This window comes from Phyllobates terribilis, unplaced genomic scaffold (assembly GCF_046119375.1).
Source record: "Phyllobates terribilis strain yellow unplaced genomic scaffold, ASM4611937v1 Scaffold_4937__1_contigs__length_55782, whole genome shotgun sequence".
Taxonomy (NCBI): Eukaryota; Metazoa; Chordata; class Amphibia; order Anura; family Dendrobatidae; genus Phyllobates; species Phyllobates terribilis.
In genome coordinates, this window is record NW_027367685.1 from 1 (window position 1) to 55783 (window position 55783).

General features: G+C 36.2%; 1 protein-coding gene and 1 pseudogene across 1 annotated transcript; one reads left to right on the top strand and one right to left on the bottom strand.

Moving 5' to 3' along the window:
* Positions 1–4158: 4158 nt before the first annotated feature.
* LOC141249657 (uncharacterized) lies at positions 4159–24637 on the bottom strand. Its single transcript, XM_073669736.1, is given in 41 exon segments — positions 4159–4278; positions 4280–4678; positions 4680–4727; positions 4840–4918; positions 5320–5477; positions 5570–5709; positions 5797–5860; positions 6503–6676; positions 7140–7280; positions 7770–7871; positions 7969–8082; positions 8160–8236; positions 8356–8487; positions 8490–8515; positions 8693–8789; positions 8792–8813; positions 9482–9553; positions 9664–9717; positions 10449–10531; positions 10859–10952; positions 11306–11377; positions 12405–12476; positions 12859–12939; positions 14002–14142; positions 14422–14520; positions 14957–15016; positions 15150–15250; positions 15960–16080; positions 16530–16868; positions 18142–18234; positions 18236–18602; positions 19050–19531; positions 19885–20046; positions 20654–20723; positions 20803–20990; positions 21151–21305; positions 21703–21808; positions 21935–22182; positions 22670–22754; positions 23649–23712; positions 24402–24637. Coding segments are annotated over 41 exon segments (5538 nt in total).
* A 19494-nt stretch (positions 24638–44131) lies between these two features.
* On the top strand, positions 44132–44781 carry LOC141249658 (uncharacterized; annotated as a pseudogene).
* The last annotated feature ends 11002 nt before the right edge of the window (positions 44782–55783 follow it).

A 55783-nucleotide genomic window follows, 5' to 3' on the forward strand; every position in this document is an offset into this window, starting at 1 on the left:
CTCCCGCATGACAACAACGCAACTGTTGACGGTCACCACCAACCGACATCAAGTTCCCCATAACTGCCACATAACCACCATCATGTGGGACGCCGACCACCATCCCGTTTCAACTTCGTCGATGACCACTCCCTTAATCGTTTCTTTATTCAAATTAAAAACGTGAACTTTAAGGTCGGCCATCAGATTTTGATAAAATTAGTAGTAGGTGAAATTTACCTGCACTTTACGGGACTACCTTGGGTTTTTGATAAACCTGTATTTTACATGAATACCTACAAAATTATGTAAATGAATGAATCAAATGTTAGCTAATTCTAATTATATAGTCTACTAATTATGTAACCTGTCTAGCTATAGCCTACAAATTTGTTAACCTAAATTCAGATTTTATGTAAATATAATTTTGTGTAGAACTTTTTTCATGTAGGTTTGCAAACTTTGCTATTTTCATGTAAGTAGAGTTTCGAGTAGGATTATTTATTGTAAATCTCAATCTTAATTTCAATTTTTGTGTAAACTTAATTTAATCTAACCTAATTTCATGTAATTTATGTAAAATTCTCTTATTTTTGTGTAAGACAAACCTAATTTTGTGTAGAACCCTAACCTTAATTCATGTAAACAAAATTTGTGTAATTTTTTTCCGTGTAGGTTAATTTATTGTAAACTCCCATATTTTCTTGTAAGCAGAATTTTCAAGTAAGATTATTTATTGTAAATCTCAACCTTATTCCAGTTTTGCGTAAACTAATTTTATGTAAATTAACTTCATGTAGGTTAATTTCTTTTTTCCTGTAAGACGGACCTAATTTGTGTAACCCTAATTTTGTGTAAATATTTTTTGTCATGTAGGCTAATTTATTATAAACTCCCCTATTTTAGTGTAAGTTGAGTTTCAAGTATACCTTATTTACTGTAAACCTCAACCCAGTTCCAATTTATGTAAACCTAATTTTGTGTAGACACATACTTTCGCAAAGGATGTTAACGACGTTGCTATGGGTTGTTGGACAGCATGTGTCTGAACTGGTGGATGCCGGGATTGAGGTGGCCAGACTATGGTGGTACTGTAGTGATGGGAGATATTGCAAATTAGGGTTGATAGTGTTACTGCATGTTGTTGAGTGGTATAGTGCGTGGCCGAACTGTTGGTGGACGGGATTGAGATTGGTCAGGCTGGTGGTGGCCGTGGTAGGATATTGTGATGGTGATGAAGGAGAAAGGTGGGAGAAGAAGATACGTAAAACTGTTGTGACTCTATTTTCTCCATTTTTTTAATTTAGTATTAAATAAATAAGGGTATTTGTCCAAACAAGATGGAAAGCAATATTAATTTGTAGAAAGTGGGAGGGTCTAGGTTTTGGAACAAAATATATGAAAAGAGTCTATTTATGTCCTTTTATCACATAATTCTATTTCACTAATCTTTTACAAAACTAGAACTTCCTTTTTTTCTATTTATTAATCCATTTCTTCCATAACTACCCCTACATAATCTAAGTCAATTCATCGTTTTATCCTTCATTACAGAGAACCTAATTCTATTATAACTTAACTACCACCACCTGCTACCACACCGGTGATTTCCGACGCCAGCACACCACGCCGCCCAGAAACAATACACCACCAACGCACCCACGTCGGCTAGCAGCGCAACGTTCCGTCACCAACACCAACATAACTGCCACATAAGCACCATTGTGTGGGACACCGACCAAAACGTGAACTTCACGCCGATCATAAAGGATTTGATAAATTAGCAACAAGTAAACTTTACATGCACTTACGCGGCTACATATTGTGATAAACCTGTATTTACATGAATGCCTACGACTTTATGTAAATGAATGAATTAAATTTTATGTTAACATAATTTTGTGTAACCTAAAATTTAGATTTCATGTAAACATAATTTTGTGTAGATCTTTTTTCGTGTAGGTTAATTTATTGTAAACTCTTTTATTTTCGTGTAACCGGAGTTTCAAGTAGGATTTAATTCCAATTCTGTGTAAATTTAATTTTTTGTAAACCTGACTTCGTGTAATTTATTATAAACTCTCTTATTTTTCATGTAAGACGAACCTAATCTTGTGTAAACCCTAGCCTTAATTCTATGTAAACGTAATTATAACAATTTCGTGTAAACCTCTTCTAATTATACAAATTACGAATGTATGTAACCTAATACAAGTTATAGCCTGCATATTTGTGTAATATAAAATTTAGATTCCATATAAACATAATTTTGTGCAAATCTTTTTTTGTGTAGTTAATTTAGAAACTCCCTTATTTTTGTATAATCGGAGTTTCAAGTAGGATTATTTATTATAAACCCTATTTCCAATTTTCTGTAAACTTAATTTTATATGAATCTAACTTCATGTAGGTTAATTTATTGTGAACTCTTATTTTTGTGTAAGACGACCTAATTTTGTGTAAATCTTTATTTGTGTAGGTTTATTTATGGTAAACTCTCTATTTCGTGTAAGTCGAGTTTAAAGTAGACTTATTTAGTGTAAGCTCGACCCTCATTCAAATTTTGCGTAGACCTAATTTTGTATAGACTCCTACTTTCGATGACGGTGGAGGAAGTTGACGTCTTAATAGCGCTATTGTGGATTGTTGGGAGGTATGATGGCTAAACTAGTGGTGGCCGGATAGAGGTGGACGTGCTGGTGGTGGTCGGCTTGGTAGTGGTCGACATGGTGGAGGATGCTACAAATTTGGGTTGACGGTATTACTACAAGTTGTTGGGTGGTCTGGTGACCTAACAAGTGGTGGCTGAGATTGAAGTGGTCGAATTGGCGATGATCGACGTCACGGTGGCCGATATGATAGTAGTCAGTGGTAGGTTATTCTGATGATAATATAAGGGAGAAAGGTGAGAGAAGAAGATACCTAGAACTGTTGTGACTCTTTTTCTCCTTTTTTATATTAATAATAACAAAGATATTTTTTGTTTAAATAAGATGATTTTTTTATTAGTTTTATAAAATATGAAAAGGATCTAATTTTAAAAACAAAATAATAAAAATAATCTACTTACGTCTTTTTTCTACTTATTTAACTACTAATCTTCATTTTTTATAATTTTACCAAAATAGCAAAATCTTGATTATCTACCTGTCTTCCACATTTAACAAAATTATATTTCCTTATCAAAGAATGAATATTTTACGCATAGTATTTACCATAAAAATGTAAATTGGTGACATGATATTTTCTATTTGAACCATAATAACACTTAATTTTGGCATAACTTATTTAGTTTTTACCCATTTGCTATAATCTTCCGGAAACGGAAAGAAAATGAACTTAGACAACTTTTATGTTATTGTTCATTTGTCGTGGTGGTTTCGCGACTTGCAATTCACTAGAAGATGGTCTTATGATTCCATTTGTCAATAATATTTGTTTCAACAATCAAGGGTGGGGTTTCAAATACCTTTGACGAAAGGAGTTATACGACCATCTTGCAATGCGGCACAAGTTGCGAAACCATCAAGACAAATGAACAACATAAAAATAGTCTAAATTCGTTTCTTTTCCGTTTACGTTACCAGAAAATTATACCAAACAGGGCCTAAATGTGCAAAAATTCAAACAGCTGACATGGCTACATGATCAGTTCAAATATCATCAACAGTCAAGAGTGCAATAGAACAAAGGATCAGCAAAGTCAAATAATGATATAGTCAATTCTCCTTCGTGGACAAGTTTTAAAGAGCAACTTTATCCGTTATAAAATACACGAAAGTGGCACTCAACTTCTTGGAATTGATGCAGTATTATAATTTTAAGTCGAAAGCAACGACGCATTATTATTGAGATCTAGGCCAGCGAAAGAAACATTAGTAAAGGTCAATATTGATACCAAACATAATTTAACCCTTCTCCTACAAGTATAAATATCACTGCAGAATTAGCAACAACAACAAAAACTATAATTAATTCCATAAATTTAAAAAGGTGAAAAGCAGTTTCCAAATGAAAATGAAAAGGCCTTACACATAACTACACGACAAAATTAAATTAGGAACACATTGCTGTCTATAACAAACAAGTAAAATTTTGCTAATCCGACATCTACAAGATCAAAACATACATTTGACCTCTGTGCAAATAGATATGGTACATATAACTTATTACCTTTTCCTAAGCACGAGGATCTGCCTTAAAGACTTCATCTATAACAGCAATGGCCTTTGGATGAGTACTAGGAAGTAGAAGATGCAGAATCGGTACACGGGCAGAGTTTAAAGCCTTGCCTTTGAGTATTTTCCATAGCTGACTGAACATCAAACGGTGCAGGAACTCTAAACCTCTGTAAATACCATGAAAGAAGTAAAGACCTCTCATCAGTATGAAGTCCAGGCCATTCGCCGTTCTTCAAGTATTTGCTTAGATCTTGTTTCAGAGTTGGGGAGAAGTTGAGGAGGTCATCAAGTCGTTTTTTAATTGACCCAAGAAAAGTTGGTTGAATAATGCCGCTTAGAGAAGGGGTTAATCTTCCTTGTAGAACGGATTCGTTGTATTGCTAATGCAAGCTGCAAGATCAAAAAAGAAAGATAAGAACCATGAAACAGTGAATTTAAAAGGCTTTTTTTAAGCAAAATCATACCTTTAAACTAGAAAGAGCAAGTGAGTCGTTGAACATGAGAATATCATCACTCTTGACCCTGATCAGCCATCAATCTGATCGTTGTATATAAAGATAGATAGACCTGCAATTATGTGTAAAAACAAGATTATTCATGGTTGCAATAATCTAATGAGCACTATTTTCTGTTGCTCTCTTACTAATCTTGTTGAAAATGTTTTAATTAATGACATTACCCTGAAAAGAGCTGGCCTGTCCTTGCTGATACATTCAAATAACACTTGCAGGCAGAATTGCTGAAAGTTAACGTCAGAACTGCACAAGCATATATAGGTGAAGATTAGTCAAGTTCTCTGGATTTTCTTCTCCGGTTTAGGAAAAAGGGATAATATAATAGGCTATAAAAACAACAAACAACTGACTAATAAAAACACTTCAGCCTTAAACTTTTTTCATTCAGAATTACAATATGGCAACTCCAATCCCCCCTTTTAATTGGCTATGATAAGGAATAACTACCATACTAGAATTTTTAGAAAAATGTCTTTGGCTATTCTAAATAACAAATCTTAGCATCAAAGAACTGTGTCGTGTATATCAGCAGATAGTTCTGGCTGAGCCTACCATTGCTAGACTTTGCTATAAGAATCCAGATAAGATCATGATGAAATAAGGTGATGACGGAATTTAAATAAGATATTCAGTGAATAACTTACTTGCAATTCCAGGAAGGGTCACAGCAGAGCTGTGCAAAAGCTATTAAACTTGGATCAGAGGAAAATGTTTTGACCAATTGATCAACCTTCACTGAACCAAGATCACCGCGACTATTTGGACTGAAATCTGAGGTCCTTGTACTTGTTAAACTAAATGCCTGATGTACAATATAAGAAAGAAGTCTCTTGGAAATGGAGCATATCACAAGTATAAAATGACAAGAAAAAGGACATTAGATTTGACTAAAACCTTGTGCATTGCTCGTGACAATAGAGACTGACATCCGGTGGGGTCATCCACATAGGAACAGGCCCCAATCTTGCGCTTTATGTACAAACACACCCGAATTGAAAGGGTGATTTCTGTCCCAGGATTCCACCAAGGCTTATCTGTGCAAACATTACAGGCAATAATGTCACTCTTATCCGTACATCATTTTTTTTTAATAATGAAAATAATCTGTGAATTACTTTTACCTTCAGGAGCTAGTTCAATCACTTGGGGCCAATATCGTGGACCGCAAACATTGACAAATTTTAGCTGCATCAGACATGTAATTGCTTTAAGGCTCATAAAAAATTTGCTTTGGAAGGAGGACAAGTATAATCTGATTGCAAATTTTGTTGCCCTGTTTGACTAATGCCAAACGAGACAACAAGCAGAAAAAGACTTAAGGGGCATTTGGTATCAATATCTAGATATCAGGTATGGGTATGAGGTATCATTGATACCGATATCCTTGTTTCGTATATCCAGTTTTCAATATCAAACTGATATCTTGTGTTTGGTATGGGAGTATATGGATATCAGTATATCATTTTAATATACTTTTGTGAATTTAGAGTGTTCTTTTGATACCTCCTTATAAATTGGTATATCAAAGGTATTACTTATATCTATACCCATACCCGATACCTTGATACCCATATCTTTGATATTTCACATCTCATTATAGAAAAATCTTTCACCTTATTCTTTACATTCCATTTCATTTTTTTTTTTTTTTTTTTTGGTTTTAATTTCATTTTGTTGTTACACTATTCTTTTACTACAATTAGATGTGAAACTCCGAACACGAAGGAGTCAAATCTATAAAGCTGGTGTAACCAGAAAGAAAGCGAACAAGAGCTCAATTTTATATAAGAAAAGAAATGTGGAAAAGCAGGTTTCATATAGACTTACATATGCACGCTCTGGAAGAATGCATGGAGTGACCTGACAATAAGTTGTCTCTGCATGATGTTCAGTTTCCTTGATGGTAATTTCTAAAGGAGCGTAAACAGGAAGCCTGGTGTCAACGTCGAGTGTCTGAATCCAGCGAGCTTCTGTTGCAAGGACATATAAATGTCTGTATGCCTGTAAAACCATATCCATGAATCAAGATTAAGCCAAGATTAGCATCCCAAGCAATTAAAAAAAAGCCAAACAGGCTAGCAATAACCAAGAGGAAATTGAGTAGGAACTCCCTAAAGACTCTTTTCTTTGATTAATAATCAATCCTTACCCACTGAATTGAATTAGCCTTAATTACTGAACTAGGAATAGAGTAAATAGCACTAACCCACTACTTCTACTAACTTAACTGACCATTATCACTAACTCAAACTAACTCCAAGCAATAACTTTGGATGTAATACAATTAATTAGCATAATTATCTACTTCAATCTATAGTCTTAGATGTATATATGAAGCCCCAGTTACAAAGGATGCTCCTGGTACTTGTATTGTACTATTTGATCTACAAATATTAATATTTTCAACCCAAAAGAATAAAAATAAAACATATACAAATGCCAGTACAAAAATATATGTACGCACCTGAAGGTGACACCGATTATCATTTGGTCCGGTGGGAAAGCGAGGATAAAGAGTGATTAGTAAAGAAGCAATAGCACTGTTGTTTGTAGAAAATGTTCGCATCCCACCGCCAAGAAACAGGAAGCCGATTGCCAAGCTTACCTATTGTGAATAAAATAAGTATCATTCAGTTTTGGAAACGCAATTCAATCTATCAAAAGTAGACCTACAGTCCTCCAAATCGGTATTAAGTACAGTTTTAGCAGTTTCATACATGTGATATGAAATCATTTCATCTTGTGTATAGATACTTCTAGGGCCTAGTGGTTGACAGATTACTCAGATTCACAATCTAAACTTTCAGCCTCACTTATAATTCGAGATTAAAAGAAACATGTTCGTAAATCTTGAAGCTTAATTCAGGACCATATTAGCATAAAAAGGGATAACAGGGCTGCTTTTGTATATACAGTGCAAAATACAGGCATAAGATGTCTCATTGGTCATACAGCAACAATATTGGCTACATATACACAATAATATCAGCCTGGAATATGAAGTAATTGATAAGGTAATTATAATAATTTCAAAATTGGTCCAAGAAACCAGAAGTTAGGTAATTATGACATGACATGATCGATATGTACTTACAGCCATTTGTATTCCATAATTTGATTGGCTATCAGTAGCATGACGACCATGCAAGTACCTCAGTAATCGAAATGTTTGCAAGTTTCCAGAACCAGCCATCACCTGGTGCCAATATCGTGTAAAAAGGTTATAAGTGTTATACAAAAGTTTTATACAATGAGATGTTCGTAAAAAAATATAAGCTGAAGTTCAATCATACCACAGACAAAGAAAGAACTACTAAGTGAAGGCATATCTCCAACGTGCCTCGATCTACAAACTTGGACAGGCCCTTTGGAAGACTACTCCCACTGCCACTTGAAATGGGTTTAATCTACAAATAAACCTCTTGATATAATGAATGATGCATTTCACCATCATATGCAAACAAAAAATGCATTAGAGTGTAACCTCGTTAAGAAAATAGATGGCATAACCGTATAAAATCTCCTGGACATTCCCATTTCTTGATCCGGCATATTTTAAACCTGGAAATGATGTATGTAGATAGAAAGATACGAGTAAATTATTGGAGCTATAAGTAGAAAAGAATAGCTATAGCTAAGAGCTAACCAACTTGAAGCAGAATTTTTGAATTTTAACTTACCAAGAGACAAGCAAGCACCAGTGACAATATTGACATACGATTGGACAATTGATTCTTCGTCCATCTCATACATGTCAACTTTATCTCCAGTCAGACCATTCATACCATCTCTAACAATTCCAGGAATTTGGACTCAATCCATGTTGAAGTGGGACAGATACTAAAATGCAAAAAAATAAAAATGTTACAAAAGATAACATGAAATTATCGGAGGAACTATTATTGAAAAGAAAATAGTAAGACATTTTCCACAAGAGGAATAATCTGCTACTGATAGCAGAGGGAATTACAAAAAAAAAGCAAGGGAAGAAAAATTAAGAGAACATCATTTAGTTACCATTTCCACATGATTAAATTCCGTGCAATTACACGGAGCATAATGAAGTCTGGCCTCACATACTGCAATTCAAAATGTCCAGATGGAACAGAAAGCTGGAAGCTATCACTTCTGATTCAGTCTGCAAAGATTGTCTCAAAATCATAGATAAATTCATAGGCACAAACGTAAAATGCCGACATTAAAAATAACAATTTTTATGAGCTTGTTATCTTCTGTTTTTTTGGTAATTGATACAAACCCAGATTATCTAAATTATAAGTCTTGTATTTCTGTTTATATTTTAGTTATTAGGCATGTTCTCTTCTCCACTTCCTCCATGTTGCTTTTCACTATACAGAATATTATTATTGTTTTATCTTAGGAGTTAGTATAACTTCACAACTATAAAAAGGAGGATTAACTCATACTTGTTAGATTCTGACAATTAGTGGTTCCTTAGGGTTAGACCCTGTCCTTAAGTGGTTTCTAGTAGTAATATAGAAGCTGGTTATATCTCCCTTCCTTTCTCTCTCACTCGCACTCTCTCCCTCAGCATGACATGTTCTTCTTTGCACTTCAAACTTGTGATCTAGGACCTTTATCACCTCAGATCAATTCATTTTAACTAGAATTTAATGAATGCGAAAATATATTAGAAGGTCTATATCATGATACAAGAACCTTTCTAGAAAGAAATAGAATCATTTGCTTAATGTAACTTTAGAGAGAAAATGACAGAAAATGAGTAACTACAAATGAATAATAATAGGAAATTCATTAAGTTCTTCTAGCAAAGATTCAACTCACCTTGAGAAACATCAACGCCAAAGCCATGATAGCTCCAGGTGCAGTAACATCAACATTGACACCATCCAAGATCTACAAAACCCAAATGCAAAGATGCAAGTCAAGACCTATCAATAGGCAAAATTAATTTCTTATGAAACTGTAACAGCGACATATAGCCATATAATGTTTGTTTTCACAACCTGACCAGCAACACGATTGTGTTCATCCATTGTAGGCATCACAGACATCTTCTCCTGATGCAAAAAAAAAATCCTCTCAAGATCAACAGAACAAAAGATATTTGACCATTATATTACAATTTTCAGTCGTTTGCATATTTAAGAGTCAATAAGTTCAATATGATATCCAAACTATAAATGTGGTCAGAATTCCCGTTATTTATCTTCTTTACTTGAATAATTATATCACATATTTACTCTCTATTCTCCAATATCATGAAACACATTTTCTCATCCTAACGACTCCAAACAAGCAGTATTTACTCTAACACAAACCCAGATTATGTGTTCTATTAGTTTTAATTACTAATTTCCTAATTCTGATTAGTTTTTTTCATCATTTTCTATTTACTAGTCAGTCTACTTCAGTTGTTAGTAGACTTGGTCTGTAAACAGATCATAATTGAATTGAAATGATTACAAGAGAATGGAGATTCTCCTCAATTTTATAATTGTTATATTTTGCAAAATAGTGATTTCCTTAGGGTGAGATCCTTGCCCTAAGTGGCTCCTTAAGGTTAGACTCTGACATTAAGTGAGGTCTATCTGATCTTAAGTGGGTTCTATCACACTCTTCGATCAGATTTAATATGGATGCACAAGATGTACTGTCTGAAAACTTTCGAATATGGTTTACCTTATTTCACATGTTAAACAGAAACTTCTAGAGATCAACTAGATTGAGAAAAATTTAACCTTGCAACCATAATTATTTAAAAACAGCTAGAATTCAATGCTCCTGGTACCTTATGAGACACTTCCACCCCAGCATAATGGAACAGCCGATCAACCATTGTACCAACACAAGCAACAGCCTCATGGCCTCGACCTACCATTTCAGATTAGATGATTATAAACAAAAAGAAAAGAATCCTGAAACAGCAACTCAATCCACTCATACAAGGAGGAAATTTGTGGGAAACTCTCCCACTGACTCTTTTCTATTGATTTTATAAACGATAATACTGAACTAAGACCGGAATAATGAGCACTAACCCACAAACTTTCCCACTACTTCTAACTGAATTTACTCGCGGTACTACTAATTCGAAACAAATAAAATACCTTTAGTTACCAATAATGACCCCTAATCTGAATTGCTGAATTAATATAGAAACAACTACTAATTAGATAAGTGCTGGATCCTATCACATACCCAAAGCAACGAGCCCAAGGGAAAATCCAGCAGAAAGAGCATAACCCTCCCTCTCAAGCACATTATCGCCTCCACTTCTTCGGCCTATTTGACCCTGCATGCAATGCAAAATAAGCTAATCACAAAAGAATTTGTAAAATAAAAAGGAAAACAATGTTATCAATCCTCAGAAAAGCAACAGAGTGCTAGACACACAAAATAATACCAGCAATATATCACCATTGAAACTTATGACTATCTTTTAATAAAGAAAACCACATATTATAGAAAAAAAGAAAAATACAGAAGAATATGTTATGAGAAAGATAAAAGCAGAAGCATGAATTTCTTTGCATATAGACAGAACTGTATCCGCACTCAATAGCAAAACAACAAGATAAATTTACACATGCACTGTCAAAAAGCACAAACAAATAAAACAAATTAACATCATAACATTTGCAATACCAGCAGAAACTGCATCGTCTGTGGGTTTGTGGAACCTTCGTGAAGAAGCCCAAGAGACACCAAAGCTGCTGACTGCAACACCGAGTACACGCAAGTATTAGATTCAATACCCATAATACATATAGCATGAATAGGAAGCAAAAAAGAAAGAAACACATTAAGAAACTATTATGTTGTAATTTTGTAGATGGGTCATACAATTTATGAGTTCACACTTCCTGATAACTCTTGGGTTCAAAGATTTTTCACCAAGCACAGAACTTGGATTTACTTCATCTGATCTAAGAACCATTGACAAGGCTAAATAGCACTTGATGCAGAGATTGAAACAAAAATACAAGGTGCAAAAAAAGGATTGCCGAGACAAATCAAGGAAAGAAGAAAAAGAAAGAGGAGAGGAGAGGAAAGTGAAAATTGTAATGATTAGAGGAGAGAGATAGAGAGAAGATTGGGATGAGATTGATTTGATGAAGAGAGGGGGGTGTAAAAGTAGGTTGAGAAGTGTAAAAGTGTATTGAGAATAGATAAAATGGATATAAAAGTTTTCTAGAAAAAAGGAAAGTGAGATTGATATTTTGGGACGCTCGATTTGGAAAGCGGGATCTATATGATGGGATGGAGGGAGTATATGTTTTCGTTTCATGTAATTTGTGGAATAAATTAAAGTTAAACATATTAGACGTACAGTTGATTCTAGTAGTAACAGTGCCCATTATATGTAGGACACTGAACATAACAAGTGGACACATATAGTAACCAAAGAAAAATTTTGGCTTAAAAATCTGCTAATCTGAACTTTCTTATGCAGCTTTGTCCTTTTATAGGCATGATTACCTGAGCTTCTCTGAAACATCAGAACCTATATGTAAACCGAGTACAACTTTACGTAGATTTAAATCCATACACAACATCATATTTTAAATTGTATAATATATATCCTAGAAATTATCATACATAAACAACAGAAAAACTGAGAAGCACTTGCCAATAACCTTGATGAGCCAAATCAATAGATGTAGTTGGAAGGATATAGAAAGTTTTAAGTTTCTGCACACAATCTATTCTAGCGAGAACAAGATATCATTGAGACAAATGCTACCTGAAGCAGTGTCGGAACTTCCAACTCAGGGAACGAAGGAGGATGATGAGCAGGTAAATGAAGATAAAACGACTGCAACAAATAATATAAAGGTCATTATAAACCCCAGAAAAATATGCAAACACCTCAATAATAAAAACAGCAACATCAAGGAAGACTAGAACTGTTAAAATAAAGGTTTCAAACTCCAATTATAAGTGCAGTACTTATTTTAAATAGTAAAGAATTAGAATTTCCACATTGTTGAACCCTCATGTGTACCTCTACATAATAACCTTATAAGTTTCCAAAGATGTGTTAGCAGATTCAATGTCGGTTATAACATTATTTATTTTGTAGAAAGTGACACATCTTTAGTATCTTTACAGAAGATTAAAAGATGTTCTGTTCTTTCTGAATTAATTATCTGCAAGAAATATCTCTCCTGTATATTTATCAATGATATCTGCATTACCTTTCCAATAGTTGGTGCCATAGTTCCTCTATAAGATGCTGCTAAACCAAGCATCAATCCAACAGTTGTACTTTCATGATCCTAAAAAAAAACAAAGATCCATGTAGAAAGGATGAGTAAAAAGTTATATCAGTCCTTCATTTTTCTAATATTTTCTTATCCGCCACAGGTAGGGAAAATTAACAGCTTGTCCATGTCAAAGAAGAATGTGAACTGAACAATGGTACTGATCTCTGATATAATAATTAGAACTCTAGGAAGAGAAGGATCACTCTTTTTACACTGATACAAATTAAGCCAGTGAGTAGCAACAGCCAGGAAGTTGAAATTACAGCAATTAGAAGGTAAAACAGGACTCTCAAAAAAAAACTATGGAATGCTAACTTAATCCTGCATTGTAATAATTTACGTTTCTTGTTTGTTGAAATATGACCTCGCTTGATACTGGATATTTTATATTCAGTACATAACTAGGATACGTACCCATGCTTTGCACGGTAACATATATGATTTACAAATTTGAGAACTGGGAAAGAGTAATTAGGAAAAAAATAGAAGGGTAGATAGTAAATGAAACAAATCTAATAGTGATGCGGCACATTTAAATGATGGACACGTAGGAAAGAGAATTTCAGGTTTATTATCTAGTATTGATTGATTGATGAAGTCAGCTTCTATACGATATGTTTAGAAATAGAAAACCAATTAACATCATCAGTTCAGGCTTTAATCTGATACAATATATTAGCACCAAGGGCTTGTAACTTCCTAGAAACAATCCTGAAGGATGATTTAGGTACACTAATTTGATGAGGCATTCAAGCAAAAATGATCAAACATGATTTTATGGTTGCCACCTTGGAAAGACTGTCTATAGGAGCCAAAATCATGGATTACTAGCAAGCACTGATCCCAGTTACAAGATGGGATAGCGCAAGAGAAACGTTTTGTGCCTATCTTGCAAAATAACACATTACACATCACAAATTGAAACTAGAAGCTACAGATCAATTTCGCATCAGCAGGAAAAAAAAAATCTCCTTGTTAAGCCAGTGAGCAATGTTTATGAAAGTATGTCATAGACGTGTAGTGTCTAGAGCACTATGAATAATAAAAACAATAGTATAACTGTAGACTTCAAACCTGTAGGTAGTACTGGTATATATCAGTTATTGCAAGAACATGTAGATGCCCATGTAACCCAAGTGCAAGAAGAAGGCCAGCATGAACTGAATTGGGCTCCTCAGGTCTATTGTAAGTGATCCAAGTTCTGGAAATTTTCCCCTAAAAATGTGAAACATATAATCGTGATCCATGAAAAGACAAAATTGATAACACAATGCAAAGACATGCAACAGTATATCTAGATATGTTAAACATATGTTGCAATCATGGGTGAGCAAGTTGAGGTTCCTGCACTGAACTACTCGGTTATGCACATTACCTGATGTTATTAGTCACATACAATCTCACATCCACATACAATAATTTGCTAAAAAGAATGGAAAAGCCAAAATGCTTATATTAAAAGACCTTTGCATTATGAACCCATAACAGTCATACCTGGAGGGGTGCGAGATGTAACCCAGCAGCAACAGCATTGTGAAACTCAGGCCATGAACGAAGCTCTTGAACATTACGTATATTTGTATCCAAATTTATCTGCATAAACTTCTAAACTCATATGCAGAGCTATTTGGGAATTTGGATTAAGATAAGTAGCTCGTAAAAACAGAATTTAAGTTATCTAAATAAATAAATAATAAGGGTCGATTGAGCTCTCTCTCTCTCTCTCTCAACGTGTATCATTCAATTTAATATAATATAATAAGTTATCATGTCATGTATTATAGTGCAAAAGTTAATGCCTGCTCAACAGGTCCTTATTAGTGTAACAACTATATATGCAATTAACTATAGGCGGTCTTATGTAAAATACGCTTTAAAATTGTTGTCATTGAAGTATAAAAAATATTCAATTAACATATTGTTAAAAAGTGAAAGATTGGTTCCGTATCATGGATATCTTTTCGTTCAGAAAGAAAGGTGTGCCACTCATAAAAAGGCAATATGCGATTTGCATTTCAAGTTAACTAACCGTAGCATTTTGTTGTGCCGGCAGGCGACCTGCTAAAACAAGTTTAGGGACAGTGATTGCCTACAAAAAAAAAAAAAAATTATATAAATTCATCCAAATAATCGAGTAAATTGATCCAACTTCAATCAATTGGTTTTCTAATACAGAATGAACTTTTAATGAGGTTCACCCTGTTCCTGAGAGAGAAAAGTACCTCAGTCAAAAGAGTGCATGTCGTTGCCAGTGTAAAGGCCCCACGACCAAAAGGGAGAGCTGTAGTCCTTTGTGCAAGCTGCCAGAGCTGAGCCTTCAGAAATGAAACAACTTACAGCAATTAGATCTTCATTAGTCAGAGGATTCATATGCAATATTGAGCCTATATAGACCTATCAATTAGATATCTGAAGCACATTCTAGCAGGGATGCTAAGGCAAAAATATAAATGTTTTACGATACTTCTTCATCCTAGAAATTTAAATGTATCGAACAAAATGCTTAAAGAGTCGCAGACTACTGTGTTTGACTAGAAATTCCAATTCCTCTATATCAGAAATGATGCAACTCACTTCTATTTTTCAGGAATAAGGTGATAAACTTATGTCTTGACTCTTAGAAAATGTAAACAAGTTTCCATCAAAAACATCTGTCGTGCGAGATTCAAGTTATTGACAAACCCAGGCAATGAGTAATATCTCGCCAAATTTTTCTTGTACATGGACTTCTATCATCTATATAATTTCTTTAATCATCTATATGAAAAGACTAATGTTGAAATCAAAAAATTAAGGTGCTGCAGTCTTGGATTAGTATTAAGAGAGAAGACATGGAATCAAAAGGCACTTAACAGAAAGCATGAACAAATGAGAAGAAATGATTACTTGGTTACTTCACAGATGCTGAAACAGATTATCAGAATTTTAAAACTTATGGACAATTAAATAAAAATATGTCAATTATAATAATAAAAAAACAATAATAATAACAACACCATAACATGAAAAATATTTTTTCTTAAAGAATCAAGCAATTAACATAATAACAATAATATTAATAATGCAAACCTGCTGGAGGTCTTGATCAGAAGCAGAGGAACAAGCAGGAGTCTGAATTGACACAGGTCTTGTAGAGCACAAAAGACGTCTTACCTGTAATGAAAAGAAGCTTTTATCAAGTATGAAAAGACTACACATTAGCTAAATAAATCAGTAGTAGCAAAGCCTTCGAAATTTTGTCAGTATTTCATGTACAAAACAAAACAAAACATAAGGCATTAAGATAGGTCAGATAGCATGAAAGAAAATCAAACACCAAACTGGCATGTAAAATTTTAAGCATCCGCAACTAATTCGATCACCCTAAAAGTAAAAACAAACAAATGGAGTCTAAAAAAAATTAAACCCTCACATCAAACATTGTTTTTATCGTAGCTAGTCAACCATTAAATTTTGACGAGACATGTTCAGTATATGGAAATTAACTAAGACTAAATTAATCATCTTATCCACTTATACTTCTAATGCATGTAAGTGGCATCTGTACAAGCAAATGGAGCATATTTTCCTAAATATGTTTAAGAGAACAACAAAAAATTGACCTCATTTAAGCGCAAGTCCCTTCCATATTGCAATTGTGTGCTAGAACTAAAAATGTGATCCATGCCATCTTCCATAGAACCATCAGAAGAATCAATGTCCTCAAGCTTTGAATTTTCCAATCCATTAGATTCAGATGATGTCAACGGAACTATCACAGGATTGAGATGTCGCATATAAGGGGTAGACATAGAAATAAGATGTATATTTGTCTGAGTTTCAAGCTCCTCAGAGTTTTTAGCATTTGTGATGCATGACAAAGCTAGATCTTCTCTGCCAAGAAGAACATATGCAGCTGATGGCCAGTTGGCAGGAGGAGACTCCCGACACTTATCTAGTGCCTGCAGAAATTCATAAGTAAAAAGGTCATTTGAGTTGATACTAGATCAGCTACGAGAAGATAAACTGAAATATGACAGCAACGAGAAACTGAGATAGTTTCTCTATTCTCTAAAGATTGTCATTCTAGCATTTTTCACATATATTAAGAAAACTATTAGTGTGTATTGAGTATCCAAGTTTTTTCTCAAGTTTAACACTCACCACCCATTTGAACCAATAGATGCAGAGAGAAAAGTCGATACAACCAAACTCCGATATAATTTTAATGATGCATGGCAAAAGGGTCGAGTAGCGCGGGTTCGGTTGAACATGTGGATAAATTTTTTGGTCAGTCATGTTCGGGTCATGCCGGTTTTGGATTGGGTCGGGTTGACCCAGAGGGTCAAGAATGTTGTTTTTAGTGATTTTATAGCTTTTTATTGGAATAAAATAAAAATAATAAAATTATTATTATTATTATATACTCCCTCCGTCCCAAAATGTTGTTCCCCTTTCAATTTTACTTACTATTCACACTTCTACACAATTTTCTTGATTTCTCTCTATATATACGGAAAAACATAGTCATGTATGATCTTGTTTTATTCATCCCAACGAGTACTTTAATTACATATAATTTTTTTATTTTTTGATGATATATAATTGGAGATATTTAAGACGCAAAACGCGTCTCGGCAAATGAGCTGGAAGGAAATGGGAACAACATTTGGGACAGAGGGAGTAACATTTAAAAAACATACTATTATATTGCTTAACTTATTATGTATAATTATTTTTTTATTAATATTTTTTCGGGTTGAGACCCACTTATTTTCGGGTCGATCAGGTTAATGATCTTTTCGAGTCGGGTTCGGGTCGGCCTAACGGGTCGGGTTGACTTCTGCCAGGTCTATTTGTGAATTAGCTTTTAAATTTCTGAAGGTTAAAATAATACCTTTAGAGTAGTATACAAAAACAACTATTACTTTATCTCATTAAAGAAAAATATCTAGTGCTCCTTCTAGAAATAAGTTTCGTTTTAACCTAAAAATTGTCTGAAAAATAGGTGCCATTTTAGGTATTTTTATCCCTTTTAACCCAACTTTCCCTTTCTCGTCAATCACCAAAAGTTAAAAGAGCTTTTTGGCAATAAAAAGGGGTAATTTGGTCTTGTTTTGACAGACCTTAATTTTGTTGCAAAACCTTCCGTGACACTTAATCGTAAATGGAGGAAATAATTCCTAGCTCATGGGATAGTAAAATCAGATTCACAATCTAAAGAGAAGAACTTACATGACGTAGAGGTAGCGAGACACAAACAGGCAACATATCAATCTGCTGCAAGCCAAAATCTTCTCCCACCATTGCTAATACTGTTTGTTCTTCAAGGTGTTGAATATGATCCCAATGCAATATTACATTGTACACCAGAAGTTAGCTTCCCATTCATCAACTTAGCACCCGACAGTAGACTATAAAATGAGACTATCTTCCTAGCCCAGCTGACAACTGAACTCCTGTTTTTCCGAACCAGAGGTGGAATATCATCGACACCAGCATGAGTATATCCATGCAACAAACAGTTCTCTAGCCATCTGTACAAACTTGGCGGAGAAGTTGGAGAAGAAATAGAATTCAAGCTTCTCTTCCTTTTACATAAGAATGGAAAATCACGGATATAATGCTCAACGTAATTCTGCTCTCCGAGAAAATCAGCAACTTGAAATAAAAGAACCACCAGAAGCATTACAACCCTGCCAACGATTGTTAAAATTTTAATCAACAAAGAGAGCACATATAGTTATATTAAATAATAGTTCCTGGGAAATGCTTGAGCAAATGCAAAGGGGAAAAAAAAAAACTTTTATATGTCATTCTGGGATTTTTCACAAAAATTAAGGATGAAAATATTGGACCGAATTTGCCTTTACTGGATTTCCTAGGGAATTGAATGTGTATTAATTACAAGAACAAAATTTGAGAAATAAAATTAATGACCTGTATCTACAATGACATGTATTGTTGAACAGATTTCAAGTCCTAAGAAGACATTTAAAAGTGAGCGGAGGGAGTATGACATACTGTAGATGGGAGTCATCAATCAACACACAGCTATGAGAAAAAAGCTAGAACTGCAACTGAAAGTTCAGAGGAGGAGAATAAAAGAACAGCCTTGATTAATATTTCATGAGATGACTCACCTCTTCTGAAGATCAATTAGTTTGAGGTTTTCATATAATGCATGCAGAGAGTTCAAGCACCCCACCAGGAACTGAGTATTCTCATAGCTATCACGCATCTCCCTGGACATTGAGGATGGGTTCGATTTTGTCCAATCAACTGATACATTAGATGTAGTAACATCCGTGAAGTTGAAACTACAATAGTTCTTGTGGAATTCACTGTGAATAAGATAATCCCATGCTGAAGTAGGAATTAGAGCTGAATTTTCTAGGCGATCTGTTACAGGCTTCATACACAATTCCATTATGACAGTGCTAAATGAGCTCCACTCATGATCAACACTAGTATCAGCCGATGATAGATAGCCAGAATTACCGTTCCCCCAAAGAAGGCGAAGAAATTGATTGTAAAAGCTTGAATTTAAGCCCTCAGACAGTGCTGTGACACAGTCATCAACTAAGTTGCACGATGGTTTTCTCCGCAATGCAACTCTAAGAATCTGGATCCAAAACAAGGGTAAGCACATCCCCTATAATATCACCATTGACATCAACCAAATTGATCCTAGGCACTAAATTGTAAAGCAGAAATGTGTATACAAGCCAAAAATAACTCGAGAAACAGACCTTTAAAAAAGCACAAATAGCCATATGAGATTGCACAAAGACAGGGAAATCAGAAGAACTTACACAACGATTGAACGTCACAATAAACAATTATCTTTTACCGACGACTAAACACATGGTTCACAAGTTTAATGTCAGATTGTCAAAACAACCAGATTGTAAGTGTTATTAAGTATTAACACAAGCAAATATCAAGGATGCATTGCACTTTGCAATAGAATCATACCTGCCCATTGTTTAAACACACATTGACACGACTTCCAACAGCATCAGCCAATCTGACTATCTTTAAGTCATGATAGGAAGATCCTTTTAGCATTGTACTCCCAGATGATAAATCTTTGCCTAGAGGAGGAAGTGAGTATTTGCACAAGCATTGCTTCCCTGACTATATCAAGCAGATGAGGTGTAGGTCAGTAAGATGCATTTCATGTTTTTATCAAGAGATTCACAGTGAGTCTAGGTCTCATACACACAATTAGAAATTGAAATGATGAAACGGGAAAACAGCAATATCTGACAGTAGGAAAACAGCAATGTCTGACAGTATCAATACCAAACGCGCCCTAAGGGTGTGTTTTGATACCCATATTCTTGTTGGTATATCCAGATATCGATATCAAACTGATATCTGGTGTTCTGTATGGGAGTATATGGAAATCAGTACATCATTTTGATATACTTTTGTGGGTTTACTGTGTTCTTTTGATACCTCCTTATAAATTGGTATATCAAAGGTATCACTCATATCCATACCCATACCTGATACCTTGATACTCATAACCCATATCTTGATATCCCTACCGATACACATACCCAATATCTCATATCTTTGATATGAATACCAAACGAGCTCTTAAGAGTATAAAGCACCATAATGCATTGTTGTGCCATACAAACCTCGGATTTGGGACAATATGGGACAGCTTGTACATAATGTACAGTATGAAAACAAAAATGGTGAACTTTTTTTTGAAACAAAATGGTGAACTTACATACAACAGTACAGTATTTCTTGAATCCAGCACAACTATGTCCTTGAATGCCAATGGTCCAAATCTAAACCTGACAAAATGTATCTTAAGAAATAGTCAGAAGATTGAAAAGATATATGAGCGATAGTATATGCCAAAATAGAAACTACCTTGGACGAGTTACTGAAACAGGTTCAGCTGCAATGGCTGGTATTGTCCAGCTAGTGTCTGGTTTTACATCAAAGAGAATCTCCTCATTGATATTAACTGTTTGAAGTCTCACTGAAAGCAACGTTTTTTGCTCTTGCAGAAGGAAACAAACTAATGGAGCAGCATCTTCATCGGAAGCCAAAAAGACCTAGTCACAACACAATAAAATCATGGTGACGACTGATGTAAATGAAACAATTAGAAAACAATGGAAGAGTGAAGAACAATCGTATGAAATGGAAAAGGAAGGTAAGATAAATAATGAAGATAAAGGGACAGAAATGGAGAATTTAAGCTAAGAACTCAACTTTAGACGCAGCAACTGGCGAAACTTCAGACTGCCATACTGGCCTGAAAGAGTATTTCCTTGGCAATATGTCAGCAGGATTTGCATCAGAAGCATTATTCAATCCACGAGCTTTACTAAAGATTTGCACTAACCAAAGAGTATGCTGCATCCTTTCTGCTCATGTAGTGAAGAATCAATCATCGTATAATTTTCTTAAGATCTTTGTTAGAGATTTATTTGTAAAACTCAAAATTATACTCCCTTTGATTCGAAATACTAGTCGGTTAAGGGGTCTCATTTATTTTGAATTTAGTAGTCACTTTAGCTAGTGATTAATTATATTCCATTTTGCTATTTGCTTTATCACTAATCACCCTGTCTTCCTCCTATATTTACTCCCCTCTCTCCTCCTATATTTACTCCCCCCTCTCCTCCTTAATATGAAGTCATTGTGTGCTGAAAGTAGAGTTTTTTGTATTTTAATAAATTTAAAAAACAGTTAATATGAATCATGAGGGAGTATTGTCAAATCCTAGAGAAAGCATCAAAGGAAGAAAACATAAAGATCTACCTTTATTGTAAGAAGCCATCAATGGTATAAAGTCACTAGTCCATACTGTTATCTCATCGGAGTCTTTCATTACTCTGAAAGTTCCTCTTTCTTCAATGTAAGTTGGCTGATACATATTAAGAAAGAAAAGAGCATCTATTACAGGGAGCTACAAGAAGACTGCAATGCTAATTAATATAAAGCAAGCTCTGAAACATAATGTGGAACAGAATAGGAAACTCATCAGGCATACTTGTGGGTCTTCTAGAGGATTATTCAAAATCAAATGTGAAGATGATGAAGCCTGATTCCCATTCATAATATTATCAGAAAAGCGTGAACTGAAGCTAGATATTGGACTCTGCCTGAGCTCTCTTTTCACACGAGGCACGTGTGCATTTACTGGAATAGATGAGCCTGCAGTTTGCTGTAGAAGCAAACCAAAAGGGAGAGACCATATTGATGTAACCAGACCAGGAAGTAGAACTGATGTTAGCTCACCTGCAGGATGATGAAAAAATCTAAAATTGGTTTTTATTTTATTAATGCAGATTTGCACTACCATCAAAATAATAACATTAGAATCACCATACACTAATTACAAATATTGGTTTGACTATTAAGACAAGAATATCCCCTTTTTGCACATCAGACATGTAAATTTATTCTTACTTCACTCCAACCTGACAGAAGGCTATTGTGATTTCAAGAAACAAAAATATCATTTGGTGCATGGATTTCTGAATTTTCAGAGATGTCTTATATAATGTGCAACTATCACATCGCTAGCAATGCGGGTTCATCCTAGAATGGTTAGTATGGACTTAGGAAATTAAGGGGTACTTAGTCTAGCTCCAACAAGCCTGTCTAGATGGTACCATAATTTCACACGCATACAAGCACGACATGATATATTTTCTTTTATAAGATATATAAATATGTAGTATAGGCCTTACGAAACAGAAAGAATTGTTGCAAGTTAATTTACCTGATGTGTTGAAAATAGTCAAGTTGTCAACTTCTAGCACACAAAGTAGTGGTTGGCAAACACCATTAAAGCAACACCAGCGAGCCTGAACATTGCATCATAAAAGTAGAAATTGCAAACATCTATACTTCAGATAGACAAGGTTGAAAAGACAAAAAATGTCGGGAATTATAAACATTTTCAGAGGTATAATGTCTATAATCTGATAGACAGAAGTATGTAAAAAGAGGTGAAGTTTTTCTATGATAATTTTGAACAGAAAACCATCTTCAAGGAGGCAAAACAAAAACCCGTTCCTATCCACACAAAGAATAGCAAGAAAAACAAAAGATAGATTAACTTACTAAGAATCTATAATTCACATGAAATCTCAGCATAGCAGTAATGACCAAAAGAAAAATTAAACATATTCCCAGCTCTCACTTTCATCTAGATGCATGAAACATGATTATCACATACAAAAAGAAGGATAACAAAATCATCCACAGGTAAACAGCCAATATCATTTTTTCTGTTAGTATGCTAAGCAAATGAAGTGCTTATCTTTTACATTGTGAGCTATGACAATAAACAATCGCAAAAAATAAGGTGAATGCCAGCCATGTGTTGGAAAGTATGATATTTACTAATCTAATTCTTGGACCTCCAAATTGTTTGAGGTTTGTTTTCTAGTTGACTCGTGAATATTTTTAGACATCCACTTCATTTAACAATTGTACCACCCAGAATGCAATAAAAAGAATGAGCATTGCTACTCCTACTAGAGATACCCAAAATATTACCAAATAAGAGCTTTCTAATGGAACCTTTAGCAAGTAATAACCTATACAGAAATTAGAATGCCAAAAATCACCATTAGAAACAGAATGTATACAAATCTGCAATGTGATCCAAGAAAAAGCTATGAGTATCACAATTGCATAACTATGACACCTCAACACCTCGTATTAATTAAAGAGCAATCTCAAGGAAAAGTTACCATGGTTATTGGAGAGTGTAAAGTGAACCTCTTGTATACACGCAAACCAGTTGTCCATATTAACCTGTAAATTACAAGAACAACCCACAATAAGTGAAACTCTTTTCAGGTAAGTGCGTATGTGATTTAATAGTTGATCCCAACATATACCAGTCACCCAAAGTGTGCAAACAAGCAGGCTTGGTACAGTGTTAATCTTCTTCAATGCAAATCAAAGGTATAAAAGTAATTGCACAATCAGTCACATTTAAACGGTATCAAGAAAGCCGATACAGAAAATTGCAATAGTAACATGAACGAATTTCAAATAGATTACATTGAAGAAGCAATAGAGAACAAAAACAAGAGTCAGCATTGTGTTTATGAGGCTTCCTCAAAGAGCTACGACTTCAGTCAGGATCATTTTAATTTCCTGCTGTTCTTTTACTCTGATCACTTTAGTACTACATTATCAATTACTGATAGTAAAGGTATGATGTAGAAGCACCTACATTGCATCAATTAAAAACAGACTATCAGCCATGGAGTCACTGAAATACCGTCAACTCCATCAGCAAATACTAAACCTAAACCTAAATCCATGTATACTCAGCACATTCAGCTCAACTAAATACCAGCTCGGTTCAAACAAATTAAAAGAAATGTCCATCAATTCGGATAACAAACCCTAAACTCGAATATTTCTACATCATATATTTCCAGAACATCAGAATTGCAAGATGTGGAGTTACAAAGGTTTAAGAATCGAATTACCGATTTCCTCTGATGAAGAGCTCGTGATCGCATCCGTCGCCGGGGGAAGAGGATGCAAGAGAATCGGAGCCGCAGCCGACGACGGGAGAGACCCTCTCAGAGGCGACTTCCGGGGAGTAGAGGGAGTAGTGGTACTCTTGAGGAACATCGTCGATAGGCTTGCCTTCAAGAGATTCGGCGATAAGGCCGAGTGGTTTGAACTCTCCGAGAATATTTAGCCGGCGAGTGGTGTACATTTTCGCAGTACTGAGCTTCAGAGTCTGTCCCGCCCTTTTTTCTGTAGATTTTATTTGATTGGTTTCTTAAGCAGGGCACAACCCTAGGTGTGCTTGGCAAGTTCAATGAATACTCAAACACAAAAGTGAAAGATGTTTTATCTCTAGGCTCCGTCAGACAATGTTAGATAAAAAAAAAATTCATTTAGATAAAATATAATAGATGAATTAAAAAGTAGATTCATTCAGATGAATTTTCTAATTAATCTCCAATATTGGAGATGAATTATTTTGATTCATCTCATGAAGATCTAAAAAGCTAGATGAATTGAGCTATGACATTTTTTTTGGATGAAATAGCCGTTCGGCAATGAGGTAGATGAAGAAATCACAAATTTAATGTAGTTGTTGAACAGAGCCCTAATCTGATTTATCTAATGTCTACTATCTAATACTCCCTCCGATCGAAATTATAAGAAGTTTTAATCTTAATTTTTTTATCGACAATATAAGGTGTTTTTAGACTCTATTGCCTTTTTATCATAAAAGTTTCATTAAGGATGACAAAAATAACTCATTTATATCAACACACCGATACAAATACATAAAATATACTCTTTCAAGTTTTCAAGGCGTAATAATTGTCATTCAAAAGCAAATAGACCTTCTTCTTAATTCTTGTAAAAATTTCTAAAACACCTACCTTATAATCCGACCGGATGGAGTATCTTATCTTAATCTTAGTATATAGAATAATTGGAGGTGGTGGTTCCCGAAAACTAGGTTAATAAATACACGCTCAATAATCCATTTCCGAGACAGGATATGCCAAAAGCTCGACTCTTCTAGCTTTATTGAGGCATTTTTTTACGAATTTACAAGGGGATGCAAGATTTCTTAGCGGTGAAGAAACAAGTTACATAAAGATTAACCCTAGCTTAAAGGGAAACCAAAACGAAGATCGGGCGTCCGGGCCTTTTGGCCCTCCCAAAAGTCGATCATTGATCCTCGATCCCTAGCCATGCTCTCATCGGCCCCAGATCAAAGATACTTTAAATGAGAGCCCTTCGAGCCTATTTATAGAGAGGGGAAGTCTTCCATCTACTTGTCAGCTACCTGGTTGCACGAGTAATCTGCTTGTATCAGTTGCATGGTTGCACGAGTAACCTGCTTGTATCAATTGCCCGAGTAACCTACCTGTATCACCTACCTGTATGAGTTGCTTGGTTGACTTGCTTGCTTGACTATAACTTGTCACCGCTCCCATGTGACATAGACATATTAATATATCGTATTCGAGCCTTCCCGTCACTGGCCTATCGCGATCCTGCTCCGCCGTGTGATAGTGCATCCATGCTTGCCATGATCACATCCCCAATCCCCACAAGAGTGTGTCCTTCCTCCCTTGGCCTTGATCACGTCCTTCCACACTCGCCTTTGACCAAGCTCACCGACGCACGCCAACGATTGCGCTCGCCCATGCCTCCTCTTGATCGCGATCTTCATGGCTCCACTGATCGCAAGGCAAGCTTTGCAATCTTGTTGTGTTGCCGTGAACCTTTATTCACTTAGGTTTGACGTCTATCCTTTTTTGCTCGGCTTAAGATGCAAAGATAATCGGCATTGGCATAACTAAATGTATGGCATTATACAAACGGCAAGAACTACTGAACGTATGACATAACTAAATGTATGACATTATACAGAAGGCAAGAACTACTGAACGTATTGACGGAGTTATACATAATCCGCATTGGCATAACTAAATGTATGACATTATACAAATGGCAATAACTATTGAACATAGTGCGATCCATCAGAGCCCCATGTCTTGGCTGGCTTGAGCAAGCCGACCAAGACAAACAAAATGATTTCGCAATAAATGTCTGGAGTGACGAGCGTGGTGGCAAATCGAGGGGTGAGCCCCAAGGTGATTTCACCCGCTATAAATACCATCGTAACAGCAAATCCTAACGACAAATCCAAGCTAAGCTTGGGTGCTCTTGCCCGATGGAAAAAAGACGAGCGTGATGACATGTCGGGGTATGAGCCACACGGTGATCTCACACGCTATAAATACCGTCACGGTAGCAAAGCCGAGCTAACTGGGGAACGAGCCCTACCGTGATCTCACTTGCTATAAAATACCATCGCGATGCCAAATCCGAGCTAAGCTTGGATGATCTCATCTAACAGAAAAATTACGAGCGCGGTAACAAACCGAGGGTCGACCTCCACGGTGATCTCACCTGCTATAAATATTGTCGCTGTTGCAAATCCGAGCTAAACTAGGATGATCTCGCCTGATAGAAAAAAGACGAGCGTGGTGGCATACCGGGGGACGATCCACGCGGTGATCTCACCCGCTATAAACACCATCGTGGTAGCAAATCTGAGCTAGGTTTGGATGATCTCGCCTGACGGAGAAAAAGATGAGCTCGGTGGCAAACCAGGGGACGAGCCCCATGGTGATCTCACTCGTTATAAATATCGTCACGGTGGCAAATCCGAGCTAAGCTCGGATGATATCGACTAATGGAAAAAAGATGAGCGCAGTGGCAAACCGCGGGACGAACCCCACGGTGATCTCACCCGCTATAAATACCGTCGTGGCGCAAATCTGAGGTAAGCTCGGATGATCTCGCCCGATGAAAAAAAGACGAGCGTTGTGGCAAGCTGGGGGACGAGTCCCACGGTGATCTCACCTGCTATAAATACAGTTGCGACGGTAAATCCGAGCTAAGCTCGAATGGTATCACCTGATTGAAAAAAGACGAGCGTTGTGGCAAACCTGGGGACGAGACCCACATTGATCTCACCTGCTATAAATATCGTTGTGGCGACAAATCTGAGCTAATCTCGGATGATCTCGCCCGACAAAAAAAAGACGAGCACGGTGGCAAACCGGGGGACGAGCCCCACGGTGATCTCACCCGCTATAAATGTTGACGCGACGACAAATCCAAGCTAATCTCGGATGATCTCGCCCGAAGGAAAAAAGACGAGTGCGGTGGCAAACTGGGGAGGATCCCCACAATGATCTCACTCAGAATAAATACAGTCGCGGCGACAAATCCTAGCTATGCTCGGATGATCTCGATCGATGGAAAAAAGACAATCGTAGAGCCAAACCGGGGGACGTTCCCCACGGTGATCTCATCCGTTATAAATGTCATCGCAACGACAATTCCGAGCTAAGCTCAGATGATCTCGCCTGACGATTCATACATATATAACACGCATGACCGAGACTACCGCTACTAAGAGACTACTTTGCATAAAAAATGACCGTGATTTGTACATATATAACACGCATGACAAAAATACCATTTTCCGTGCCAGTCAAGCTTCCACGTCGTTAACAGTCTCCTTTACTTTCGACATCACTTCTCGGCCTAGAAGCAAGGAAGTACCCACGATCCGCGCCAGAGTTGGTTACCAAAAATCGGGTTAATAAATAAACGTCTGATAACCCATTTTCAACACAAGATATGTTGAAAGCCCAACTCTTCTATCTTTATTGAGGCAATTTTTGACGAATCTACAAGGAGAGGCGAGATTTCTTAGCAGCGAAGAAACATGTTACATAAAGATTAACCCTAGCTTAAAGGGAAACCAAAACGAAGATCGGGCTTTCCGGGCTTTTCGACCCTCCCAAAAGCCGATCAGTGATCTTCAACCCATGTCCATGCTCTCGTCGGTCCCGGATCGAAGATACTTAAAATGGGAGCCCTTCGAGGTTATATTATAAAGTGGGGGAAGTCTTCCAGGTTAAGCAAACCCTTCTGGATAAGTTTCGTCCAACTGCTTGTCAACTACTTGTCAACTGCCTAGTTGCACAAGTAACATGCTTATATCAGTTGCTTGGTTGCATGAGTAACCTACTTGTATCACCTACCTGCATGAGCTTCTTGGTTGACTTGCCTTCTTGACTATAACTTCTCACCGCTCCAATGTCACACGGATGTCACACGAACGTATGAATTAATCATATTCGAGCATTCCCACCACTAGCCTATCGCGATCTTTGCTTCGTCGTGTGATAGAGCCTCCATGACCGCCATGATCACGTACACAAGCCCCTCACGATAGAGTCCTTCCTCCCTTGTCCTTGATCGCGTCCTTCCATGCTTGTCTTGATCGCGTCCTTTGACGTCCGCCAACGATTACGCTCGCCATGCCTCCCTTGATCGCGATCTTCATGGATCCATTGCTCGCGAGGCAAGCTTTGCCATCTTGTTGCGTCGCCTTAAACCTTTATTCAATTAAGTTTGATTTATGTCCTTTGTTGCTTGGTTTAAGACGCAAGGATAAGCACGGAATATTGAAAGAGTTATACATTATCCGCATTGTGATAACTAAGCGTACGACATTATATAAATGGCAAGAACTACTGAAAGTATTGCGATCCATCAGGGTGGTGTGAATCACTAAATTTGGGGTTTAAGAAACAACAAATACTCCCTCTACTCCTATTGAATTTTGCAAAGGAATTAGGTTAAAGAAATTAGATAATCGTGCACTAAAACAATAAATACCCTTTAAGTTTTATAAAGTAATTAGGTCAAAGAATTCTAAAAATGAATTAAGTATCTTCTAAAATATATTGTGTAAAAAAAATTCATACTTTTTAAAATATTACAAACACTTCTATTATAATAAAAAATGAATACAAACACTTCTTTTATTATAATGACATTTACAGACCACTTAAGAAACCTAAAACTTCATGGTTTTGCGTAATCTTCTTTGTCTCCTACTGCTGCTCCTCACTTATTGCTCCATTACTATTAAATATTTTAATATATAAAATCACAGACTCCTATTTCAAATAGAGCTTCAATATTGTTACCCGTGGAGATAATGTTTTCCACATATATTAGATATTTTACTACAATAAATGTAATGAAGTATCTTAAAATAAAATAAAGTGTACAAGTAAGTTAAGTGAATAATAAAGTCTCTGACGTATATTACTATTTTATGAGGTATGTATCTTAATACATATAAAGATTAGGGGGACTTTGAAATCTTAAATGTAAATTTGCATTTTTATTACTCCACAATTGAAGACCCATTTTCACCCATTTTTAATTTTCCCCCTCCTCTAGAGTACCTATTACTCGGTCCAATTGGTTCGGCCCAATTTGGTTAGCCCAATAGCCTAATCCCTCCTCCTTAGCCTATAAATTGAGACATTCTCCATTGTACAAGAATATCTTCCTCTCTTCCTCTCTTCCTCTCTCTTCCTCTCTTTTGAGAAGTATGCTCTGTAGTTGCCCACATACGGGATCCTCTACATCAAAAACTCGATTTTCTTCTTAGATCTAAATCGATTTGAGAAATATGCTTTGTAATTGCCCACATACGGGATCCTCTACATCAGAAACTCGATTTTCTTCTTAGATCTAAATCGATTTGAGAAGTATGCCCTCAAACTCAGTCTTATTTCTCTAATTTTAATAATGATAATATAGTTTTTATTTATCCCAATCCATTTATGCTTCACATATCGTAACTTATGAGTTATGACTTATGACCTTCCAACTTACTAATTAATTGAGCAACCTTATTGCCTCCCTCATCAAGATACCGATGTAAGTAAAGTCACGGTTACAATGGGGAACCTTTAATTTCGCTTGCCTCTCATCCATTAAATACCCTTTAGATTAATAAGCTCCTTCCTTCGTCCAATCCTCACTGTAAGTGTACGACCTCAGAACTCATCGGCCATGACACGTCTTTTGCTTTCTCAGCCTCTCGAAAAGCCAAATTCACCTCTCCACCGACTTTCACCACCCCCTTTACTTTCATCTTCTTCGACCAAAAATTTACCGCAGATTAATTTCCTTCCGTTATTATATGAGAATCTATATGAGGTAAGAAAGAAATCAACGTTTTTTAATTCCCCTTTTGGTTGAGTAATTCTTATTTTTGTTTCTTATCCTTATTATGATTTAAGTATCCTTTTCATATTGGCCTCGATTAGACCTCTATTATGCAGACATCCTTGATGTGTAGAAGAATTTCCTTTTAATTGTGGGATTTTCACTAGCCAAAGAACATTGCAGACTTTGCAGTAGTGCATATGAATTTCAAAAATCACATTAGTAATGATGGTGAGATCTGGTATAGATCACAAATCTATGCTATTTTCTATTATACAATATCTATTTATAAGTTGGTTGCAAATAGTTGGGTTAATATGTGATGTTCGAGGGTTGCAGGACTTGATGATGACGTAGCTCGGCAAACAAAAACACTATATGCCAAAGTTTGATTTATTTTTTTATATCTTTCAACTTTGTGAGATAATATTTAAATTTTAAATATCCTTCATGTTGTTGAAATAAATTTTGTGATCCAGAATTTCTCTTTAATAGATTATTGATGTTATATTTTACAAACTTTGAGCTTAAACTTTCAATTGTCCTTTCACAATAACTCAATTAATGACTAATAATCAATCTAAAAAACACTAATAAGTAAGACCTCAAAGTAAAAGAATATAAATCTTAATCTTAATCTTAATCTTAATCTTATCTTATCTTAATATATGTATAAAAATTAGGGGGATTTCAAATCAATAAATATGAAATTATATTTGTCATCAAATGTTATTTAAGATTTGTAAATTCTATTATTCCCTTTCATCCCCTTTGAAAAACCTTATTCTTCTTAATGTGTTTCATTATTCCAGTCCACAATCAACTTAAACATCCTACACCATAAATCACAATTAAAGTATAAAGAAACCAATTAAAAAACATTACATAAATTGAACCATTGAGATCCTCAGTCAACTTAAACTTCATATGCCCTAAATAACCATTAAACTTCTCAACTATGTATTTTGGGAAATCACCATTAAAAATCTCAACCATGGAGTTTAAGAAACTATTCAACTTCCACAATACTAAACCACCTCAAACACACCATTCAAGATCATACCCACCTCAATTCCTTCCTCTACAACGTATCAACAAGGAACAATTCTGAAACAATGAATCACGCTGGAGCTCCACACACAAATGGACAAGGCACTGACTCAGTTGCTCTACTTTGGTCGTGCTCATGCTGCACTAGGGAACACGGTACACTAAAATACAAATCTCTTTTCCTTTTTACTAGGATATTCCATTGTTTATTTTTTCATATTTTTTGTTTGTTTCCTTTATTTTATTGTGTAGTTTTTTTTCTATGTTTTTTCTTATCAATCGGCATGGTACAACGTAATATTGTAGATTCAAATAAACGGATTCCTAAGTTTTATTTGAGGAAAAGAATTAGGTTGAGTAGACAAATATATTATAGTATCTAATATCATGAACTACAAAGATATCAAAATAAAAAGACGACCGAAATAAGTGATCTTTGTTTCAAATCAATTTACAAAACAAGATTAACTATACCACTAACAATATGGAGAGAAAAATTATTACGTTGAGTGAATAATATAAACATAATTATACATACAAAAATAAATGATTATCATTTTATTGGCCTAAATTAGATAGGGTTGCTGGATTGTGCGTAAGTTTTATTCAAGGAAAACAATGAGAATTAGTAGACAGATATATTGTTGTATCTAATATCATGTAGTACAACGACATAAAAATTTATAAAATACCAAAATAAGTGACCTTTGTCTCAAATTAATTTACACAACGAGAATAATTACACCACTAAGAATATGAAAAAATGGACAATTATTAGTGTTAGGTCACTAATATAAACACTCTTATATATAGAAAAAGTAAATGATTATCATTTTCATGGCCTAAATTAGATAAGGTTGGTAGATTATTTGAAATATAGATCAAATAAAACTAGATTAAAATATTAATAGTGTATTTTAAATTGTATTATTATTCTGTATAGAAAACATTTTAATTAGGTCAATTAGATAGGGTTGTTGAAAACTTAAAAATGTAACTACAATAAAACCAGCATAATAATATTCATATAGTATTTTAATGTATTATTATTCTTTATAGAAAAATTAATAAAACAATAAAACCACTAGGGCACGAAAAAGAAAATATAAGAAAAACATCGAAAAAACTACACGATAAAATAAAGGAAACAAACAAAAAAACAAAAAAAGGAACAATGGCAGGTGCGTAGCACGGGCCTGAAGGTCCTAGTATATAGAATAATTGAGGGTGGTACAAAACAGTAAATGTGGAATTGACGATTTCTAATTAAGATCTCAAAATAATAGTAAATGTGGCTCTTGATCTTCCTGCAACCGGTTGAATTCATTGAACCCTCATATATATCTTTTTCCGTGATAGCAATACTTAATGACATTGAACAAAGCAAGGTGCATAGACCAAAAAAATGGGAATAAAACAAATAAGAAGACATTGCCAAAGGAAAGAAGGTTAGTACATGGTACTTTTAAAGGAAGAAAAAAGGAATAGAGAACACCAACAAAAAAAATATCCAACAAAAAACAAACAAACGTTCAAAAACACAAGAAAAATTTAAATGAATATGCAATAAAAATAGAAGAAAAAAGGTTGAGGTACACGGTACTTAAGGGAAGAAAAAGGTGTGAATTTGGAAAAATTAAATAAAAAATGCAAGTTAGATAAAATAAGGCAGTCTTACTAACAAGTTTATTATTTAATATGGGATTGAATTCTTATGAAATAATGGATGAAATACAAAATACATAAAAAGGGTTCTATGGTAACCAAACATGACAATAAAATAAATAGGAGAAAAAAGTTTTGAAAAAAACGGTACCATAATACAACATGACAATAAAAAATAGAGAGTCAAAAAACAAAACACAAAATAATATATACGCAACATAAAACACGCAAAAGCGTACACAAATAAAAAAAAAGGGTTGTGCGTAGTACGAGCCCGAAAGTCCAACATTGTTGGGTTATAGGAACTAGTAACTCAGTTCCTATCCCTCGTCTCCTCAGTTTTAATAATAACGAACACTTATTGCATTTAACATCTAACTTGAGTGAGACACTGCATGATTATAATAGAGCTTTTATTGGAATCACGCTAAAGTCAAAGTAGCTGGAATATCTTGGATTAAAGAAAAAGAACTAAGGAGATTAGCACGCATTGAAAGTGCTTAAGGGGACCGATGAGAATAATACAAGGAAGATCATATCTCTAGCGCGAAGGGAACCGAGCGATGGCGCTGAAGGGGATCGAGCGGCGCAAATAACAATGAATCTCTCACCGGTTCCTATGTTTGGAAAGAAGCATCTCTTTAGGAAACGCTTATGATTCTCTTAGATATTATAGTTTAGATTCAATGTATTGTTAAGATTTCAAATAAGCTAGAATATTTTATGAATATTGTTTTAGGAAATTTGTTTTAGCCATTGAGAAATTTTAATCTTTAAGTGTTGAAGAATAGGGTTTGCAAAGATGATTGATTTAGACATTTTTATTTGAAAGAGAGATTATACAAGCTTAACAAAGAGAGTCTTGTGTCGAGTCTAGAACTGTGTGTTCATCTTAAGTTATAATTCTTGTGACCGATCAATAGAAAAGTGTGTTTGTGTTTCATGAATTAAACCGTTTTTTATAAGAACCTCATATTCCGCTCTTAGGAACTAAATTCTTAGTTCCTTATATTAAGCCCCTTCTACGATCCTACAATTGGTATCAGAGCAGGATCCAATTTTGAAATAATGGCCAAGAACGGCGAATTCACACTTGTCGTATCCATCAACAAACCACACCAACTTCAAGAAGGAGAGCTCCATTGGTGGTAGGGAGTTCACATGACCTACATCCAGACACAAGACTACCAATGTTGGAAGATCATCAAACTCAGTGATGAGGAGATCTCTGCAACCATCAAGGATAGAAAAGATTGGAAACTTGAGCACTATGTCAAGATGGAGAAAAACGTCAAAGCTCGCCAACTTATACTCATCGGACTCACGTGAACTAATATCGACAAAGTCATTAGAATAACTACTGTCAAATAAATGTGGGAGGCCATTATATCCATCCATAGAGGAAGTGATGACATGAAGAACAACGAGAAGTTTAACCTTCAAAGGGATTTCCATGTTGTGAAAGCGTGTCCGCCTATCAATCCAGATTCACTGTCTTAGTGGATAAACTAAGCGCTACTGGAGTCACCATCTCTCAATGGGAACAATCTATGGCGATCTATGGAATGAGTGACAAGTATAAGTTGACAAGAAGGATAACCATTATGTCAAAGGAAAAGCAAGTCCCTTCTAGTGATGGACATCTTTGGAAAATTATTCGATCAAGAAGCCACTGACAACCAGAGAAATAGCATGATCGAGGAATCAAGAGGAACTGCCTTAAAACTCACAAGAGTCCTAGAGAAGATGGAAAACAAAGAGGTCGATGATGACGATGACTTGGAGATTGCCCTGATGACAAAAATGGTGAAAAAGTTCTTCAAGAACAAAACCTCACGATCCACTTCTACCTCAAAGAGGGACCTCAAGGACTATACTTGCTACAACTGCCAAGAGAAGGGCTACCTTGCGAAGACCTGCACTAGGACGAAGGTAGAACCTGCTGAACAAAAGACTCTCTTCTCGGTGTGGGGAGAAGACGATGATGAAGTTGATCTACATTAAGGATTTCAAGGCATATGCCTCATGGCTAATTCAGAGGAAGCGACTTCTCAAGTACATCTAACTAGCGATTTCGTTGATCGTCTCAACATTCCAGGTAAAGATGAACTTGTGAACATGATTAAAGGCCTACTTGATGATAACGAAACTCTTGAAAAACAAGTTATTAAATATGAGGATGAAGTTCAGGAACTGCGTAATGAAAAGTTTAGACTTGTCCGATAGACTCGCTAGAAAGGAAAGGCCCTTAAGAAAGTCAGGGAACCGAGCTTAGTAACTAAGTCCTGCGAAGGATGCAAGAGAAAGAAACCTCAAGGGGGATCACCTAATGTCATATCTAGTGATATAGAAAGTGATATTCAACTTATTCTGGATAAGCTTGAAACTCTGACTGATTTCATTTATGAAAAACGGTTAATCAAACTATCTTTGTCCGTGCTAGACCTGGACTAGGCTATGATTCTGAAAATAATTCCTCTACTTGTTTTACTGCTCAAGAAAAACTAACTAGGAAGTTAACTAAGAAAGTTGAGATCCTAGATAAGGCCCTCCATGCATGTAGGATACTTAGAATAAAAGATTAATGTCTTAGAACAACCTCCTGAAAGGAATAGAACTTGGTTTAGAGGATAAAAGGCTCACACCATGTACGTTAATCAAGCCCATGGTAAATATGTTAAGAACATCAATTCTAAACGTGAAAATAATAGGACCTTTCGCCCTAGAAAGGGAAAATAGGCTATGTTCAATAGAACTCTTGGTGTAGATAATGTGATAACAATGGACATACGGTACATGACTGTAGAAAGAAACAAGCTCGGGATAGTAAGCCTTATAGGTCATCTAATAACAAGAATCATGTAGTTAATGACTTGAAAAATGCTTCTTATCACGAGATTGAATCTTCTGCAAGTTCCTTTAAATTTGCTTCGTATTCTCACAGTCAAGAAAGTCCAAAGACTAATAAACTTAGAAAAGCTGAGCTTCGATGGGTTCTAAAAGTTTAAATCTTATCACTGCAGGGTGAAGCGAGCAACAAGGACAAATGGTATAGTGATAGTGGATTCTGTCATATGACTGGCTGCAAAGATAATCTTCTCTCATTTCAAGCGAATGAAGGTGGCAGCATCTCCTTTGGAAATAAGAAGACTGGTGGAATCAAGGGACATGGAAAGGTCCAACTGAATTATAAATCAAAGAGCTCCATGAATTTGATAGAAACAAGGTATGGAGACTAGTTTCCCAACCCTCTGATTGAACCATCATCAGAACTCGTTGGGTTTTCAGAAACAAGCTAGATGATTCAGGTGTTGTAGTAAGGAACAAAGCAAGCTTAGTCGCTCAAGGCTACAACCAACAATAAGGGATTGTTTATGATGAGACTTATGCTCCAGTTGCTCATCTTGAGGCCATTTAATTGTTGATTGTTTTTGCCTCTCACAAAAGATTCAAGCTATTTCATATGGACGCCAAGACTGCATTTCTCAATGGTATCTAAATGAGGAGGTATACGTCAAACAACCCCTGGCTTAGAAAATGCTCAACACCCAAATCATGTCTATTTCCTTGATCAAGCTTTCTATGGCCTGAAACAAGCTCCCAAAGCTTGGTATGATTGTCTCTCCGAGTACCTACTATCCAACAACTATCAAAGGGGGACAATAGACAAGACGCTTTTCATTCAGGAACTTGGAAGAGACATCCTAGTTGTTCAGTTATATGTGGATGCCATCATTTTTGGTGCCACTAACCTATCCCTGGTGGAAAAGTTCAAGGATGTCATGAGCAACAAGTTTAACATGAGCAGCAAGTTTAACATGAGCATGATAGAGGAACTGAACTTCTTTCTAGGCCTGCAAGTTGTTAAAAAGGATTAAGGCATACAAATTCATCAATAGATATACCTAAGGGAGATCCTAAAGAAGTATAACATCGATACATGCAAGTCGCTACATACTCTTGTCTCAACAACGACTAAGCTAAACGATGATCTAAGTGGCCCTACAACCAATGGGACTACATATAGAGGCATGGTGGGTTCCCTTATGTATTAGACTGCCTCTAGACTAGATATTGTCTTTGTTGTAAGTCTTTGTGCCAGATTTTAATCCGATCAAAGAGAGTCATATGTCGCCTCCATTAAGCGAGTTTTTTGCTACTTAAAGGGGAATGACAACCTTTGTCTATGGTATCCTAAAATTTTTGATTTTACTCTTGTTGGATATATAGATGCTGACTATGCAGGTTATTTGATTGATCGAAAGAGCACCTCCAGAATGGCTCAGTTTTGGGTCCATGTCTCATATCTTGGGGCTCCAAGAAGCAAACTTCATCGCCCCTCAACCACCAAAGCTGAGTATATAACCGCTGCATCGTTATGCAATCAACCTTTATGGCTTAAGTAGCAACTCTTAAACTTTGGAATCTCAATGGGATCCCTTGAGTAAGGTGTGATAATACTAGTGCAATCAACATTTCCAAGAACCATGTGCATCACTCGCGGACAAACCACATTGACGTTCGTCATCACTTTCTCCATGATCATTCGGAGAAGAAGAATATTGAGCTCACTCACTACCGAACTGAGGATCAAATAGCAGATATTTTCACCAAGGCCCTGAACAAGGAACCATTCATCAACTTAATGCTTCTCTTGGGAATGATTCCCTTCAATTGAGCAACCCTATCCTTGTAAGTTCGCTCTCTATTGACTACGAATTATCTGCTATTTTAAGCTTGGGAACTTAGGATTTAGTTGCTTACCTGTAAAGCCTATGCCTTTATGGGTATTCGTCTCTCGCATGCTCTTTGTGATGATTTTAGAAAGGCCTTGTTAATTACTCTCATGGGTTGCACTATTGCTTGATGATTTATGTACCTTTGCATGCTCTCTTGATGATCGCTTCTTAACCATATCAAACACCCCCCCAGATATAATTCGTGCTTATAAGCTAGTCTCTCAGCTTGATCTTTGTGTTTTGTTCCTTATGACATCAGTCCGCACCTGGGAATATTCACTTAGATGACAAATAGCATTCCCTGATTTTAATTGCATATGCATATGCATATGTACGTATTGCTTGAATGTCTTTGTCATTCCAATGTTTAAATGTATGTATATGTCTCCCTGTTTCTATCGTTGTGTTTGGGAACTAAGTTTAAGTGCTATATATATATACCACTTTGAAGAAATTATTGTCAGATTTGCTGGGAATCGACCGTCTGTTTTATGGGGACCGAACGTTTGTGATAGGAACTAACCACTATAACACCTAGTTGTGAACGCAATGAATACGCCGACCTACAAAGAATCTTTCTTGGTTCCCAAATAGAGTCATTTGGCTTCACTGTGTTCCCAAAAGATCTTCGCCCTGATTCTCTTTGTGATCATTGGTCCTAGTATACTATAAAAGTTGAGTTGGGGTCAATTTATTACTCTCCAATTCAACTTTCAAATTCCTAATCTACCCCTTATAGTAAGACTGGTATTTTTTGACATTACATGTTATGTCCCTTATGACACTCCAAAATTACGTTCAATCTTGTAAGATAAGCAGACTTCCTCCAGCATTGCAGAACTTAATGACTTCATCATCTGATGGCTAATTTAATCAATAAATACCTTTGTAAGTTGTATGAACTAGCCCCTTAGTTCGTACAACTAATAATGCCTTAGTTTTAATGATAATAAACTACCTTATGAACTAATATGTGTATTGAGTGAGATATCGCAGGACTTCGATAAGCCTTTGAGTTACTAAGGAAGCTAAAGTGTGGAAAGCAACGAGCTTAAGAGAAGAGACAAGAGCGAGAAGACTAGCTCTCAAGGCACTTAACTAGGAGCAAGGGAACGGAAGGATACTGAAGGGGACCGAACATTGAGAGTGAAGGATCGAGCTGCACAAAGTGACGCGCTACACAAGGAGGAAGCGCTCAAGGGGAACGAAGACGCTCAAGGGGACCGAGAGCATATTTATGGAAAGAAATCTTCCTTGAAGCAAAATAAGGAAATAGAGCTAAAGAAGGAAAGAGTTGATTTGCCAAGAGATTTACCAGATTCGAGATCTTAACAGTTGAAGCTAGTTTGTCATTATATTCGGCTAGTTTAGATTTAATACTTTATTTATTATTATTCACTTGCTTTTAGGTAATTAGTTTTCGGTGATTATGCCTTAGTCTAAATAGTTTAGTTCTTTTATCAAAAGAGATGTTGTCGAACTAGAGAGAGAGTTCATCTTGATTTAGAGCTTAGGCAATAGCTAGGAGAGTTGAGAGAAACTAAGAACTGTGTGTTCGCCTAGTTGTTGTAAGTCTCAAGAGAAATCAAATTAACCAATGTTTTGGAATTGCAGTGTTTATTAGTTCTTAGTCTTATATTCCGCACAAAAGATCCTATCTTTAGTTAGACTAAGTTCTTCACGATCCACAATTGGTATCAGAGCAGGATCCAATTCCACTACGGCAATGAAGAACTCAGAGTTCAACCTCGGCATGTCCCTCAACAAACCTCACCAACTTCGAGAAGGAGAACTTGATTGGTGGATGGGAGTTCACACGACTTTCATCCAAACCCAATACTACAAATGTTGTAAGATCACTGAACTTGGTGACGAAGTGCTTCCAGAATTGAAAGATAGAAAGGATTGGCAACCAGAGCACTATGCCAAGATGGAGAAGAATTCAAAAGCTCGACAACTGATTCTGTGTGGACTCTCTCGCACGGACATTGACAAGGTCATTGGCATTCCAACTGCCAAAGACATGTGAGAAGCTATCATCTCATACACATAGGAAGCAAAGATCAGAAGGACACCAGAAAGTTCACGCTTCAAAGGGAGTTTCAATCCTTCAAACAACTCCCTAGGGAAAGCGTGTCGGTCTGCCAATTGCGCTTCACCATTCTGGTCAACAAGCTAACGACCTCTGGTGTAACCATTCCAGCCCCTGAGGAGACACTGGTTGTCATCTATGCTATGAGCGATAAATTCGAGCTCACTCGAAGAATCGCACTCATGTCGCCAGATTGCAAGAAGCTTTCAGTCGTAGACATATTTGGCAAGTTCTTCGACCAAAGAGAATGCTGATTTGCTAAAGGGACTCAAGAATAAGAGAAGCCATTGGAACAACGCTGAAGCTCACGAAGGTGCTTAAAAAGATGGACATCAATGACGGTGAAGAAGACGAGGGACGGATGATACAGAAGTCACCCTTATGACTAAGATGGTTAAGAATGGTTCAAGAAGAGAGCTGGACCAGGTGAAGCATCATCTTCATCCAAGCGCGATCTCAAGGAGTATACATGCTATAACTGCCAAGAGAAGGGCCATCTCGCCAATACGTGCACTAACCCAAAGGTAGAGGCCACTGAGAAGAAGGTGCTTTTCTTAGCTTGGGGAGAAGAAGATGATGAAGCTGACCTTCACGAGGATTCCAAGGCAAACGTCTCATGGCCAATGCAGAGGCTCTCACCTCTGAGGTAAAAACTTTTGACTCCTTTCCTAATCGCTTGAATATGCTTGAAAGAAAGACCTTATTAATATGATTAAGGGGCTACTAGAGGACACTGAAGCCTTAGAATCTCAAGTCACTGAATATGAAGAGGAAGTTGCTAAACTATGTAGTGAATGTCTTGACCTATCCACTAGGCTAGCTGAGAAAGAGAAGGCCTAGTAAAATCTAGGGAACTGAGTCTGATGATGAAATCTTGCGAGGGCTGCAAGGGTAAGCAACCTCAAGGGGGATCGTTAAAGGACCTAGAACTCAAGGTAGAAAGCGACTTAGGACTAATTCTTACTAAGATCACCGAATTAACTAAATATGTTAATGAGAAAACCGTGAATCAAACTGTCTTTGTAAAGCTAGACCTGGATTAGGATATGACGTAGACTCCTCCAAGTGCTCGAGTGCTAGTGAAAAGCTCACCAGAGAATTAAGTGAAAAGTTGAAACCTTAGACAAGGCCCTTCAAATATGTAGAAGCAAGAATGAATTCTTAGAGAAAAAGGTTAAGGCACTTGAACAACCAGTAGGGAATGACAATCATTGGTTTCACGGGGAAAGGGCTCATAAGATGTAAATGAGCCAAACCCAAGGGAACGCCACAAAAACAATAGATCCTAAGATTAAGGATAGGAAGCCCTTTAGACTTGGAAAGGGAAAATATGGTTATCTGAAGTACAACGAATGGTGCAGGTTCTGTGGTAACATTGGTCACACTATACACTCTTGCAAGAAGAAGCAAGCGTTAAGTAAAAAGGCATACAAGTCACCCACTCGCACTACATGCAAAGTGAGTAGCTTGAATGAAGCTTCTTACCTAGCGACTGCCTCTTCATCTAAAGGCCAAAGGCTCGATCGTAGTACTTCTCCTTATACTAACCAGAAAACTAATCCACCCAGAAAAGTTGAGCTTCAATGGGTTCCAAAAGTTTGATTGCTTATTTACAGGAAAACTTGAGCAGCGAGAGCAAATGGTACATAGATAGTGGTTGCTCATGTCACATGACTGGAGACAAGGAAAGATTACGAAGTTTTCAAGGATATGACGGTGGAAGTGTATCATTTGGTGACAAGAGAGCTAAAGAAATTACTGGACACGGGAAGGTACATCTAAATGACAAGATAGAGATCCACATGGTGAACCTTATGAAGAGCCTTCATTACAACCTCTTAAGCGTAGCTCAACTCTGTGACGAGGGACCAAACGAAGTGACCTTCACTACCTTGAAGTGCCTTGTGAGAAATTTCATTGGGAAGATCATTCTAAGGGGGAAGCGAGTCAACATCACTTACATCTTTGACTCCAGCTTCATCCCAAAAGGTCATCTTTGTCTCGCTACTATTGAAGATCAAACAAAATTATGGCATCAACGACTATGGCACGTAAATCTTCATCTTCTACATAAGCTGCATGCAAAGGAGCTAGTTCGTGGTCTACCTCTTATCAAGATAGACAACTTGACACACTGTGCTAATTGTGTTAAGGGCAAACAAGTCTGAACCTCATTCAAATCCAAGCAGAACGTCACAACAAAGAAGCCCCTTGAGCTTCTTCACATGGACCTCTGTGGCCCAACGTGTGTTTAAAGTCCTGGTGGAGCACGCTATATATTTGTGATCGTTGATGACTACTCTAGGTTCACGTGGACCTTATTCCTGCGCTCCAAGGATCAAGCCTCCTCGCGCTTCATAGAGCTAGTCGCCCTACTCGAGAATTCTCTATCTCTGAAGGTGCGCTCTATAAGATCTGATCATGGAACTGAATTTGAGATGGAGAAATGCCGAGCTACTGCGTTGAAAGAGGAATTGCTCACAATTCTCAGCTCCTAGGCCACCACAACAGAACGGAGTGGTTGAAAGAAAGAATCGAACGCTAGTAGAGATGGCACACACCATGCTTCTTCAAAGTGGTGTCACTCCCTCTCTATGGGCTGAAGTGGTGGACACTGCATGCTACATCACCAACAGATCTCTTCTACGCCATTGTCTAGGCAAGACTCCCCTACGAGCTGATCAAGGGATATCCTCCAAGATATCTCATAGGGTATTTGGATGCAAGTGCTACGTGTTGAACAATGGGAAAGATAATTTAGGCAAGTTTGATTGCACGAAGTGATGAAGCCATCTTTCTTGGATATGTCCCAACAAGCAAGCGTACAAGGTCTTCAACCAAAGAACAAGAACCTTCTAGGAGAGCATACGCATAGTGTTTGATGAAAGCGCCTTCCTCACTTCCTCGACAAACACTTCCGATCCATTCCCAGAAGTCGCCTCCTTTGAAGCCCCTTCATATATCGATCAAGCACCTCCTCAGAAAGCCTTAAACCCACTTGCCCCTCCGTATATAGCCTCAGTTCCCTCAGGCCCTGACTCAGACAGTGATAACGAATGACCTTCTACCTTAGACATTGATCAGAACACAGAGCCTCCCACTAGAGCTTTTCAACAACAAGGTTCTCATCCTCCAATGAACATGCTCACCCCAGTCCATTCTGGGATTCACACTCGCTCTCGTGTAGCTTGACTAGCTCCTCCAGAGACAATCGTTAAAGCACTTGATGAACAACTGAGGAAACCAACCTTTGTGCCTTCAACGCTTTCGCTCTCTCCTCACTAAGCCTAAAAATATCAAAGAATCCATCCTCGATCCAGATTGGGTGGTTCGCTAGCTTCCATGCAAGAAGAGCTTCATGAGTTTGAGCAAAACAAATTATGGGCCTTGTTCCTAAGCCCTCCAATCGCACATCATAGGCCACTTGTTGGGTCTTTCGCAACCAGCTCGATGATTCAGGCGTTGTGGTCAGAAACAAAGCACATATGGTAGCACAAGGGTACAACCAACAAGAAGGGATCGATTATGACGAGACCTACGCCCCAGTTGCCAGATTAGAGGCCATTAGACTTCTTATTGCCTTCGCTTTGCACAAGGGCTTCAAGCTCTTTCAAATGGATGTGAAGACGGATTTTCTCTATGGTGTGCTCAATGAAGAAGTGTACGTGAAGCAGCCCCCAGGCTTTGAAGACTCGAATCACCTAGAGCACGTTTATTTCCTAGACAAGGCCCTCTATGGGTTAAAAGCAAGCACCAAGGGCATGGTATGAGTGCCTCTCTGAGTATATGTTGATAATATTATTTTTGGTTCAACTAACATGTTTCTAGTAGAGAAATTCCAAAGACGTGATGAGTAGCAAGTTCAACATGAGCATGATAGGGGAACTCAACTTCTTCCTTGGACTGCAAGTGGTACAAAAGGCTGAAGGCATTCAAATTCATCAACAAAAGTATCTAAGGGAGATCATAAAGAAGTTTGGAATGGACAATAGCAAGCCCCTTCACACTTTTAGTGTCCACAAGCACTAAGTTAGACGCAGACCTTAACGACCCCAAGGCGAATGAAACACTCTATAGAGGTATGGTAGGATCTTTAATGTACTTAACTGCCTCTAGGCCCGATATTGTTTTTATAGTAAGCTTCTGTGCACGCTTCCAATCTGATCCAAGGGAGTTGCACGTTGCCGTCATCAAGCGTATCCTTCGTTATCTAAAAGGGACTGATAATCTTTGTTTATGGTACCCTAAGAACTGTGATTTTACCCTTGTTGGATACACAGATGCTGACTATGCAGGATATCTCATTGATCGAAAGAGCACCTCAGGTATGGCACAATTTCTAGGCCCTTGTCTCGTTTCATGGGGCTCTCGCAAACAGAACTCAGTAACTGTGTCCACCACCGAGGCTGAATACATAGCGGCGCTTCTTGTTGTGCTCAACTCCTATGGCTCAAGCAACAAATCACTGACTTCGGAATCTCGATGGGCTCGATTAAAATAAGGTGTGACAACACAAGCGCGATCAACATCTCAAAGAATCATGTGCACCACTCTCGAACCAAGCACATTGACGTGCGTCATCACTTCCTTCGAGATAATGTGGAGAAGAAGCACATCGAGCTCACCCATTGTAGAACTGAGGATCAAATAGCAGACATTTTCACCAAGGCCTTGAACAAGGAACCATTCATCAAGCTAAGACTTCACTTGGGCTTGATCCCCTTTCACTAAGCATCTCCTTGCACGTAAGCCTTCTCCTTGATCTTGTGTAAATTCAGTGCTCCTTTTAATATTGGGAACCTAGGACTAGTACGTGCGCAAACCTAGTCTATACTCTTAGGGGTATTCGTCTTTCGCATGCTCTGTTTGATGCTAAATGATAAATTCTTAGTTAGGACCTCTCTATGATTGCACTATTGCTTGCTAAAACTTGATCCATTTGCATGCTATTCATTTTCAAGCCCTTATATATATGCACGATGATCGCTTCTTAACCTCATAATCAAGCCCCCCAGATATGATTCGTGCTTATAGGCCAGTCCCTTAGCCTTGATCTTAATGTTACGTTCCCTATGACCATATAAGCCACAACTAGGAATATTCATTGAGATGACAAAAAGCCTACCCATATATGCTTAGCACTTCTTGTTTTTAAAAGAGCTTTTATGTCCCTTTGTGTGTGTGAGTTTATTATGTGCTTAAGCGAGTTGAATTATCCTACTGAGAATGGGAACTGAGAAACAGTACGTCCTAGTATGGGGACTGAGTAAGTAGAAGAGATCACAAGCGTAGCGTTTGAACTACATATCCTTGGGGACCGAGTAACACATATTAGAGTGAAGTGTAGATAACTTCAGGAACTGAGTATAGGGACCGATATAATCTTAGGGACCGAGCGTCTCAACGACCGACTATCTTCTAGACACTCATTACTCGCCAGCCTACCAACGGACACTTGCATCTGCGATAAACGAGGCGCCGTTCCAGATCTGAATTAAGGCCGTTGTGATTCGACCGTTCGACCCTCTCCATAAATAGCCCCTTCGACCAGATTCAGCGCTCCTTCACCACCCCTGCAACTATTCACTCTTCTTAAACCCTCTCTCTTCCAAGCACTCAACGCTCAAACCCTACAACTCTTCACCACTCTTCTCTTTCTCTACTTCACAAATTCCACTCTCTCAAACACAATAATGGCCAACCCAATGAACATCGACCCCGCCAAATGGGCTGAGTTCCTCAAATTCCAGGAGTTCATGGAGAGCTCCAAAGCAGCTGCCCCTGTTGCTCCTTCTACCTCCACAACCCCAGGCTCTTCCTGACTCAGCACGACCACAACCCCTTTCTCCCATTCCAGCGAAAGTGCCCAGTCCTCTGCCTTCACCTACAACACCCATGGAGAAGACCCAACGACCCCTGTCATTCACCCTGTCTCCTCCACCGACTCCACCGAGCACACTCCCTCCGCCTCCAGACATGAAGAATCCATCCATCACTAGCCTGACATCACATCCCCGCCCCTCGCTCTCACTACTCCTCCCTCACCACCACCTCAGACATCCCTCAAACAAGCCTTAGCCATCACGCCCTCTTCCACCACCCAGAAACGCCAGAAGACGATCGCTCTGCTTGAAAGCGGCGAGTCCCTCAGTGTCCCACCTTCTCACGACAACTTCTCGACTAGAGTCGTCATCGAGCCCCTAATCATAGGTCAAGGATTCTGGTCCAGCCTCAGCCCTGCGGAGTTCTATGTCGCTGCCGCCGTTGTCTCACTCGAGCGCACTCGCTGGTCAGAGCTCGAGGTGGAGCCCTTCGCTGTTGACTATGACGAGGTGAGAAAGTTTTACAACGCCCTCGCCGTCATGACCCCTAGCCCTAGCCGGCTCTATTCTGTGGCCCACATTCCTTGGGGAGACGATCCCGAGACACTGAACGTCAAGATGATGGTGAAGGTGCTCGATCTTCCAACGGGCGAGGGGTACGCGTCTCTTCCGAAGAAGAATTGGCCCTCTGGAAAAGGCAAGACACTGGAATTGCTGGTGGGGAAGTTGTGTCCAAGGGAGATCAAGACGCACATGCTGGGCTTCGATACAAAGCTCCTTCACTACATAATGTTGCGCAACATCATCTCGCGCCAAGAGAAACGCGATACCGTCACCATAGGAAGATGCGTGCCTACTGCGAGAGGTCATTGAAGGAGTCTCATAGATACGCCGCGACTCATCCTCTCTCACATGCTGATGGTAAATATGCATAAGAACCACGCGCTTCCCTATCCCCACATCGTCAAGAAGCTCATTCTAGAGCTGGGGATCTACATGTCGACCAAGGAGACGCCCTGCGAGAGTATAATCAATGAGACTGGGCTGCGCCGGCTACTCAAGCACGTCAGTATGGATGCGCCGGTTGAGAAGCTCCTCCTTGGATCCACTCCCAGATCTGAGCCTAAGCCCGATCCCAAACCAAAGCCCTAATCCTCATCCCCTCCCAAATCAGAGTCCAGACCTCACCGAATGAAGAGCCCCTCGAAGGAGCCCAAGCCCCTGCTATTGCCAAATATGAGCTCAGAGGAAATTCAGCTTTGCACCTTGGAATCTTTCCTTCAAACTAATCGACATCTATCTGGGTTAAGGCGCTTGCTCGACTGACACCTCTATCACATCAAGGCACTCATGACCGGGCCTCTGAAAAAGGGTTGTGAGGATGACTACAAGGAAGACTACCAGTGGGAGTAGTTGTGGTCTCAGTTCCCCTAGGGCTCCTTATAAATCCAAAGCTTCTCTATTATTCTTGTCATTTTTTGCTCTTTTTGGCTGCTTTCTCTATGTGCTCTAAAATTTTATAAATGAATTGTTAATTTTTGGTTCACTTATGCTCTAGTGCCGTACTGAGATGGGCTAGACTTATTGCGTTTTCTTTCGTATCACTTACTCATTCCTCTAGAGGGCACGCACGTGCTACACTTAGTTTCCCTTGATTAATATTGCGCATTCCTTTTTACATGATGTCAAAAGGGGGAATATTACAGGCATAGGGAGTTATTTAATTTAGGGGGTACTAGAACATATGAAGTTAAAGGGCGATGCTTATTACTTGTTCATTGATTAAGGGGGAATTGAAAGCTACTTCTTATCTCAGCTCTATATATGCCTATGCCAGGATTCTAAGTTTGTCATCATTAAAAAGGGGAAATTGTTAGTTGTATGAACTAGCCCCTTAGTTCGTACAACTGATTAATGCCTTAGTTTTAATGATAACAAACTACCTTATGAACTAATATGTGTATTGAGTGAGATATCGCAGGAAATCGATAGGCCTTGGAGTTATTAAGGAAGCTAAAGTGTGGAAAGCAACGAGCTTAAGAGAAGAGACAAGAGAGAGTTCAGCGAGAAGACTAGCGCTCAAGGCGCTTAACTAGGAGCAAGGGAACCGAAGGATACTGAAGGGGACCGAACATTAAGAGTAAAGGATCGAGCTGCACAAAGTGACGCGCTCAAGGGACCGAAGACGCTCAAGGGACCGAGCGCGTATTATGGAAAGAAATCTTCCTTGAAGGTAAAGAAGGAAATAGAGCTAAAGAAGGAAAGAGTTGATTTGCCAAGAGATTTACCAGATTCGAGATCTTAACAGTTGAAGCTAGTTTGTCATTATATTCGGCTAGTTTAGATTTAATACTTTATTTATTATTATTCACTTGCTTTTAGGTAATTAGTTTCCAGTGATTATGCCTTTAGTATAAATAGTTTAGTTCTTTTATCAAAAGAGATGTTGTCGAACTAGAGAGAGAGTTCATCTTGATTTAGAGCTTAAACAATAGCTAGGAGAGTTGAGAGAAACTAAGAACTATGTGTTCGCCTAGTTGTTGTAAGTCTCAAGAGAAATCAAATCAACCAACGTTTTGGAATTGAAGTGTTTATTAGTTCTTAGTCTTATATTCCGCACAAAAGATCCTATGTTTAGTTAGACTAAGTTCTTCACGATCCACAACCTCTAAAATGGTTGCTTGTTAGATGATTAATTCAAGAGATCGGTTATGTTGCCCAAGTAATAACCTCAATCTTCTACTAATTCTTTATTTGTTGTTAAATTTGCATTCTTTTATTTATTAGATTATTATTTTTTATGCTTCTACTGATTTTAAATGCTGTAAATTTTCAATTTCATTGTGCAACAATATGAATAGACGTTTGTGTATAACATATAAGACTTTTATAATGATGTGTATATCCTTAATACGTGAATAATACCCGTTATTTTTAATCTCAAATATATTCGAATCCAATTCTAATAGAGATCAATTAGCACAGCCCAGAAATAACCAAAATTTATATGACTTGCTATTCATTTAGTTATCCACTTAATAACTATATTAGTAAGTTTCATAGGATTAAGCTTTTAGTTATTTGATATACTATAAAGTTAAGTTAGTGGTTCGTTTATTACCTAAAAGTCAAACTATTTTTTTCACTTATGCCTTTCTATTAACTCAAATTAGCACATGTTTTACCGGTTATACCCTCTCATTTAATATTTTTTACCTATTATCCCACAAATCTAATATAGTTAAATAGTTGTGTTTCTCATGTGAAATACCTTATATATCCTTAAATATTTTTCCAATATTTAGTGAGACGCATTCACACATGCCATCATTCATTCCGTCGTTACAATCTTTGATTTCTCTTGTATTTATTTTGGCGTTACAGAACATAGTGACTTCCTCCCGCATTTAATCTGGTGTTAAGAACTTAACGACTTTCTCATCCAGTGGCTAATTCAATCTAATAATACCTCTAAAATGGTTGCTTGATGGCTAATTCAGATGATTAATTCAAAAGCTCGGTTCAGTTGCTCAGGTAATAACCTCGATCTTCTGCTAGTCTTGTACTTGTTGTTGAATTTGCATTCTTTTATTCAAAGATCATTATTTGTTATGCTTCTACTGCTTTTAAAAGTGGTAAATTTCAATTCCATCGTGCAACATTATAATATATGCTTGTGTATAACATATATATATATGTTTCCAATGATGCACATATTCTTAGTACGAGAACAACACCCGTTATTTTAATCTCAAATATATTCCAATAGAGGTCAATTAGCACAACCCGGTAATACCAAACTTTATCTGACTTTCTATTCATTCCAGTTATCCACTTAACAAATATAATGGTAAGTTTCTGGAGATTCAAGCTTTTAGTTATATCATTAATAATAGACTCATATAAATCTTGCTTAAACATAGAGGAAAAAACTCTTGCCTATATCATAACTCCAATACCGATAAAAGACTATTTCTTTTTATAATCAATTACTTTGTACAATGAGTTAGAAACTAAAAAATAATTGCACCACTTTAACAAACTCTTAGAATAACACGAGCTCCCAAGTTACACAACCAAAAAGAGTATATAAAAATCCAAATTTAAGAAAAATAATAATTGTATAGATAAATATAAAATAATAAATGGGTTCTTATAATAATAATAATAATAGTAATAATAATAATTATTATTATTATTATCATTATTATTATTATTATTATTACAATACTTATTAACTTCACTATTTTGAAGTATTACTTACCTTCCAATATCAACTAACACAAATTCAATTTACCCTTTTATATTATTTACATACCTTCACCTTCCTCTAAAAAATACTCTTTTTTTCTAAGACCTCTTAATTCAATAGTATGTAAAAGTTTGGTAATACTCCATCTTTCAATTTATTTTCCCCTTAAATTCCTTAAAACATTCACTTTCACCATTCCCCACTTTTAACTCTTCTATAAATTTGTAATTGCTCCAACAAGAATTATATATGTATATTATCTCTTCTCATATGTATTAATCTAAAAATAAACATATTAGAAATGGGATCAAAGTCTAAAAATAATATATAATAGTGTGTATCGTTAGTTAACATATTGAAATAAAATATAATTTATATTTTGAGTGATTAATATTGTGATAAAATTACATTAATATTTTTATACCTAAAGAGTAACAATGATTTAAAACAAATCTATAAATTACTCATAAGATGCTAAAAAAATATTAATATTAGTTAAAGAATTAATATCAGTTAGATTAAATAACCATCAATCTATTACATATAAAATAGATTTTTTATTGTTAATTTTTTTTCTAATTAAGCTTATTTTTATTTTCTTTTTTCCCTCAATCGCTCTTTTAGTGACCATTACAATTGTGGAGGTCTTCACGATAAAAATACTCCTTTCATTGTGAAACCTATCATATTTCCTAATTATATTATGCAATTGAAATCTCATGAATATTGTGAACAAAATTAAATTGGATTGGAATTACAAAGAGGGAGAGAAATTCGATACTTATAGACCGGGTGAAAATTTCGAGTGGACAAGGAAAAAATTCTATATAAATCAGAATCAAATTCAGTAAATTTGTCGATTGCTTCTTCTTTGAGAAAATGTTGAATTATTATTATTTAAGTTATAATAATAGATTGAGTAATAACATGTAAAAATTATATATGCATTATACTAAATATGATATGCTATAAAACTAAAAATAAGATCCAAGAGAATAATATTTTAGATTTCAATATGAACAACAAAATTTGTACCAGAAATAATCCATATAGTTCATTCACTAAAGAATAAAAAACATCTCCACGACAATACCATGTACCCATAAATAGTTACATATTATAGACAAACACATGCCTTACGTTTAATAATTTAATGAAATTGAGTATGTTCCTATTGGGATCATTTTTAATCACTTTTAATATTACATTTCATCAACGTGGTTCATTCAAACTTTTATAGACAACACAGGAAAAACATATTCAAATACATGTATATTTAAATAATATTCATTTCATATAAGATGCAACCAAAAAATAAAGTCTTTGTGAAGCACGAGAATGAACAACCAAGTATTATTAATAATAGACTCATCTAAATTCTGCTTAAACATAGAGGAAAACCCCTTGTATATATCATAACTCCAATACCGATAAAAGACTCTTTGTTATTGTAATTGAATACTTTATATAATGAGTTGCAAATCAATTACACCACTTTAACAAATTCTTAAAATAACCCAAGCTTTCAAGATACACAACCAAGCAAAGTATATAAAAATTCAAATTTAAAGAAGAAACAATAATTATATAGATAAAGACAGTCATAATAAATGGGTTCTTATAAAAATAACAATAGTAATAATTATAATTATAATTATAATTAAAATACTTTATTACTTACGTTCCAATATTAACTAGCACAAATTAAAAAAATTCCTTTTATTTTATTTGCATCCCTTCACATCCCTCTAAAAACACTATTTTTCCTAAGACCTCTTAATTTAATGATATATGAAAGGTTTAATACTCCATCTTCAAATTTATCTTTTCCTTAAACTTGTTAAACCCTTCACCTTCACCATTACCCACTTTTAACTCTCCTAGAAATTATAACTGCTCCAACATGAATTATATACGTATATAATCTCTTCTCATATATATGAGCTAAAAATAAACATACAAAAAAGGGATTAAAGACTAAAAACAATTTACGTATAGTGTATCATTAGTTATTATATTAAAAAAAAAATATTACTTATAACTCGTTATTTTAATCTCAAATATGATCCAATCCAATTCTAATAGAGATCAATTAGCATAGCCAGAAGTGACCAAACTTTATCCGACTTTCTATTCATTTAGCACAATGAGTTAGAAATACAAATGAATTACACCACTTTAATAGACTCTTAGAATAACTCCAACTCCCAAGTTACACAAACAAAAAGAGTATATAAAAATCCAAATTTAAAGAAGAAAATAATAATAATATAGATAAAGATAGTCAATAAATGGGTTTCTCTTCTTCTTCTTCTTCTTCTTATTATTATTGATATTAAGAAAAATACCTATTAGCTTAAGTGTTTTGAAGTATCGCTTGCCTTTCAATGTTAACTATCATAAATTTAATTTCTCCTTTTATCTTATTTACATCCCCTCACCCCCTTATAAATAAACGTTATTTTTTTCTAAGACATCTTAATTCAACGGTATATGAAATGGACGGTAATACTTCATCTTCTAATTTATCTTTCACTTAAATTCGTTAAACCCTTCACTTTCACCATTCCTCACTTTTAACTCCTCAAAAATTGTAACTACTTCAATATGGATTATATATGTATATAATTTCTTCTCGTATATATTGAACTAAAAATAAACAACTATAAATGAGATTAAAGACTAAAAAACAATCTACGTATAGTGTATCATTAGTTATTATATTGAAAAGAAATATTATTTATATTTTTTGAGTGATTAGTACTATGAAAAAATTTACATTGATCATTTTACATCTATAGAGTAACAATAATTTAAAAATATATATAAATTACTCATAAGATACCCGAAAATATATTAATATTAGTTATAGAATTAATGTCTATTAAAAATATTAAATAACTATCAATCTAATACATATAAAACAGAGTTTTTTATAGTTAATTTAATCTAATTCAACTTATTTTTTCCCTAAATCTCTTTGCATCAATTACTCATTTATTGAACATTACAATTGTGAAAGTCTTTACGATATAAAAACTCATGTATGATGAAACCTATCATATTTCCTAATAATAATATATAAATGAAAGGTCATGAATATTGTGAACAAATTATATTGGATTGAGTTACAAAGAGGTGAGAGAAATTCGAGTTGTGTAAACCGAGTAAGAAATTTGATTAGACAAGGAAACAATTCTATATAAATAAGAATCAAATTCAATAAATTTGATGATTACTTTTTTCCTGAGAAAATTTTAAATTATTAATATTTAAATTCTAATAATGGATTGTATAATAAGATGTAATAATTACATATGCATTATACTAAATATGATCCTATCAAACTAAAAATAGCATCCAAGAGAATAATATTTTAGATTTCAATATACACAACAAAATTGATGCCAAAAATAATCCATGCAGTTCATTTACTAAAAAATAAAATATCTACACGAGAATACCATGTACTCGTAATTAGTTACATATTACAGACAATCACAGGCCTTACATTTGTTAATTTAATGAAAATAGTTATACATTAAATTTTATCTATGTGGTTCATTCAACATTTTATAGACAAATAAGGAAAACACATCAATATATATATATAAATCATATTCTTTTCGTACGAAATACAACCTAAAAATTAAGCTCGTGGGAATCACATGCGCGAACAACCTAGTCTTCTAATCTTCTATCTTAATATATCTTAAAATTGGCATTGTTTTGCCAATTAATGCTCTACTTAATTCACACAAAAAAACCCTTCCATTCATCTGCCCCAGTTTACTCATTGAATAACTTTGTTAGGCCCAAACGAAAGGCTTTGCTCGGCCCAGCTTCAATCAAACAATTTGCTATTATCTCAGCCCAATTTGAATCACAACATTATCTCGGTCCAATTTCAATCACAACCTTATCTCGACCCAATTTGAATTAAATGTTAATTTATATTTTGACACAATTAACTTTTTTAATCTACTATACTATATAATATAAATTACATTGTTTTCTTTTATTAATCTAATCCTACTTATCATATCATATATCATATATATATTATATATTATCTTAATTATAACAAAATATTAGGGGGACTCTAAAAAAATTAAATGTACTTTGGCCTTTTCACTCTAAAAAATTAAATGTACTTTGGCCTTTTCATATCTTAATTTGAATCTATCTAGTATATATAATAGTTAGGTTGTACCTTTTTTAGTAAATGTGTAATTCAATTCTTAATTGAGAGCAATTCATCCCTTCAACTTTCTCTTTGCAGTTTTGTTAGACTTTTTGGCTCCTAATTTCCTCATAAATGTGTAATTCAATTCTTAATTGAGAGCAATTCATCCCTTCAACTTCTCTTTTGCAGTTTTGTTAGACTTTTTGACTCCTAATTTCCTCATATAAAAATACTCTTCTTCCTTCTCTTCTGCGTAGCTCTCTCCACTATGTCTTCCGGATCATCCAAGCGTCTCTTCGGGTCTAGTTGAGAAAACTACATCGTCTCAGGCAAAGAGGATGAAGATGGCTATTGGTGGTGGTCGCCCTGCACCTGCTTTCAAGCCTTTCATGGAGCTGCTGCCCAACAATTCTGCCATCGTCAAGGCTATGGTGTGTCGTATGTGGGATGCCAAAAATCCATTCGGCAAATACCTGGGAACAGAGTACATTATCAGTGATGATCAGGTATGCCACATTCTACAAATTCTTGATTCAGGGTTGTTATTCTACAAAATCTATATCCTGGGTTGTTATGAAATTGAGCCTCCGTTGATTGCGAATTCTCTATATTCATTAGTTGCTGAAATGTAGCCTATGGTGATCTTCCAAATTCTGTGTTTGCCTAATTAATTGTCATTGGTTAAAAACAAGGAAAGCTATCGTGTTCGGCGGGACGATCCATACATCATACAGTTTGAAGGAAACACGGCCATTCAACAGATTGAGTCCTTCGGTTCAGGCTTCAACCGTCACCCATTCCAGGTTGTACCTTTTTTAGTAAATGTGTAATTCAATTCTTAATTGAGAGCAATTCATCCCTTCAACTTCTCTTTTGCAGTTTTGTTAGACTTTTTGGCTCCTAATTTCCTCATAAATGTGTAATTCAATTCTTAATTGAGAGCAATTCATCCCTTCAACTTCTCTTTTGTAGTTTTGTTAGAGTTTTTTGAGTCCTAATTTCCTCATATAAAAATACTCTTCTTCCTTTTCTTCTGCGTAGCTCTCTCCACTATGTCTTCCGGATCATCCAAGCGTCTCTTCGCATCCAGTTGAGAAACTGCATCGTCTCAGGCAAAGAGGATGAAGATGGCTATTGGTGGTGGTCGCCCTCCACCTGCTTTCAAGCCTTTCATGGAGCTGCTGCCCAGCAATTCTGCCATCGTCAAGGCTATGGTGTGTCGTATGTGGGATGCCAAAAATCCATTCAGCAAATACCTGGGAACAGAGTACATTATCAGCGATGATCAGGTATGCCACATTCTACAAATTCTTGATTCAGGGTTGTTATTCTACAAAATCTATATCCTGGGTTGTTATGAAATTGAGCCTCCGTTGATTGCAAATTCTCTATATTCATTAGTTGCTAAAATGTAGCCTATGGTGATCTTCCAAATTCTGTGTTTGCCTAATTAATTGTCATTGGTTAAAAAAC